The sequence below is a fragment of the Euprymna scolopes genome, chromosome 10, assembly GCF_053919585.1.
Source record: "Euprymna scolopes isolate OS-2025 chromosome 10, ASM5391958v1, whole genome shotgun sequence".
NCBI lineage: Eukaryota > Metazoa > Mollusca > Cephalopoda > Sepiida > Sepiolidae > Euprymna > Euprymna scolopes.
In genome coordinates this window covers 84,860,870-84,932,958 of record NC_136491.1, presented here as the reverse complement: position 1 = coordinate 84,932,958, position 72,089 = coordinate 84,860,870, and positions in this window count along the sequence as shown.

Sequence of the window (72,089 nt, the reverse complement as noted above, 5' to 3'; positions counted from 1 at the left end):
GCGAAACAGCCCGGTGGGCTGGGGGCGGTCGTGGCCACTGTGGCAAGCAGAAAGGAGCGACCAGTGATGAAGCAATACCGTGGGTTTACCGGTAAATGCTTTCGATATCAAGGACCACACCTGATGAAGGACTGTAGGCAGCCACGCCCAGACATTATCTGTTTTCGGTGTGGCCAAGTAGGGCACATTAGCAGAAATTGCCGTTCGCTTCCGGGAAACGAGTAAAGGGGTGCTATTGCGTCAGTAATCACCCCTTCTATACTGAACAGGCGTATGAGAGTTTGTTGACACAGTGATCACAATCAATGGAAAGAGGGCTAGAGCTATTGTTGATTCTGGATGGACAACAACACTTATTACTACGAGCGTCGCCAACTCTTGGAATGGAACCAGCAACGTTAGAGCGATGGATGGCAGAGTAGTGGAACGCTGTGGAGAGGTCGATGCGGAGATTGTAGTAAGGAATATGCCATTGCGACTAAGAGTGATGGTGATGGATAGACTGGTTGCAGGAATTGATGTGGTGTTGGACCTGGACGCGATAGACCGACTGAGAGGAGCTACTATTGCTAAAGGCCAGGTAATGTTTGGCCATCAGAATGCACCGGGAATAACAGGAAGTGTAACCAGGGTTGATACCAACCAACCGTCGAACCCCCGACCATGTCTGATTGAGGATGATGACTTTCGAGCCTGCTTCGGTGGCGAAAAATGGATGGTAGAATGGCGATGGACCGCGGAGCCACATTATTTACGAAGCGGGTCAGCTGCTACAAAAGCACACTAAAAGGAGTTGCGGAGCCGCAGTTTGAAAAAGAAGTTGAGAGATGGATAAATGAAGGAATAATAATGCCGTGGGCAGGGAAAGTTGAAGGAATTTTGCCACCCATGACTGTGGTCCAACCTATTAAGAAGAAAGTTAGGCCAGTGTTGGATGTCTGTGAGCTCAACAAGCTTGTCGCTTGTCACTGAAAGAACGGAATCGACGTGTGTGAAGAAGTCGTAAGGAAATGGAGGAGGAAGAAGCAGACAACTAAAATTGTGGACCTGAAGTCAGCCTATCTCCAACTTCATGTGGATGAGAAATTGTGGAAGTATCAATTGGTAGAGTACAAAGGTCAAGTTTATTGACTGACCAGATTGTGAACTCCGCACCAAAGATAATGACGGCAGTTCTTAAGACAGTGTTGGCCAAAGAGGATGCATACTAGTGGACGAAACAGAGCTGATTGCGGTAAGAGCATATCAAAGCATATGGACTGACGACAAAACCGCCCGAGTCACTGGAAAACGGAATGGCTTTGCGATTTCAACTACAGAACAATAAGGCAGGTAAATTGATGTTTGGGCGAGGAAATGAGATCCCTGAAGCAAAGGTTGACCTAGCCAAGAGAGAGCTTTTCTCTATATATGGAAAGCTGGTTGACCCCTACCCAATAGCTGGATGGCTGCGAACTGCGTACAGTTTTATTAAAAGGCAGACTGGGGCAGACAGTTGGGAAGATGCAGTTGATCAAGAAATGCTTCTCATGATACAACAAGTCATTGCAGAAGTGAAAAAATGGACCCTATGAGAGGAGAATGGCATGTAAAAGAAGGCCAAGAAGGGGTGATATGGACTGATGCTAGCAGTGTAGCATTAGGGGTATTATTGGAAATAGGAGAAGTGGCTGTTGAAGATGCTGATTGACTACGCAAAAAGGATGATAGCGGAAGTCGATGTTGTGATGGAAGGCATAAATCTGGCTCTAAAATTGGGGCTAAAGATAGTGAACGTTAAAACAGACTGCAGCAGTGGTGCCGTGGATTAAATCGGTGCTGTCTGGTGATAAGCAGAATAAAACAAACGGCGCAGTGAAGATGCTTATCGAGCGTAGACTTGGAATGCTGGGAGACCTGGTTGGAGAATTCGAACCAAATGTAACTATTACGATAGTTCCGTCACAAAAAAGTAAAGTAGATGGGCTGACAAGAGTCAAGAAAGCATGGCTCCACAAGGAAAGAGACAGGGCTCCAGCAGGTTATGCAGTAGAGAATTTAAAATCCTGCATACCTGCATCATTTTGGAAAAGAACGGACCCTTTACTTGGCAAGAATAGTAAACCCGCACATCACAATGCAAGACGTCCAAAAGGTGGTGGAGCACTGTAGGGAATGCCAATCAATCGACCCTGCACCGTCTATACATGAAAAAGGGGAACTGCATGTTGAAGAGAATTGGCGGAGATTAGCCATTGACATCACACATTATCAACATGAACCGCATGTAACTATGATTGATTGTGGGGCTGGGAGAGTAGCGATATGGCAGAAAATCAAGAATGAAACAGCAGAAAATTGGTAAAGAGAGTTGTCGAGGAAGTTTTTATGGAAAGGGGCCTAGTAGAAGAGGTGTTTGTGGATAATGGTACGTCTTTCCGCTCGGAAGTTTATAGAGACTTATGTGCCAAGTGGAATGCGGGGCTATATTTTAGAGCTGCATACCGTCCAAGTGGAAATGGAATTATAGAGAGGCACCATGGCACTAATAAAGCTGTGGCATCAAGAGGCCAGATTTCGCCCCAAGAAGCAGTTTTTTGGTACAATATGAGGGCGAAGGATGGTCAAGACGAAAATTTAGTGCCGCGCCGGTCTATTTTATTCTTATGAATGGCGACATCCATTGGCTGTAACTCAGAGAGAAGAACAGGCCTGCGTGGACATCGAAGTTGGTGAAGAGGTGTGGGTGAAACCACCCAATTCTCGTTGCACGACTCGCTGGGGAAAAGGTACAGTGACTGAAGTACTCTCCAAAAACAAGGTACCAATTGACGGAATGCCTCGTCACATTTTAGATATGCGGAGACTCTCCTTGCTATCAGAGGAAGGGGAGGTTGATGCTGATGTTGAAGTGTCTTAAGAAGTATGATGCTAATTATGGATCTTAGAGATCAAAGGGGCGTGTGGTTAAAAGTACAGAACCTTACCTCATGCATCGTGCGGCTCGTGTTAGGAAAGAAAAAAAAGAGAAAATAAAAATGACCGCCCCCTGGTATATCTGAACTGAAACTCACGTGATGTGACGAGAGGGGGCGGGTGTATGTAAATGTGATGTGATTGGGTCTTTCTATAAAAGAGCCGTCTTCTTTATGTTGGGCGTCAGTGTGGAAAGGGCAGAGAGAAGAGAACATTTGTATTTGAGTTTGAGACTTTTGATCTGAGGTTGAGTTCAAATTTAACGTCATATTTTAAAGTAAGAACATATATAATAATTAATAATATTTAACTATCAAACCATCAATGCGTTCTAGTCGCATAGAATTCATACTGTAATTGCGAAAGGAGCTTTCGTGCAGTGGATAAGGGACTGCGTGTAATTCAATTCTATTATACTTGTCTACAGGTTTTGTATATGCAATGATCAGCGCGATCAATGCATTAAGTACGCTTGCGGATTACAAAGAAGTTCTACACACGTTGCTGATGATAAGATGGCATGATATTTCCAATGACTGAATATCAAATTTAGTTGCGTATTCTTTCATTATAATTGGTATCGACAGGTTGGTTTCCGAATTAAAAAGAAAGAGTATGGATTTTTTTATAAACAGTAACAAGTTAAGCAATCAAACACATGAAGACGCATGGGCGTTGTAAAACTAGGTCTCAAATGAGAGCAGTAGTAAAAAATATTAAAAAGTAAGAACATTTATTTTCTCATTGTTAGTTTGTTTAATTGTTCCTGTATATATATATATATATATATATATATATATATATATATATATATATATATATATGTATATATATATATATATATATATATATATATAAACACAAATACACTTGTGACGGGTATTGTAATCCCAGATCCGGTTTACGACTTCCGGTTAAGGATGCGTACATAAACACAAAACAGCGTAAATAAATAAACACAAATCGCTACTTTTGCAGAAGTTGACCTGCGCAGAGGATTAGTAATATTATTTTTAGAAATTATCATTATTTAACATGAGAAGGGCGGGGATTTTTGCGACTATTCTGTATTACAACTCGACTGTCGCAATTTTCTTAAAAAATAAATCAACTTTGACCCGGTGGCAAACATCAGAAAAATTTACAACGGCGATTTTCCGACCGACTTCCTTTTTTATTTATTTTCCATTATTATAAACCTTTCTTAAAGACGTTCTGACATGTTCTTCTAAACTGCCAACATTAACAAAAACCCTAAAATATGTTTTTTTTTTATTGTGCGTTACAAATAAATAATTAACGCGACAATAATACGTATTGTTTTACTGTGTACGTTTTCAGCGTCCCAATTTATTTCGCGTTTGAAGTATCCAAATAAACAATTGTTCATACATTCTGCTTTTTTACGTCGTTCATTTCTGTACCACGTTTAAGTTATTTTAACGCATTCTTTTATGAATACATCTACTTTACCCAGTTGACAACCATAATAACATTTTACAGTGGCGTTTTAATCACTGCCTTATTTGTTTTCTAATATGTGCCTTATTTTTAATGCATCTTCTTAAAAACATTCATATATTTTCTTCTACACTATCAACATATATATGTTTTTTTTATTGCGTTACAAATAAATAATCAACGCGACAATAACACGTGTTGTTTTACTATGTACGATTTTGGCGTCCTTAATTTATTTTCGCGTTTAAATTATCCAAATAACCAATTGTAAATACTTTCTGCATTGTTACATCGTTCATTTCCGTATTATATTTAAGTTGTTTCTCGCAATTTTCTTACAAATATATATACTTTTGCACGTTGACAACTATAACAACATTTACAACGGCGATTTTACCACTGCCATTCCTTATTACATTTTTCTCGATTTTTTAATACATCTTTAGAACACATTAATCAATTACCTTCTACACTACCAACATAAATAAATAACCCTGAAAATATGTTTTTTTCATTTTGTGATACAAATAAATAATCAATGCGACAATACAACATATTGTTTTAGTGTGTTTTCAGCGTCCCAATTGTTTTTCCGCGTTTAAATTATCTAAATAAACAATTGTTAACACTTACTGTGCGTTGTCTCGTTCATTTACGCATTGTCTAAATTAGTTTTATTGACCTTATTATTAACATATAAATCAACAGTTCACTAAATGGGTCATTAATGTGTAATAATTAAGAGTTACTTGCCCTTGGTTAATATCAGGGGGAGTCTAAATAAAGTATTTGATGTGAACGAACGCGTTTCTGGTTCTTTCGTAATCGCTCTAAAATGTAGTAGCAGCGGTCACCACGTGGGGACATAGAAATTACAGGGACCCGACGAAACATGGTGTTAGAAGTGGGATACATTTTTTCTTTGGGTAAGGAAACCTTATAACGATAAAAAAGGATTAACGTCAACTATTTCAAAAAGAAATATGTTTAGATTCAGCCCCCAGAGCGCTTTGACTTTACGCAACCGAACCAGTGGAGGACATGGCGAGAGCGATTTCAACGTTTTCGGAGTGCGACAAAATTATATGAAGAGTCGCCCGATACACAAATTAGCACGCTTGTGTATTGTATGAGACCGGACGCCGAACAGATATATAAGTCGTTCTCTTTCAAGAAAAAAGGAAGATGAAAAGAGTTTCGAGCGCAAAATTTCACCTCAGAACACAAAAGAAAGGCGAATAGAACAATCTATTCGGGGACTTCACGAACTATCGGAAAACTGTGATTTTCCACACAAAAATGAATAAATAAGAGACAGGCTGGTCATCGGGTTAAGAAGTGGAGAGCTATCCGAAAAACTACAACTTAGAGACGACCTAAGCTTGTAAAAGGCTATAGAAATAACACGCAGCTACGAACAAGTGAGACAGCAAATGGCTGAAATTAAGGAAAAATCGGTCGATGCAGTAAAACAAAACGAATGGAAACAAAATTATCCACAAAAAGAAACGCAGCAACAGAGATGTGGAAAATGTAACAAAAAACACAAACGGCAAGATTATTGTCCAGCGAACGGAAAACGATGTCGAAACTGAGACAAAATAAATCACTTCACGATATGTTGCAGATTCAAAGCCCATAATGTCAGACAAGTGGAAAAACATACGACAGAGGAATACTTTCTTGGGGCTATTTATAAAAGAAAAGAATTCAGAGAAAATGCAATAGACCCATGGCACGTGCGGTTAAAGGTATGTGAAAATAATTTAATTTTTAAAATCGACACCGGAGCGGACATGAATGTTATCAGTTACGAAACGTTTCGTAGCTTGAGAAAAAACCCTGTTTTGAAACCAGCATATGGCATATACAAAAGCCCCGGAGGTATATTGAACTGTATAGGGAGGTTTACGGATGATACGATACATAAGGATAGCAGATACTCATTCGAAATACATGTTATTAATAGCAGTACATACAACTTGCTACCGAGAAAAACAGCGTATCGAATGAATTTGGTTAAATTCGTGTCAAATGTAAACAAAGGGGAGGTAACTGGAGTCATGAAAACAGACCCAGTGGAAATAGCGTTAAAAGACGGTGTGAAACCGTATTGCACCCCGACGGCTAGACGGATAGCATTTCCCATTATGCCAAAAGTAAAGAAGGAACTTCGACGTTTAGAGGACGATGGTGTGATCGAGAAAGTCACACAACCAACGGATTGGTGAAGTCCAATCGTTCCGGTGAGAAAACAAAACGGAGAAGTACGGTTGTGTGTCGATCTAAAAAAATTAAATTCAGCAGTAAAACGCGAAAATTATATGCTGCCGAATTTGGAGGATATATCACCCAAATTGAAAGGGTCATTGATATTTTCAAAACTGGACGCAGCCAGTGGGTTTCACCAAATTCCATTGGCAAAAGAGAGTAGGTTGCTTACGACTTTCATGACCCCATTCGACAGATATTGTTTTAAAAGATTGCCCTTTGGAATATCATCAGCATCGGAAATTTTTCAACGGAATGTCCAAGCTTCTAGAAAATGTGGAATGTGTTCACGTCATAATAGATGACATTAGTTCATGGGAAACGATGGAGGAACATGATAGAAGGCTTACAGTAGCACTAAAAATAATAGAGCAAGCAGTCATAAAATTAAACAAAGAAAAGTGCGAATTCAGGAAAAGCATTATAAAATACTTCGAACACAGCATATCAGCTAAGGGGATACAACCCACTGAAGAACGGTTAGAAGCGATAAAAAGGTTGTCTGGCCCTACATCAGTCACAGAGCTCAGAAGATTTTTGGGAATGAGTCAGTATCTAGGGAAATCCGTGCCTAACTTAGCAGCGGCGTTACAACCAATGCTGGAATTATTGAAAAATATCCGGTTTCGGCTTGGAATGAACCCCAAGAAAAGTCATTCCAAAGCGTTAAAGGACTATTGAAACAGGCACCGATATTGACTTATTATGATCCAAAAAAGCCCATCACGATTAGTGCGGATGCGAGCAGCTATGGACTTGGCGCTGCCATTTTCCAAGAAGAACATAAAATATTGAGAGTCATATCTTATGCCTCTCGTACGCTGACACAAACAGAACAAAACTATGCTCAAATTGAAAAAGAATGTTTAGCGAGCGTATGGGCATGTGAGAAATTTGACAGATACATCGCGGGACTAGATCAGTTTTGTCTTCTAACGAATCATAAACCTTTAGTACCGTTGATAAATACTCACGGTCTGAATAACACTCCTTTGAGATGTAAAAGACTGTTGCTGAGACTTAGGAGATACACTCCTATAGCAGAGTATGTTCATGGGAAACTTTTGCTGGTATAAGATGCACTGCCTAGAAGTCCAACCGAGAAAGCAGAAAGCACCACGGAGAAAGATGTAGAAATGTATATAGACACTATCATAAATACCAGATCAGCTACTGATAGAAAATTAAAAGAAATTAGGAATGCTACATCTAAGGATTCCAAACTACAGGAGATTATCCGTTTAACATCAAATGGTTGACCGAGCAATGAGGATAGATTAAACAAGGGAGTTAAACCTTACTTTAACTTTAGGAATGATCTATCAGTTCATCAGGATATTTTATTTTATCAAGATCGAATAGTGGTTCCACAAAATCTCAGAGCAGAAATATTACAAGCAATACATACAGGATATCTACGGTTAAACAAATGCCGAGAAGGAGCCAAAATGTCAGTATGGTGGCCGAGAATATCACAAGAAATAGAAGATCACATTAAAAGATGTGATTTTTGCAATAGTCATCGTGCTGCAAATCCCAATGAAACATTGAAACCAACTACTTTGCCATATAGGCCGAGGCAGAAATCCTTAAATTGGAGGGAGAATATTCCTTAGTCGTAACAGACTATTTCTCCCGTTACTTGGAAATCGCGAGATTAAATCCACTAACCAGTAAAGCGATAATTGGGAAATTATGAGAAATATTTGCTCGATGGGGAATACCTGAGGAGATCGTAAGTGATAATGGAGGACAGTTCACAGGCACATATTTCAAAGAATTTGCAAAACAATATTTATTCACACACACCACAGTGAGTCCGCACTTCCCTCAGGCGAATAGAGCTGGCGAAAGCGCTGTGAAAATTACGAAAAGAATATTACGACAGCCAGACATATTTCTCACATTAATGGCTTACCGTAGTTCACCAATAACTGCTACGGGAGTTAGCCCAGCAGAACTCTTGATAGTTAGAAAAATTAAAACAACTTTACCCAGTCATCCAAATAAATTAAAACCCAACTGGCCAAATTTACGAAAAGTAAAAGTGAGAGATGGGGTTTACAAAATAAAAAGTAAAATAAATTACGACAAAAGACACGGAAGTAAAGACTTGAAACCACTAAGAGTGGGAGACAGAATCCGAGAGAAAACGGATGAAGAGAATATGTGGAGGAATACTGGTATAGTCACAGCAACAAATAAGAAAAATAGGACATATACAGTAAAGTTGAACTCTGAAGAAAGTCTAAAAAGGAACAGAAAACATTTACTACCTATTTTGGAAAACGTAGACAACTCCTCCAGAAGTAGCGAAGTTGAGCAAAAAGAGGAGACAACTGTATCAAGCAGAGGACGATTATCAAAAAAACCGAACTACTTGAAAGACTTTGTTTGCAAAGATAATAAATGTTACTGTTTGTAAATAGAGGTTAAAACTGTTTGTAAATAAATGTTAAAACTGTTTGTAAATAAAGAAGGACAAAAAAAGGATCTCGACAAACGGAGATGTGTAATAATAAAGAGTTACTTGCCCTTGGTTAATATCAGGAGGAGTCTAAATAAAGTATTTGATGTGAACGAACGCGTTTCTGGTTCTTCCCTAATCGCTCTAAAATGTATTAGCAGCGGTCACCACGTGGGGGCATAGAAATTACAGGAACCCGACGAAACAATATTTGTTTAAAATAAATGAAAAACGTTACATTTTATTTTCATCTTTCATTTTCAAAGCACTTCGTAATATGGAGAGAGTGTTTTAACTATTCTGAACTTTCAACTCACAATTTCGTTTAAAAAGCTATATCAAAATTTGACTTTAACTTCAAGTATTATGGTATCTGTTCAGTGCACATTTGCCTAAAAGGATGGAAACACACTTATAATTAAATGGTTGTAATACTTTTTTCCAAAATAAACAATTATATCTAGAATGGCTCATATAAATATATCTATATTCTTTTTTCATGTTAATATACTTTCATAAAAATGTTTCTGTTATGTCACAAAAACAAGTTTCTTTACGTCACAAGTGTAACGTTTATACATTAATTCCATAGCTAATATAGCATACTGACGCAACGGGTCACGTGTAGTCTAGTATATATATATATATATATATATATATATATATATATATATATATATATATATATATATATATAACTACTTTATTTACTCACATAAATTAATATACTAAAGGATTTCTTTGTGCGTAAATTTTAAGTATTTACTGCAACAGTGCTCAATACGAATAAACCTGAAGAATCCTAGATTGGGTGAAACGCGGAATATACAGTGTAGCCTTATCCTCATATATATTCTATAACTTACTATATATATATATATATATATGTGTATATATGTATATATATATATATATATATATACATATATATACGCGCGTGCGTGTGTGTGTATTAATCATATTTTTTTTGGTTGTAAATTGCTTATCTAAAAAAACTATTTTAACTATTGCATTGAAATGTCGAAGTCCATGATCCTCGAGACAGCAGATGTTCCACGCTTTTATTATTATTATTTTTTTTATTTTTGGTCACGCTTTTAGACTATTACACTTTTTAAAACAATTATTTAATATTAATTTATTATAATAACTAGTGGTGAATACGCGGCGTTTTTACAGACGTGTGTGGTTGGGGGGTGTTTAAATGAAAACAAAGCGAAGTCAAAACTCTGTTTAAATATAAAAACAAACAATGTAAAAACTAAAAAAAAAATCGTCTAAAAAAACATTTACAAAAATGAACGTGATGCAATACGAATGGCCCGGCAGTGCCCGGATGTTTGAAAAATAAAAAAAAAGTTTGAAGGGGGGTCGAACTCGAATCATTGAGGCAAATGCGCCACAAAAAAAAAACTTGATGAATTAACTAAAAAGTGAATTACGTCAAATATCAATTCCGCAGTCAAGTTTTGGTTTAGTTTTAGAAGATACATCACACTCGAATTCTAAATAATTATTTTTGTATTCTCGAATTCTAAATGAATTTATTTGTTTTAATTCTAATTTAAGTGTATTGCAAGTGAAATCACGATTTCGTTTCGTTGTAATCTTTGTGTAAAAATAAATGTTGAGTTGAAAGTACTAATAAATAAAATTCATAGTTAGATTTCACTGTTAGAGTCGTCAAAACCGTAAGTAAAATCCGGTTACTCTCGCAAATTGCGTGTTCGCGTTTTTTTTTTAGTTTTTAGTTTTTTAGTTCTTTTTTTATTATTGAAAAAAAAAGCATAAATCACGGAAAAAGATAAAAGAAAGAAACAGTATAAGTAAGCTTGTACGATTCCAAACCGGTGTGGTTCCTGGTAGTGTTCCTTGTGAACGGATCGGCTGCGTTGTAAATGGGGAGAGGATAAAGAAGGAATCTAATAGAGATAAAATATGTTGCAACTTCCATTGACTCTAAGCGATTTTGGCAGTGGACTCTCACCGGCAAAAATATAGGAATGTACTATTGTCGAGGAACTGTAGAAGTAATAGGCCTATAGCAAACCTCGGATAATATGCTATAGTCTCAATGCAGTACATTTGTATGTGATGTCATGATTTTTTATCCTATTAAGGTCAAAGTTGCAGGGGAAAATGAGCGTATTTTATTTATATAGAGATTACATATAGTCCTCAACAATATGCGTTTATTAAACACATTTTTGTTGTTTTGTTTTAAAGAGGTCTTGTCAATAAAACCGGAAATGTTCATGATGTATTATTTTAAACATATCTTTAATAACCCTTGATGTTCACTTTATGCATGGGAATTTTGGACGCTAAATCAAATGCTGATCTAAAGTTTAAAAGATTTGTTTTTCCAAACCAAATAAACAGACAAATATTTCTTTCTGCTTTTCCGATTTAATGTAGGTTTCACCATTACAAAACTATATATATATATATATATATATATATATGAATATATAAATATATAAATGAATAAATAAATAAATTTAATAAACAGAAAAAATACGATAATTGAAGAATGAATTGTAATTTTCATGAGCCAACGATTAAAGAATTGTAAATATAGAAAGGAGCGACTACTATTTTTACAACAGAAAATCTTTCAACGTCTTACTTTACTGTAACAAACTTGATATATTAATAACAAAAAAACTGTAAGCTTTAAAGTGCAAATATGGAAAAAAATGGTTATACTGAATCTTATGATATCAAAGTCCTCATATGAAAAATAGCTTATTGATATCAGACGCCATATAAAATGTTTGGGTATTGCATGTGGAATAATCATTTTGGCAGGTTGGAGATCAAGCGATTTTTACTTTGTGTTTCAGCTCTCATGAAAATTCGGAAGGAATGATTATCGATTTCCTTTTTTTCTCTCCTTCCTTTTTTTTTTCAGAAGCATCAGTCCGTATTTTGCTTTACTGTTCAAGGGATAAATTGAATAAAATACGTTTGTTCATTTTAACAAGGATTTGACACCCCTTGGGAATTTCGGGTCTAAATAAGAGTTGTGGGCAAATGCTAAACTTAGTTATTGTTATTCCTCGTTACTGTGTATTCAAGGCGTACCATGCATTCTTTAATTTTAAAACAATAAAACCGTTAAATTTCGGGATAGTTCATATTTAACATACATACGTAATGGAGCATAGTAAAAAATATTTGACGTAAATCTACATGTATATGTATACACACATAAATATGGCGTTAGATATATTTATACACATATATGTGTGACCCGATGAGGACCGAGCGATGTCGATGGACCCTGCTAGTCGACACAAATTCAGAGGAATTCGCACGGCTGAATTCTAATGATGATGATGATGATGATGGTGGTTTGATGTTGTTTTAAACAGAGATGTCTATGGAATTTTGTCAGAAAGAGAAAAACAAATGTGTTTTTATCTCAGTGTCGTTATATATATGTTAACAACGAAAAGGTTGTTTTTAAAACCTCTGTTGGCGATATGAAGTGACCCAGATTTCTTGGATGAGAGCTTGGGGGGGGGGCAAGTCGCCGCCGAGCGTTGTTTGACCGGGGTGACTAATCAGCACTAATTTGACAGTGCAAATGAGGTTAAAAATTGGGTAGAGATAAGTTTGAGAGGAGGACTACAAATTAATAGGATAAACGAAGTGGGGAAAAGGAAGGAAAAAAAGAATAACTCCAAACAGGTGGAGGGAGGAATTACTGATTTGATAAAAACGAGACACTTGGCTAATCATCGTCTTCTTTTCGCTTTGGCAGCTGATCCCTTTCCCGTGGACTGAAGGTAGATGAAGAACGGAGAACTTGGTGAAGGAAAGAAGACTGCCAGCCCCCTAAGTTGCATGACTAGTGTATCTATTATTCGTAAAGTCGAAGACAATACTCAATTTTATGTTAAGAACACCCAATTAAGGTTTGACGTTATTTTCTTTAATTGGAAATGTTGTGAATGCAGTATATTTCTCCGAAGCGGATTTGAAAGCGAAACCGAAGGGCGACCGACGATGACGAAGTCGAATTCGACCACTAGACGAAAACACGGGTGACGCCACAGGTATCGGCTACAGGTGCATCTCAACCACGAGCCTATGCGCCTGAGTTTCCCTGGAGGGGTTACATATGTATATTTGTAGTACTCGACATATAGTCCTGTTTCGTTGTATCATCAGTGCCGCTAGATTAGCCTCTCCCAAACCAAGGATAAAACCTAGAACTGTCGCGTTGACAGTCGGCAGCTCTACCCCTCGAGCACGGGAGTGACGCCCGCAAATAACTCGTCCGAATGTCTATTTAAACAAACATCCGTCCGCTACTTGTACAGTGCTCAAACGGCCTGTTTGTAAAAAAACCACGAGCTTCGCATTTTTCAGCTAATTAAGTAGCGAGTGAGAATTATTTACGAGACTGCTGTACCTAAAATAGGACGGTGTTTTTAAAATATATTTGTAGTATACGTACATATATGTGTACATATGTATATATATATATATATATATATATATATATACATATATATGTACATATGTATACATGCATACATACATATATATATACATATATATATATTGTTAATGTTATTATATGCACTAATATAAATGCACTCCTACTTGAAAAGAAACTTACGCAAGCTACGATAGCATATAGAATAAAGTAAATGCTGTACCCAACTTCTACAATACTAAATATTCGACAGATTCTCGCAAATAACACGTCGAAATATCTATTTAAATAAACTTCCGCCACCACATTTAGAGTGCTCCAACCGCCTATCTCTAAACAAACAAACAGTTTCGCATTTTTCAGTCAATTAAGTAGCGGGTGAGATTATTTACAACAGTGGCCTATCCAAAATAGGGGGGGATTTAAAAATATATTTGTAATATACATGCATATATGTGTACATATGTATATATATATGTATATATATATATATATATATATGTACATATGTATACATACATATACATATATATATATATATAAATATATATGTATATTGCTGATTTTATTATATACACAAATATAAATGTAATTCTACTGAAACAGAACCTTACGCAAGCTACGATAGCATATAGAATAAATGCAATGCTGTACCCAACTTCTACAATACTAAATATTCGGCAGAATGATTGATGCCCAATGTGTCAAAAAGCTTTTAACAGTATTGTCCTGTGGATCGTTTTGCATTGGAGATTGTTGAATGCTAAGTGAATGTTTGTAGAATTGCATTCTGAATCAGAATAATGCGCAGCGAGCATGCGCATCAGCGTTTATTCACGCGCTTTTCAGTAAGGCAATTATATATTGCGCATAGTGTTCAGAAATATGACATGTATCACTACTGCCCACACATCCGCACGTACTTCTGTTTAACACATACCCACAAAGACACACAGATACACACACTCACACGCACACACACACGTAGACACACACACGCACACGCCCATACCTCCCATATATGTATATATATATGTGTGTGTGTGTGTGTGTGTGTGTGTGTGTGTGTGGGTGTGTGTGTGTGTGTGTGTGTGTGTGTGTGTGTGTGTGTGTGTGTGTGTGTAACGGTTCCGAGATCTAGAATTCGTAAGGTTGGTACATAAATGCGCGTTTGATCCACTGGGTGAGATACACCCGTGTCTCCGTTAAGAAGTGCATCCGAGAGAAGTAAAACCTAATCTCTTATCTCATCTGTTTTCGTCTTTGTGGCATCAATTTCATCGATGTTTATTAGCAGTGATGTAAAACATTAGATGCTTCTAGACAACGCCCTTATAAAAGTGTAAACTGTGAATTTACAAACCACTTAGATTTTGTGGCTGACCTCTTAGGTTGAAATCGACGGGAGTATGCATTTTATCTATTATATCAATATTAGCTGTGTGTTAGTGTGTCTGTTTGATTATGTGTGCGTTTGCAGGTCCAGCAATAAGTAAGAAAATTGCAAACATTGTTATTTCTATTGTGGTAGTTTAAAAATTGAATTAAACCTAATTTGCTCTATTTTCAATGTTTAAGAAAAAATTGGAAGTTTACGGACTGTGCTAAGAAAACAACTAGCAAAGTGAAACAGTACCTTTAAGAGAAATCTTGCTAGACTGACGAAGCTATATGAAAATCGCCTAAGGTAGTAGACGACCATAAACAATTGCTGAATAATCTTAAAATAGATTTAAAAACGTGGGCACGGTCCTTAGTATTGCAGGTGTGTCCATACGGAACTTTATTTCTTAAAGTTATTATTTGTCGACCGGGCAACACTTGGTGCGCCTGTGATATATATATATATATATATATATATATATATATATATATATATATATATGTATATATATATATATAGCGAGAGAGAGAGAATGAGAGATAGAGAGAGAGAGAAATAGAGAGAGAGAAAGAGAGAGATAATGAGGGGATTAGAACCAGAGTCTAAAGAGCAGAGTATATTTTAATGTGTTAGTAAATTCATTAATGCAATTAAAATGAAAGGAAAGAAAACATTTATCGGTGTTATGTAGATATAGAATATGTATATATATATATATATATATATATATATATATATATATATATATATATATATATATATATATAAGAAATATATTTCAAAAATTATGAAAAAAGAGCATTTGCTCCTAGTCACCTTCTAACCGAAATGCCGAAGTTAAAATGCGTGTATATATATATATATACATATATATATATATATATATATATATATATATAATTTAAAGGAGATTAGAACAATAGTTTTAAGAGCTGAGTGTATTTCAATGTAACAGTGAAATTACTAGTTTAATTAAAATACGGGAAAGAGAAAGTTCTCATTGTAATTTAGATATATAATAAGCTCGATAGGTAAATATCCTAGAGTTAATTCAATATTAAGTAATGTGATTGATAATTTAACATTTTAAAATCAAATTATAATTAAATCAAAAATCCGTTTCATGAGAAGGAACAACAACAAAATCAATTATCTGTACGATCGTTTCGGAAAGCAATGCTTTTTATTATGGTAGACATCAAGTTACGTACAATAATTACATATAGTTTTTTAATAAGCAAGGTCTACACGTCAGCAAATTTTGAAGTTTTTTTTTTTTTAAATTTAAAAGACACCATAAATAAATAGCATTAAAAGTAAGGCAGATGTATCTGAAAAAAATTGAAATAAAAGGTCTGAATTTAAAATTTATAAGAAAATTAATATGGTTTAGAGATAGAAAAGAAATAGAGTAAAATATAGATTTGAATTTAAATTATAAGTTTGCTTTAAGTACCACATTTCAAATATATACATACGTATATATGATAAAATAGACACACATATATACATATACATAGATATACAGGTATATATATATATATAACTATAGAGAGATTTACCTTTTAATTTTTCGCTTTTTAAAATCAGGAACTATGGTTAAAATACTCATTTAGATGTTTGCTATAGCTTTTTACCTTATTGAATGATGAATTTTAAAAGGGAGGGCGCCCGTGCAATAAATTATTTCCGTTAGCGTACTTTTGATTTAAAGACACTACGGTTTATCTTTTGAATGTTGTTTGTGTAATTACATGTTGTAAAGGGGAGATAATTGCCATATTTTCTTTACTTTTTATTTAAAGTGTGTAAGGGGGATAATAAGTCTAACTTTATTTATTACAAAAAATGTAATCTATTTTTACTAATAAGTAATTTTTAATGATTTAAGGTGGTTTATATTTATTAAATTTAAACCAACGTTTATGACTGCATGTACATATAAGTTCATGTCTTGAATTTAATAGTGTGGTTGTATTTTTTATATCTTCATATTTTAAAATTTTTAGGGTCTCTTTCGTACATAGTGCAGAACATTTATCTCCTGGTTTATATGATTTGCAAGTCTCAATTATTCGCCATTTTAAGTTGAAAGAAATATTGCTATTTTTTAGTTGCCAAATATAGTTGGATAGAGTAGTTTGGTTTGACAGAGAGTTGTTTATAAAAGAATGTTTGTGCGTTGTAATTCTGTTTTATTAGGCCAAATGTGGAACCAAAATATATTACTTCTTGCTTATTGTGATTATTTCCGTTAGGTCTGGTGCTGGATTATTATATGGTGGGTTGATTTGTAATTGATCGGTAGATTGGTTTAAGTTGGTGTTATTATTTAATCTGGTAGTTGACTTTTGGCTGTTAATAGGTTCATGTAGATTTGGAGTTTTTGATACTGTGCAGCTATAGATAACATTTTAAATTTTACATGAGCCTTGTAGGGGACATTTATTTTTTCTTCTACAGTTACAGTCCGATATATTTTGTATAGTTGTATTTTGTAGCTTATTAATTTCTTTATTATTAGAGCTAATTATTTTTTGATGAAGGTTAGGCATAGTAGAGTAAGAGACTTTAATTGTGTTTTGATTGAAAATTGTATTATATCTATGGGGGGGCTTTAAAGTTCTCATCTAATATTTTAAAAAATTCCCTGGCTATGTTTGTTTCTAGGTTTTTGGAATATGGGGGGTTGAACCATAGGGTCTCCTTATGTCTATGCTTACGTTTACGGGTGTTGGTTTGCTGTTTATTTGTATTATTATCTAATATTTGTGGTTTGGTTTTATCTTTTTTGTCTCTAGGTTATTTTTCTTACCTCGCATACGGGCAGACATTGCCATATATATGTTATTACGCTCTAAATAGGTTTATTTTCAATGCAGTTTATGTTTCTACTATTTTTATTTATGAATTGTAAAGGGTTTTTTTTCAATTTTTTAATTTTTTATTTCAATATTTTGTAGAGAAGGCGGGAACGCAGACAGCGCAATTTTAATGAACCAATGTTCTACAGGATCAAACATACCCATTCCTGTGTCTCAAAATAGTCAACCATATAGGAGCCTATTCGTGACCAGACACACACACACAGACATTCAGCTATATATATATATATATATATATATATATATATATATATATACATATATATATATATATATGTATATATATATATATATATATACTATGAAATTGCGCAACATTTACTTTTGGTAAATCTACTACATGCTTGCGATTAGATTATAGTCGCTCGTTTTTCTACTAGATCCACATTATTTTATTAGCATTTTTATACACCAGTGTTATATTATATAACTGTTTTTTAAATACAAGGAATGAATAATATTTTTTTTAATTGCCTGACCAAAATTATATACTAATAATGTGCTTCTGTGTTATTATCTCAACCGACTTATTTATCTTAAAATTGTCATCATTCATCTGTATATTTTTTTTCTAAAAGAGATCAACTATGTTGTCTGGCATCATTTGAAACCAGAGGACATTTTATAGAATCAATTATATATTTAATCAGCAAATATGTTTTGGTACAGCAGATATTTTTCTGTATAGTAAAAACAAATTCTATCTGATATGGAACAAAAATAATAAGACGCAGCAATTATATGTTTATTAATATTATTTGATCCGAATAAGCAAAATAAATACCTGCTAATAAATATTCAGTAAATAATATTGTGCTACATATACATTAAAAATAATAATAATAAACATTGTGCGTGATAATCTTTAATTTACTCTTTTTGTCCAGGAGCTTTTGACAGACAATTGTATTGTTTTCCCTGTCCCTCTTAAATGTTTATTTTTATGTAATGGTTCACTGTTTTTTTTTTCTTGAGAGACACATCGCTGCACGTCTAAACTAAGACAAATTTTGCTTTCACCACTACAAGTGTTATCATATATTAATATAATGTGTATAAATGTATTATTAAAATCGTTTTAAATATGCAATTTGTGTATTATATATATATATATATATATGTGTGTGTGTGTGTGTGTGTGTGTGTGTGTGTGTGTGTGTGTGTGTGTGTGTGTGTGTGTTGACTTTGATCCTCATAATCAAAGTTGTGGTTTGGCTTTCTTCAGATGGGTTAGCACAAACGATTGTAACCGTTATCTTCGGACAATGCTTACATGGATCCGTAGAGATTGATCGCCTCTATCTCCTTCGCTGCGGGCCTCGAGGTTGGTCAAGGTTAGGTTTTATGTTATCTTATAAATCAAATGTTTTGTTTTTTTTCTAATTTTTATCTGGCTTTCCATTGTCTGGTGCGTACCGAATAGTATATTGTATTATTATTGTAATTCTATGAGATTGTATTTTTTTTAATATAGCGGTTTCAATCTTACCCAATAGATTAATCGTCCAAAACGTAGTGAAACGTCAAGAACTATGGAAGGCAGTAAGTACTGCGTGTAAAGTTTAGAGACACAACATCCTTATCCTGTTGCAGTTAACAATCTGATGAAGACCAGAGAAATAATCGACCGAAACGTTGTAAAACAACATGTATGAAGATGAAGCAAACAGTTTTCAATATATTTTGATAAGATTCGAAAAAAAGCGCACTCTTATTCTTGTCCACGATTGCCATTTGGCATTTTATAGGAAGTTTTAGTCTGCAAATACTACATTGGCCATATTTTACAGCGGAACGTCTGGACACATGAGGATATAACAAGTAGAATATCATATATATAAGTTGCTCTTATGGTTGTAGGTGTATGTTAGGTTATTTTCTATAAGAATATGTTCTTAAGTATACGCATTCTTTTTTGAAGTCATAACATTTTTAGTTGAACGTATAAGAGAGTTTTACCAAAAAACAAACACGCATCTAATGAATTCAGTAGCACTATTTTAATGTAAGAAACGTGTTCATAGTTACTAGTGGCGATAAAGTTTTACTCTTGTATATTGTGTATGTTTTTTAGAAGTCTGAAAACATTTAATCTTAAAGCTAGTCTATTTATCCCGAAAATAATTTTTTTTTTAATTGTAGCATAAAAAATAATGACTACTAATTTGCTGCTAGTTAAAACTACAAACGAGAAGAAAATAACAGGACTATCGTTTATATACGTTCGTTTAAGTTCATATTCACTCAGACAAAAAAGAACCGTTTAAGCAAACAAATCAAATGGCGACAAATTGATCGAGAGCGATGAAACCAAATATGAAATGGAGTTGGAAGATATGTTATTTGAAAATTTATATATTGGTTTTAAGATTGAAGACTCAGGAAGGAAACATAATATATATATATATATATATATATATATATATATATATATATATATATATATATATATATAGATTGAACGATAAAGTTGACACGTTAAATTAAGCATCACTACAGCTTTATTTTAAAACTTGGAAAATTCAAGTAAGGTAAGTTGATTATATAATAGAGCGGATATCTATTCAACCTTTCAGCCTCAATTACCGCCTTGATACGGGTTCGAAACTGGTGGGCATGCTTTTTTAAAAGAGGCAGCTGAAACTCGGCGAATACTAGACGTCCAGGCCCGCTTTGAAGTTGTAGAAAGTCATCTTGTTGAGGTCTCGACGTATGACTAAATAAACTAGTCCAGCCGGTTGAGGTCGGGGAAAAAACGGGTCAATGAAAGAAGGGCACAAAGTAATAGTACCTCTTCTGAAGCTAAGCCTGGGTCTCTTTGGACTTGTGGACCGGCGTCGGGTCCTGCTGCTACACCTCTGATTTGCCAGCCGCCAACTAACTGCACCAGGGGATCACCGCACTGTTTAGCACATCCAGGAAGATTTTGAAGTTGAGTCTCAAGCAGATTTCGGAGTGGCATAATCTGGCCCTTACCTGAAATACCATAACTCCGCCAAAAACTATGTTTTCATCACCTTATGCACGTCTGTGAAATTAATGGCAACCCAATTGTGCATTTTGAACGTGCTGGCCATGGTCCTGTTGTCATTACTTGGATCGGTAGAGTATGAGTTGTACAGCGGCGCATCTTCGGTCTCGCACATTGCTCATTTGGTTACTTTCAGACGTGATAGAAAGATCCCATGACATTTATGATTTAGGACAACTGGCCCACTAGTAGAAAGTCTACAATACAAAAAACAGTTTTTCATAAAACGGAAATAGAATAATGTCGTCTTTTCTAAGGCGACAATTTGCTCATTCTATCCTGCATATTTTCAATTTTTTTAGAAACCATGTTTGTGAATTTCGTCCATACATCATACATATAATTTACACAGCGAGATTCCATGATAGTTAGCCGATAGGAAGACACAAACCATATATTATTTCGTAGTAAATAATGACGCACAGTTAGATAAAAAAAGGAGCAATCCTATTCCGTTGAAGGTTTAGCATAGAAGAATTTTTTTAGTCGTGCATTTGTACAGTTTATGATAATATTTGCTAATCTAATCTACCTTGCTGGTTCTTGCAAATGTTCACGGATATAAAGTTTGCTCTGCATGCATATTTATAAGTACAAGTAACAACAAACACACACGCCCATAGACAGACACGCACCCCCCCATATATATATATATATATATATATATATATATATATACATATATATATATATATATATATATATATATATATATATATATATATATATATATATATATATATAATGATAATATACAAAATAATTTTATCTGTGTGAGTGTGGCTTTCTACTTTATTAACTCCACTAAATTTCATATAAGTAGGGTTTCTGGTCTGAGATTTCATACAATTTAACGACAGAAGTGTGGCGTACGATTCGTTCTTAATCAACGTAATAAAACCTTTAGGAGAGACAAGCAGGATCCTTTAGCTGACACCAAGCAAGTAGGTAAATCAATAAAATATAATTTTACTAATGAAAAAATATATACAGTTGTAATAGTAAGGAAAAACATTTTATTCTATAATCTATACAACTGAAATATAATATCAATAATGATCCGAATAATAAAAATAACAATATATATATTATTTAATATAAAATTAATACAAATAACGAATACCACACTACTATTATGGTGCGAAAAAACGTTTTAAGTATAACAATGATACATGCTTCAATACTCTAAATCTGGTGTAAGATTTGATCATATTTCTATACAAACTATATTAAAAATAATACATTGATTTAAAGAAAAAAGGCAATTCAAAAGAACGAATCAACAAATAATAAATTGATATTTGTTTATTTTAGTTAAAATTTCGTTAAATATTTCTTTAACTATATAAATAAAATGTAAACGTTTCCATAGTAAGAACGAGAAAAAAAACTTTGTCATTTGATGTCGTAATAAAACTAAATATCACATGTACAATAAGAAAAATGCGATAATTAACCTCACACACACACACACACACACACATATATATATATATATATATATATATATATATATATATATGTATGTATATACATAATACGAAGACGAATATTGGCTGAAGAGAGCTCGATAAGGATACCTTAAACGGGCCTTATTATCGGGCTTGAAACCGACGGTACCAATGACCTGTCTCAACTAACAACTTTCTGTACACAATATATATATATATATATATATATATATATATATATATATATATATATATATATATATATCTGGGGGGTGTATATGCGTGTTGATAGAGAAAGAGAGGGGGAGGAAATTATATAGGTTATTTTCATAAGAATTTATTTCCAAACCCAATCTAAAAACAGTTAATATTGTTTTTCAAGTTTAATATTTTATAATAAAATGCTATTATCTGTCCTGACCAGGGGGCGGTATCTAAAACTATGTATTTCTCAATAGTTCATTGTAAATATAAAGTGAATAAATTAATATCTTTTCCGAAACACATAATTTGATTTTGTTATGTTTCTCCCTGTGAAGGAGTTTGATAATTTTACAACTGTTAATCTTCTATCCTCTCCATAAATATAGCGCATGCTAATTACGTTCATAGGGTTTATCATATATAGTGAATACTCCGTGCCTAGCACCTTTAAAATATAAATGCATTTTACCGAGTTATTTCCTTTTTAGACTTTGGTCTATTACACTCTAGAATATACATATATATATATATATATATATATATATATATATATATATATATATACACACATATATGTGTATATATGCATATATATGCATATATATGAATATGTGTATGCATGTGTATAAATATATATGCATATATATATATGCATATATATATGCATATATATAACTACTTAATTGACACACATAAAATTAATATACGAAAGTATTAATTTATGCGTCAACTTAAGGGATTTACTTCAAAAATGTTCAATACGTAGGTAGAGCTAGTTAGCAAGTTATAAAATATATATGGCGATTAAGCTACACTGAATATTCCGCGTTTTTTCCACTCTAGGACGCTTCAGGCTTATGCGCGAATATTGTGGTTGTTTGTCGTTTTTATATACGCATCTTCTATTGAGATTTTAGTTAGCCAATCAAATTTCTAGTATCCACCGCGCAATTCCTATCAGCCAATGAGCATACCCTTATCGAAAAAAGACATGTTTGACCTCTGGTTGAACTGTTCCTTTGTGTGTGCTCTATAAACGATCACACATATATGTATGTACATATATATGCATATATATGTGTATATATTTAGGTACATATATATATATTTATATATAAACTACACAAAAAACTAACCTAGATTTAAAACAGATCAAGAAACTAGATATACAGGCTAACTAGAGCATACAGAAAGGAACCGGTCAACCAGAGGTCAAATAGGCATTTGTCTGATAGTGCATGCTCATTGGCTGATAGGAAGGGCGCGGTGGATACTAGAAAGCTGATTGGCTAACTAAACTCTCAATAGAAGATGCGTATATAAAAACGAGAAGCAACCACAAAATTCGCGCATGAGCCTGAAGAGTCCTAGAGTGGAATAAACGCGGAATATTCAGTGTAGCTTAATCGCCATATATATTTTATAACTTTCTATATATATATATATATATATATATAGACGTAGAGGATACTTTCAGGCGTAAGTAGATCTTTAGCACGATAGAGATAGCCCAACTTCTTCGCACCTTCCTTAAACATTTTGTCCCTAGGTCTTTTTTTTTAAATAATAAAGGCCGATTCAAGAAACTATAAACATAGCAATCATATTAGTGATTGCTCTCTGAGCTTGCATTAAATCGAAACGTTTAATATACATTCATGTGTAATTTCTAGATTTAATAACAACAAACATTATCGTTCTTTTTGAGTAAGTTCAAGTTTCTTATAGTCTTTATTTAATGTTACTTTATATCATTTATCTCTAACCTATTCAGTATGTTTTACATCACATATTTTAAATAATTGAGTCAATATTGTTATGAACCTAAACTTATAATTATCAAATAATATATATGGCAAATAATTTTATAAATAATTCGAAACATAGTAAGATTCAGAATTTATAAAGTATAAAATTCCTTTCTAGATACCGGCCTTTCAAGATAAACGTTAATAAGTATGAACAATAGTAAAACAAAAATGATATGTAATTTATATGTTCCCATGCATCAAAACTGTTTCGTTTATTGTGAATAATTCTTAAGATATTGGGTTGGTGCAAAAATAATTATTTTGACTTTAAACTATAAATAAAAGCGTAATTTCTTGTGCACTTACCTCATAATTCAGACACTATTATAACTAATTGATAGACGCTATAACCGTCGACACTCTTCAGCTGCAGGTTGCTGTCCATTGTGAAATGGATGTTAAAATCAGAAAGGATTTTTGAGCACACGATTCATTCAATTCAGTTCTGCAAGTTTTTCCTTATCGTATAAGCCACGTCAAGGATTTTTATGAATGCATACTTCTTTTATTTTCAGTTTGTATATGTATTGTTAATTAAGTCGTGTGAGTTTAGAGATGTGTCTCTCAAATATATTTGTTGCTTACCAACTTTTGTAATTACGCAGGATTTTCAAGTATTATACATAAAGGTTTTAGGGCTCGGAGCCAATTAAATACGTTGGACGCTAAATCAACCGTACTATATGGGCATATAACTTGCAGTAAAAATAATGCAATTAACTGGGCTATATTATAAAATTTAATTGTTAACGTGCCCACAATATATATATATATATATATATATATATATATATATATATATATATATATATATATATATATATATATATAGTATTCATTTGTGTACGTAAAGTCTTGTGTAAAAATATGTTAATGTAATTTATAGTGGGTATTTGTCAGAAACGTTTAAATAATTCTTATACATTTTAGACTGAAACACTTCTAAGGAATATAAGAGAACAACAAAAAGCAAATATCGATGTAAGATAAATATATCATGTATCTCCTGAATTAGCCTAATGGAGGTTCCTTATTACAACAGGTGTAAAGCAGAACTACGATAAATGAACCTTTAAAAACAGTAGAAAGTCTAAGCTGTGTCTGCTTGATTTAAAATATTTTTCATATATGGTTTTCACCCGTTTGCTATTAATGATTGTTGCTATGATGTGGGTGGCATCGATTTCCACTAGGTTAGAACCATATATAAATACCAGCATTTGAAATGAGATACAGCTGCTAATAATATCTTTAGAATAGTCTTGCATAGAAATTTGAATTGCAAGTGATTTATATTGCGTAAAATTCCGAAATTAAAATCACCGCAAATCATGAAACTAATTTAGTTTACATAAAAGATGCAAGTCTAGTGTTACGTTATTTTAAGGGGTTCGGTATTATTAATCGTTTTCGCTATCCCTACTTTGTTTAAAAACATAACCTATCGTAAACGATCAGGGTATGCAGTTATGTTACAGCATTCGCTATTTTACGAATCAATTAGTCCCGACTTTTGCGCGAGTATATTTTATACCGATATAATTTAGTAATCAAACAGTAGAGTGAACAGATTTATTGTAAATTTTATTGTATTCGAATATAATGCGTCTGATTTAATGCTCATTATTACATATCACTTAACACTACAAAACTGATCTTCTTTTGGTTAAATTCTCAGCATACGTTTAATAATTGCATGATATTAGAAACATTGGATTTTAAAGAATAATCCTCGTTTTATAGATGCGTGATTTACAGCTGGCGTCCTATTCATCGCTGATATATTGTCGATAGGAGGGCTTAATTTAAACATTTGGATACATCTAAACGTTTACACATATCATAATTCCAGTATTTAAATTCATTCGTTGCTTTACCTCATATTAATATGAGTTCTGTTGAGAGATAATTTATATTGAAAACAAATAATTAGAATAAACAAACTATACGACGTGCTTCAAGTAGCAAATCTGAATAATAATAAAAACACAATTTGCAAAGCAAAAGCGTTGAGTGCCGAGATATTAAATGGCGGAAATAAAGTAATATTCAAATCCCCATACAAAATAAATAGCATTAATACTGTAGAGAATCGTGTTATCTTGACACTTTACAAAAATCAACAAACGAATTCAGTAACATAGCCTGGGTGGACGAAGATATAACGTAACGTCAACGACCTTAAAATAAATTGTAAATTAGTATATTGGACTAGCTAGGAATCCAAATTATATATCCATCTATATGATATTAAAACTCAGATCAACTTGGTTGCTTGGGCATTTAAACCGTTTATTCGTTTTCTGTCTTTCAGTCTAAAAACATCGCTGCTTACTTATTTGATAGTCTCAATGTCTTTACTCTGTTATTAAAAGCTACTGTAGCTATTCAAAACATAAAAAAGATTAACAATTTTTTTTTTACTTGTTGGAACGCGTTTTCCTTGCACATGCATGTATTTTAACACCGCTGAGTGAAAAAAAAAATAAAAATACAATATATAACTATAACTATATGTATAGCCATATTTACTGGATTTAGTAGCGCTCCTGCAGATTCTATCAATTTAAATTTTCACACCTTACTTAAGAAATATTTTCTCTTCAAGGAGGGGTGAGTTACAAACTTGGTTTTAGTAATGCTTTTGGAAGGGCCTTTTTATTTTTATTAGTACTTGCAGTAGTGCTCTGGAGGCTCACTGAGAATTATTTATTTTACTAATCGCTAAAAATATATTCTGAAAGCAATAAAACTCTATATAATCTCAAACTCACTGTTTTATTTAGAACAGTTTTCATTTTAACCTTAAAGCGCAAACGTTTGGACTAATATATATATGATGATTGCTGCATCTTTACAGATTATCGCCGTCACATTGAGTTTTCTCAATCTCAACGTCTATGCCATCTCAGATGACTTTGCACTCCCACCGCATATTTGCACATCTTGGAGGATATGTGACAACACATTGAGCAGTTGACGTCCTTTGACGGTTAAGGATTATTCCTATGAAGAATCACATGCCTTCTCAAACCACCATTAGACTTGGAACTTTGCTACATATTAAGCAAATTGGTGTAGTTAGACTAATGGATGCAAAGTTGACCTGAACAAGACTTTTGTGCGACTTGAGCTGGTTGACGTAGTCAGCTTTTGAAACAGCACTCATTCACATGTCTCGTATTTCCAGCTCTGTGTGTCATGGTTAAAGCCATCAATTCAACATTTGCGAAGCTCTAGCTTCAGATTGCTGTGGACCTGCTTTCTTTTCTCTAGAGAATCATAACTTTCACGTACAAGCTTTCGCCATTTCGGCCTTTGCAGAGTAAGTTTCTCTCATGTGTCAACGTCGAATTAAAAGCCTTTCAAATTATTCTTTGTAGTATCCCTGAACCTCTTCCAAGGCCTGTGTTGAAGGCTCTTAGTTTAAGACAGACTGATCTTCAGATTAAAGACACTACAGGAGTCAGCATATATATATATATATATATATATATATATATATATATATATATATATATATATATATATATACTCCTATGAATTCGTTTTTGGTTTGTGTGTATTAATATTCATATAAAATACCCTCTATTCTATTTATTTAAAAAGTAAATACAATTCTCTTATATATGGGTTGCGGAAATGCATGCACTAGAAAAATATCCAACTAATTTGCATATTCTTTTAAACATTCATTTTAATTAATTCCCTCATTGTTTTTCGGTTTTCTTATGGGATGATCATCTAGAGGTACCTATTACGTGTAATTATATTCATGCAGATATTCTACATGATGTATACTTGCATAATATTTGCGTCAATTATTTATGATTTATACTTGCATAATGTTTGCTAGCATCTGTTTCCCCTCGTGAATGTTAACATTAATTCTGGTAGAATTGTTTTTGTTCCATATTATGGGAACTATTTTTTATTCATCAAAAAAAATTACGGGAATAAGTGTGTGTACAGTTCTCACATTGATATAGAATTATGCACTCATTTTATATAGACACACGACGGTACTTATCCATGGAATCCTTTATTTGGCCAGTCAACTCTAGTGCCTTGAATCCCTTACACCTCCTCACGTCTCATTATTCCTAACAGATTTACTGCCTTTCTTTTAATCTTTAACTTACTATCGATTCATGCTAGATGGTCCATAAGCAATCTGAATCACCCCATACGTTTATGTGGCATATGTTTCAAGTATAGAGCATAATACTATTACAGATCGTTCTTATAAAGTGCCATCGCGTCCAGATTGCATTTTTGAAATTCACCAGCTGCGGCAATAATATTTTAGTGGGGTGTATTCCAGTTCCTGTTGTAGCTTTTCATTTGAACTCATAGAAAGTCGTCAGTCCTCTGAGAAGATGTATTGCAATAATATACTGAAAGTTCAAGTGTCTACAACACTTTCAAATGCTTGTTAAAAATAAGTATGCCAACTTATTTAAAATCCTTAGTATGTAAGGCAGAAAATGCGATGATCTTTAAAGTAGTTTGTAAAAAAATGATATCGTTTATAGAAAAGATATGTTGGAACAAATAACATGCGTTGATAAAAATTTTAGCGCACGATAAAGAAATAATGCTTCGGAATGAGTAGGTCCCGCATGTGCTTTCTTTAAGTGTACAATACATAAGTGTGTTTTTTATATGGATAGGTTCTTTATAGAGATTATTAACAGCAGAATAATTAATGAACTGATTGGTCTTAGTAAATTTAGACTGGGCACAAACACGAAAATTGATGTGTAGATAAGTTATAGAGCGTATAGCAAAGAGATCTACACCTATAATTTTCTTACATAAATACACTAGTGCTTTTAATAAAATGATAAGCAACGCTTGACAGTGAATCCCTCTTATAATATCGCTCTCAATACAAAAAGAATAACATAACAAAAACAATGCTGTGTGAACTTTCGTCGCATGGATTAGACTTTACGGGTAGAGCAGGAATGATAAAAAGAGATATCTAAAGTCGAAAAATAAATGACGCATTTTAATTCATACATTTCAAAATTACAAAAAAAAATAAAACGAATCAAAATCAAAATATGAGTTGTGCATTGTCTAAATAGTGAGTTAAGTCGAATGAAGTCAACTCGAGATACATACCGACCATAAAATCATAATGTTTAATCGATAGACGATTCAGTGAAAACGAAATTTCAATAAAATCAATCACTGTAAAGCCATTTTGACAAAGGAATTGCAATTGTAAATGTCATAACAATAATTAAAAGCCATAATAACTAAACGTGACGATTTAAAGAATTGTTCAATGTGTGATTTTCTGTTGAGCAAATCTTTAAATATCTCTATGCTAGAGCATAAAATCGCGTTTTTAATCTTGCCCGTTCAATAATATTTTCTGGGAAAATAATATTTATATCCATAATAAAACATCGAATTTTAAACAAAAAATTAAAGAGATGATAACAAAATGCATATTTTTATTGTACAGTTGTGTATTGGTAATCGATAATAAAGAAATTGATAGAGTAAATTCCATGTCTTTTATAGGTCACACATACATAAACTGTCTATCCCTTTCTGTTTCTTTATACATCTATATATCTATAAACGTGAATTTGGTTGGCTTAGTGTGTACATTTTCCAACCGAACTACTTTGTAAATTTTCAGTCTACAGACTGAAGATTTGGCATAATGGGTATTAAGCTTTGGGAGAATCTTTTAAAATGTTGCTGGCAAGGGATCAAAGCTTAACGATTTGACCTTTGAAAACTCTACCAAACCTCTCCGTCAATTTTCGGTTTGAACACTTGAAATTTTTTATGTAGTTTACTTGGATATTGATCCAGTTTTGATTTGACTTGAGCCAAAAACAGTAAATGTTAAGGCGCCAAATATAAATCAATGTTCAAAAGATTGACATCCACGTTCTCTAACAAATTAGTCAGCCAATTTTTGGTCTAAACATTTGACATTTTACATAAAGTATATTCACACATGGCGCAAGCGTATTGATTGCATTTTGAAGGAAAACGTTTGGGTTTAAAGAGGTTATAGTTCAACATATTTGACCATTGCGGTCCTAGGAAACAATTCAGCAAATCTTGGGTCTCAACATCTGATTTTTTTCATAAAAAGTATTCAGCCATGCAGCAAGCTTTTCAAACAGTTTTTGAGCGAAAATGTGGCTTTCTAGGATCAAAGTTGAAAGAGTTGCCATTTACAGATTTTCCAAACTCTTCTGCCAATTTTGGGTCTAAACATTTGCAATTTTTGATGTAGGTACCCTGGACGTCAATCAAAACTTTATATATATATATATATATATATATATATATATATATATATATATATATATACATATATATATGGACATAAAGTTATGAACATTACATAGGGCTCGTGCAAAGCCGTTCTGAACTGCTACTATATATATATATATATATATATATATATATATATATATATATATATATATATATATAAACTGTGCCACAGTTTTACTGCGGATTAATACATTATCACTATTTTACTAAATATACGTAACAACAAAATTAAAATTATGTCATCAAGCGACTCTTTTAAGGGTAGTTGTGCCTATAAATTTCATTCAAATTCATACGATATTCACAAAGTTATATCTTGTTCTTTATCGAAGAATTTCTACTGTCCACCACTTTATTGCAGGTTTCTTTATCTGTTGTTTTAGGACAAACATAGATTGTCTCATCTTGCGAACCTTACTTTTTATTATATCTTTCTGTCGGAGAATAATAAACAAAACATACCATAGGTATATGTTCTTAGATAAATTAATTATTCAGCGATTTATCCCGCATGTTTTAAAGAATCTTTTGTCCCCAATGAAAGTGAATTCTTTGATCTTGAAAGGAGGTTTGGCTCTAGTAACATCATCTATGTTCCTCTACAAGGCATCCTTTGAACTAAAGTATTCTGGTGCTATTTGTGTTTCGGTTGACTTCCCTACGAATTTTCCGTATATCACGATATTATAGGTTTCTCTCGATGCCCTTATTTTTCGCAGTTGTTCGGATTGTGTAAGAATGCAGCCAAAGATTTTGGATCCCATTCCAGTTTCGTAGCTAGATTTTTGATGGGCAATCTATCTGCGAGTCCGAAAACTATATGTTGCTTTTTGAAAAACATTTATTCGCCTGAATTTTAGCATTGTAAGAAATCTACAATAAAGCGATATACAGTGGAACTTTTTTGATAATAAATAAAATGGCATAACTTCATGAATATAGCATGAATTTAAATACCATTTGGGGAAAATATCTAGACTTAAATCAACCCTTTGATTGTAAAATATCGTATTTCTTCTGACGTATATTTCGGGAAATATTGATATTTTACTAATTTGCAATAAACAATGGACACAGCTAATACGGGAAAATGGAAAATGTGCGTCCTCAGTTATATCTGACACGTTTATTCATATCAAATCTTTTAAAGTTGTATAGCAATAAAAAAATAATAACAAAAATATAAACAAAAACAACAACAATAATAATAATAATAAAAATAATAATAATAATAATAATAATAATAATAATAATAATAATAACGATAATAATATATCTCAAAATATATATAATTTATGACGTTACTTAGATAAATATATATTCTCTACTTCTGATAATCACAATTACAATCACATGTTTAACGTGAATAAACAAGTTAGTGACTGATACATTAATGATAATTGATAATGATAGTTGTTTTTAATAATAATCAATATAATTATAAAATTTAAATGATCTTGTAACGATGTATATATCCCACTTTCCGGGTTATGACATTCGGTTGCGCGTGCGCGCATAACCTGCGCACTGAAATATTAACGTTATTAGTTCGAAATTATTATTTAACATAGAGAGAGTGGGGTTTTAAATAACTTAAACGTAATACAGAAATGAACGATGTAAAAAAAAGCAGACAGAATTAACCATTATTTATTTGGATAATTAAAACACGAAAAAACAAAAACAAAAAAAGAACCATTGGGACGCTGAAATATTTACGTTATTATTTCGAAATTATTATTTTACATGAAAAGAGTGGGGTTTAAAATAAACGAACACAAAAGAACAATCGGGACGCTGAAATATTAACGATATTAGTTCGAAATTATTATTTAACATGGGAAGAGTATGGGACAAAATAACTCAAACGCAATAGAGGATTGAACGATGTAAAAAAAAAGCAGATATATCAAAATTTGAATTTAACTATAATAAGTATTATGGCATCTGTTCCGTGCACATTTACTTATAAGTATGGCCAACAACTTAAAATTTATTAACTGTAATTGTTTTTTCAAAACTAATCAATTATAATAAACAGAACGACTCATAAATATCTATCTATATTCTTTTTTCATTTTAATATACTTTCATAGAAAGATTTCTGTTATGTAAAAAAAAAAACTATTTTCTTTACGTCATAAGTGTCACGCTTATACACAAATTTCATAGCTAATATAACATACTGACTAAACGGGTTACGGGTAGTCTAGTGCAATGATAAACATTGGAAATATTAGTAGGAAGGAAGTTTTCAAAGTAATATTCAAAAATCAAAATGTACATAATAATATATTTCCCCCAAAAATAGAAGATAAGGTGTGAACAGCAAAAAGATAGAAATAAAGTCATGATATTAAACAAGTCAAGATAATTGATCTTAAAGACTCCACGTAGAAGGAGAGCACGAGAGAGAAAGAGAAACAGTACAATCTGATCATGTGAGGTAAATTATTTATAAACTAAAATATGAATTACTATATTCTTTACAGTGTAAGGCATCAAACATATATAATATTTGGGTAGAAAAAGAAAAATAATAAATTAATTTAAATGGAAATACAATAATACACTATAAATCTCACGTTTGAACTTGTTTTCAACAACCTCTTATGCTGATATTGAGTTTGCGTATGATTTTCCCAAATTTTGAACGCTTTTGACATTCTTTTTTTTCTGATATGAGGTGGGCCTATTAAAAATATTTCATTTGTAGTTAAAATATTATAAATTTAGCTGCTATCTAAATCTTTATCATCTAACAGCACATATATATATATATATATATATATATATATATATATATATATATATATATATATATATATAAAGCCAGTGTAGGCAAGAGGCAAAGTCATATCTTGCATACAGAAATTTATTCTACGATCTAATCAGAAGAAAGGCAAGCGGGCTACGTTGCAAATATTTAAATGAGACATCTTTCTAGGGTAAAAACTGAGCGATTAAAATATTACGTATATAGTGTGTGATGGACGAGGTGTAAGCGGTGCAATTTGTTGATGTTAAACTAATATAGCTGGGTTTGGTTAGATGGGGGCTTGCGATAGATTAGGAGATTAAAGTGATAGAGGGAACAATATTATATTGAAGCGATTGTTCACTATGTATATAGGACACATATTGAGTAAATTGCTTTGCCAGTCAGATTGCTGTTGATTATAAAGATTGCCAAAAGATCATAAACGGGAGACAACTATTGAATAGAGTAAGGTTAAACCATTTATATTTTATATATTGGCGTGAGCGTGTGTGTATGTGTGTATCTATAATTACAAGTAATTGTTTTTAATAACTGCAGCCACAAGTTAGCCATCATCAGAGCAGAAAGTTATTATCATTGCCGATAGTCGTAGATTTAAACACCGCAAAGATGTTATATCTGTCTAAAATAGCAAAGAACTAAGTGCATGACCGCAATGAACCACAGCGGTTCTTAATTGAAATGCAAGATGTAAAATGCATAAAAAGTAAAGTCTACAGTTATCTCGCACAGACGCTAAATGACAGACATTTCTTTTAAACATGCAGTTATCAAATATAAAGAAACATACTTGTTTAAGGGAGGGGGAATGATTATAAGTATAAATAATTATTTTAATACCTACGAACACTAGCGTTTAAATCATTCTGGAAACATTAGTGCAGATCATTATGCTTGTCGCCATTCGTAGGAGTTAACCCCCCCCTCAAAAAAAAGCTATCACTGTCTTAATAGCAATGAATGAAATACATGGCCACCGTGAAACAACAGATTATCAAGTGATATTAAATATTTATGAAGTAATATAGCCAATAAATGAACGGTCTGCAGTAATCAAATGACTTATGTGTCGCAACAACTATCTCCGTAACAATCGATATGAATATATATTTCTATAAAAAAGAATAACTCATCCGGGTTAAATCAGATGTGCTTGAATAAATAACCATATATATATATATATATATATATATATATATATATATATATATATATATATATATATATATGCATATATATAAGTGGCAAAAGGTATATATATGTATATTATTTATTTATTTAAATATAATTATCCCCTGACACGTGTTTCGTCGTCTAAAACTCATCAAAGTGGCTGAATCCAGCTTGATTCAGCCACTCTGAATAGTCGTAGACGACGAAACACGTGTCAGTGGCTAATTATGTATATATATATATATATATATATATATATATATATATATATATATATATATATATCGTTTGTCACTTATTCCTCGAACATTGTAACACGAAGTAATTTTGGGATGAAGAGTATTTGATAATCTATAAGTAAACAAGACAACTACTAAAGAGAAAATAAGTAAAGCCATAACATTTGGAATAACTACAACTGTTTAAAGAGGCCTTTACCAGAATGAAAACGTGAACAAAATGAAAGAAAATTCCCGAGCGTGTCTCTCTATGGAGAATCTACGATGAAAACACTTACAATGTCTTATAAATCTTGGCACCTGCTCCCCAGCGGATGGGAAAATAGAACCTGGCGTAATTCGTGAAGATTAGTCTCTTATTCGAAAGTAAATCTCTCATTCGTTCTAGGGACATTAGAGAGCGGACACGTCCTCAGGTCGTCAAAGCTGGCTGCGTCTTGTCATGCGAGGGAAACTACAAATAATATGGGCGAAAACAATTAAAATTAATCTGCATACTCAACCCACACAATACAATAAACTCTGGTCTTAGCATGCCCTTTGCGATACACTTGTCGGGAAAATTGAGTTTCACCTGTATTCACAAGATGCAACATTATATAATAGTTAATATTATTCAATATTTCTTCCTCTATATTACTTTTTGTATTTTATTTAATAACTACTTTCTGTAGAGTTGAATGCAATAATGAAAGCGGCCGCATGTGTTTGCGTTGTGTGATTATACAACTTATCTTCGGATGGGTTCAGAAAGAGAGAGAGAGAGAGAGAGAGAAAGAGAATGAGAGAGATTAAAGATTGCAGCCATGGAAACTCACGAGATCTCATCTTCCACTGCACACGTATGCACATGGAATGGAGTCAGTTCTTATTTTATGAAATGATTTTGGCAGAGGTGGTTGGAAGAACACGTGCTGGAGGTTGAAGGACAAAGTTGACAGTGATGAATTCTAGTTGAAATTTTGCTTATTGAAATTATTTTATTTTGTTTTGCTGCCCATTTAAGTGCACTGCCCATCTCCCTGCTCAGCTTTATTTATTTATCTTTCTATCAGCCTGTCTCTCTCTCTCTCTCTCTCTCTCTCTCTCTCTCTATATATATATATATATATATATATATATATATATATATATATATATATATATATATATATAGCTTCCCTTTATCTTATTTCGAATATTGTTTTTAAGTTTTAATAAGTATTTTACAATATGGAAATAGTCGTTCGCGTCTGTATAATATTAATGTTTCCATTTTAGATAATGTTTTTTTTAATTGTATATCACTACTTATTACAACAGTTATTTACTTTGTATACATGTATGCATATATGTGAGTGTGTGTGTGTTTATGCATTTTTTTTTAGGATGGATTGGTATAGTCTTGACGTGGTGTTCGTTTTACTTTCATTTCCACGTGCGTTATAATCATCGTTATCATCGCCATAAAAGGTTTATTGAACGTACTCTTTGTTTTTACATTTCATCAACGATGGAGTGGATATTCTCACTACACATGACAGTTGTTTGTTTCTGTTTATGTATAAATTCATTTGCGCGTGTACTATTGCTATCAAGAACCAATTTAATGTCATGAGCAGATAGATTCACTGATTTGTGGACACCGTTAGAAAAAAAGTGTTAAAGGAAAAACTCTGACATGTTTTTAGAGTTTCAATAAGCGCATGTTTAAGAATTTCTTCAGACTCCTGATAAAGCGAAGGTTTTCTTATAAGCCCCCCCCATACCTGAACATTGAAACGCAAGCTCAGCTTCAAATATATAGTTACAGCAGAAAGCAAATGTCTTACGAGAAAGCAAGTTCGGGCAAACATCTGTTTAAGTGTATGTATGTAAGCATATGTGTATATCTGCCTAAAACCTTTGACAGAAGCAATGGATTTGCAGGAAATCGATATCATTTTCATGATTGGGTTCTCGTACGACAAATATCGAAAAATTAGTTTTAAAAATAATTCCTTCACCGTCGATTGAACATTTTCTAGAGGGAACCTCTATTTTTCGCCAAGATTTTTGAAAAAGACCCCTTCTTTTCGTGTGTCTAGTCTTATTTAAACATACGTCACTTCCAATTTCGCAATGGGCGCAACTGTAAAGGCATCACATTTTTCATTTCCTTTTCCTCCAACGCGATAAGGCTCGAGCCTGCCAGCCGACTCCCACGTATTTTTGCTCAACACACACCTCCAAACACTCAGGCAACGCCGGGTACCCAGGCTCATATATATGCATATATATGCATATGTATATATATGCATATGTATATATATGCATATGTATATATATGCATATGTATATATATGCATATGTATATATATGCATATGTATATATATGCATATGTATATGTATATATGCATATGTATATATATATGTATATATATATATATATTACATAAAATGCTAGCATGAAAAGTATCATGGTTAAGCTTAAACATGGAAAAGTAAAGGACTAGTTGTTATAACTGAAAAAGAAAAGGACCAGATATTCTAGTAAATGATATGGGAAATTTATATCTTCGAATATCGTAGCATTATGAATAGATTATATAATTTTATTAATTTACTTTTTTAAAATTAATTACGCTGCAATGTTTAAGTTATAAATTTATTACATATTTTTACTAGTATAATCTGTAATATTCCTTTCCAAATTAAATCTAGCCCTTTACTTTTTCGTTGTTTAAGCTTTACCATATTACTTTTCATTATTTTTCCAGGTTTCATTCACTTTTTCCTTTCAGTCTAGTTTTCTTCCCATAAATATAAAATGCACATATATGAAAACAACGTATTGTACTCGTCGGCTTTCATTAAAATACCACTAATTATCTCTCTTTTATTATTTCATTCCGTATGTTTCATAAGTTTCTTCTGTTTTAGTGAGAGTTGTGGACTGGGAGGAGCAGTAGTCGCAAAAGCGACACGTTTTATATTGAAACTAGTCATAAAAAAACGTTTCACGCCGACTAACGTTTTGTTAAGATTTTAAACAACAGTAAATTGATCATAATTTTTTTTTTTACTGAACGAAAATTGAAAATTGTTTTCACAATATTGCTGATAAGTGGTGTGTTAACAGTAATAATTGTTTGAAATTTGGTCGAAAATTGATTGAGCAGTGAATCTTTTAATCAGTTCTAACTGACTAAAACTGTCACTTTACCATATATTCAAATACTGCCGTTTATGAATGAAATACGTGTGGGTGTTTATATGTACATAAATGTTTATAGATACATAGCGTGGTAAAAACATGCATACATTATTATAAATATTCATGTAATATTGGGCATTAGCCGCCATCAATCGTAAAAAATAAAAGCAAATATAATAGCAAAATAGGACAACCTAAGGAAAGAATGGAGAACAGATTCTGTAAACGGAAATACTGTAAGCACAAGGTGAGTAAGATTTTGAGATAATTACTTTGCAAGACTTACTGCCCTTAGACATTAAAGATGATAAAAATAGAAGGAAATAATAATGTTACTTCATTTAATCAAAATATAAAGACACCGCACACATAACAAAGACAAAATGATAGAATAAAGTATAATTTGAATATATATACATATAACAACTCATGTTATTACTACCGACGGTGATAACAAAACTCATCAATTAAATTTAAATTCGACTTTCAAGCAATTTTTGGGAAAATGTAAACAAAGAACGGAAAAAAGCACAACATTAAGTCCCGTATCTAAGGAACCCACTTTCTTAGAACACTCGAAATGAAAAATATGTAATAAGTATCTCTTTATAATAGGGCTCGAATAATGGTAAAATAAATAAAAAACAAATGAACAGTTTTTTTTTAAATAAAGATTTAACAATACCCATACAAAGAATACGAAAAAATAATTCATTATGACCAAAATCGTCGTAACTTAAAAGGAAAGGTCGAGTGTGTAGGTTACATGGACCATGTAAATTGTCAAACTCGTGTTTTTAAAAGTTTCCTAAGTACGTGACTAAATATGCATCATTAACATAATTCTGAAGACGTATTCGTCGCAATAAGAAACAATATTAAAATGGACTAGCGGGGGTACCTGGCGTTGCCCGAGTGTTTGTTTCCGGGACGGGGGGAGTTTTAAAAAATGTTATGGTAGTTAAGTAGGAAGGATCAAACCCGGAGTCATAAGTAAAAGTAGGAAAATAAAATGTGAAAAAAACAAACAAAAAAAAACCATCTGCAACGTTAATAGTTCGGCCACCAAGAAAAGTCCATTCCAGTTGTTTAGGAAAAAAAAAACAAAAACGACTACGGTAGGTCGGCGCGAACGTGAAAATATAATGTGAATTTTCCAGCACGCTAACTACTACGCCACAGAGCACTGCAGCTTAGTTTAGTGATTTTAAATAACCTCACATGAAAGAAGTACGAAGCCAAACCGGTGTTCTCTTCTCAACTGTTCCTTGTGAACGATCCCCAAACGGTGTTAAGTGGTGGCAGGGGGAGGAGGAATTTATTAGGGAGAAAATATTTTACCACTTCCATTGATCTTAACCGAGTTTGGCCGTGACTTCTCAGCAGAAAAAGTATAGAAATCTAAGATTATCGAGGAATTTGAGAAATAATAAGCCTATAGCACACCTCAGATATTGTTCTGCCGTTTGTGCATATTATATTTGCATCAAATATCTTGATTTTTAATCCTATTAATGCCAAAATCAGACGGGAAAAATGAGTTCATTTTATTTATATAGAGAAGAGATAATTTTGAAGAGTAATATATGACCAACTAACAAAACTTGTTATTTGTTACTTGGGCATTTATTATATTACACTCTATATTATCTAGAATTCAATAAAGATGCATTCATTGAGCTTGGACTTCTTTGCGAATTTATATATAAAATATGTTTTACTATTATACATATGTTGACTTAGATGTATAGTCTGCATAGATTTTGAAGAATGAACAAATAATGTTTGATATTGCATTGGCAAAGTTAATTAAGGTAGTTTGGGTAAGCTTCGATCCCTGTGACACGTCAACGTTAATACTTTGAGCTTTAAATTTCTGTTCATCAGAGAGAAAATAAGATTGCGTGTTGAAAAGACATCTTCAGCAATAAAACACACACACATACATACACACACATATATACACACACATATATATTAAATTAATAGCAAGATGAGTGATTAAATGTTTTATAGAATTTAATTATATCATTAGACCAATATAGCACAATTAAGGCATGCCATTTCGAAGCAAAATGCTCCTCGTCAGAGGAGAAGAATGGTGCCAATTCTGATGAGGGCAATTTTTCTTCGAAATGACAGACCTTCAGCGGATTTTCTTAATATGTCCTTTAGCTTGTCTCATAATAAAGTTATATATATATATATATATATATATATATATATATATATATATATATATATATATATATATATATATATATATATATATAGCTTTTAATTATTATCCGTCATGGGAAGTATATGATATGCTTTTTTATAGTACTGAGCTATTTGCATCTTGATGATTTTTTGTTTGTAAATAATTTACTCTTAGTAACGTGTATATATATATATATATATATATATATATATATATATATATATATATATATATATATATATATATATCAAACTATCAGTCTCCAGATCGCCAGACCAACATAAAACATAAAGGGATTCATTGGCGTTGCTAGCACCATAAAAGATAATCTTTAAGCCAGGCAAACGGGGCTGGTTATCATAATCAAGTGGAAATATCGAACTGCGTCTACTGTTTACTTTTACGATATATATATATATATATATATATATATATATGTATATATATATATGTATATATATATATATAAATAAATATATATATATATATATATATATATATATATATATATATATATATAATAGAATCCCCTCTAAACTCGGATTATGTCAGCCTCCGTAAAAGGGCTGGAGATGCTTCTGTTAACTTCAATAAATGGAAACCCTACATAAACTTAATGGGCGAAAGGGTGTGTAAAATTCCATTTTAGGTGTTTAGGCAAAAAAAACAAACAAACAAAACAAAAACGACTACCGTAGGTAGGCGCGAACGTGTAAATATATTGTGAAGTTCCAGGCACGCTAACCACTACGCCCGGAGCACTGTAACCGAGATTTGTAATTTTACGTAACTTAACATGAAAGGAGTGAACGGTTGTAAAATGCAATGTGATATTAAATTGCATTTATCTGAATATCGTCTGCTAAGTGTTTTCGTTAAAAGAAAAAGAAGCATGTGATTAGTAAGACTTGTAGCCCAATTGAGTTTGTAGAAAAAACATGGAACAAAGGTTAGTTCGATTCTGTATAGTCCATGGTGCGTTCTACCTAGTATGCAGTATAGAACGAAAAGGAACGTTAAAAATACATTCCAGTTTTTTTAAGCAACTACAAAACGAAATAAAAGAGAAATTATGTTTTATATATATTTTTTTTTATAAAAAAAATGGAAAGAATCATTTTTTTAGTGTAAAATGTTGGGAAAAATGGCATTAAAGTTTATGTTCCCAGTAGGCCCCCTCTCGGCAAAGAAATGAAATTAATTTATTCATTTATTTATTTGTTCCCCCTCCCCTGGCAATCAGATGAAACTGAATGTTTTGTTTTTAATTATATCTGAATGTTTTTGGGCGGAAAATCGAAAGAATCATTAATTTAGTAGAGAAAACTCGTAAAAAATCCCACATTATAAGTTATGGTTTCATTTTCCACACTCGCTGGCGAAAAAGTGAAACTGAATGCATGTGTGTGTGTTTTTTTAAGAGAAATATTTGAAAGGAAAGAAGTCCGAAAATCTATTTGCGTTTTTAGGTCTAAATAAACATAATTAACGAGAAGTGGGCATTCGGCTAGTTGGGGCATGTTAGTGTATTCCATGAAAGAAAGAAAAACGTAAAAAAAAAGAACTGGCATCCGATCTTATACAGTGGAAAAAAATGAACAAGGTAAGCCTAAACGGACTATACATTTTGTAAGCGCGTTTTACGTGAATGGCGTAATCGATAAAATTACATGGGAGAAGTGAAAAGTCCATTTACATGAATATCGGCTGATAAGTGTTATTCGATGGGGCTACGCTGAAAGAGAAACAGAGGTGTCGTAATTATAGTTAGATACGTTAGTAAGAGTTGGAGACCAATTGAGTTTGTTCTAAAACATGGACTCAAAGGTGAATTCCTTTCGGGTTTGTTTAGTAAACGCGATTTTCTATGTGTAAACTGGTCGTATTGCAGAAAACGGCCTTCTGTCACGGAGGGTTTGAATAGTATGCGATGCAATTTTTTGAAGTAATATAGATGGTAATAAAGCAACGTAAAAGTAAGCAGGATAATAATTATTGTGTGTGGGAATTTCGGTATCGGTTTATTCTATGGTGCATTTCACCCAATAGGAATCCTAGAACGGAAAGGTACGGTAAAAATCCATTCCAATTTTTTTCAGCAACTACGGAGTAAAGAAAACCCACACCAGCGTCCTTCGTAACTGCCCCTTGTGAACGTTCCTGGAAACGATGTAAGCGTTAGAGGGGGAAGTAGGAATTAATTAGAGAGTAAAGATTTTACTACTTACATTGATTTTAACCGATTACGGCAGTGGACTCTCCACAGAAAAAAAATAGGAATCTACGATTATCAAGGAAGTGAAGAGGTAATATGCAAATAACACACCTCAGATATTATGCTGCAGTGCGTGTATAAAACATTTGCATGAAATATCTTTATTTTTAATCCTATTAAGGTCAAACTAGTAGAAGAAAATGAGTTCATATTATATATATATACATATATGTATATATATATATATATATATATATATATATATATATATATATATATATGAGTAAAAATAAGATAATACAAGCCACGGTTGACGTTAAGATTATTTGAAAATCCTCGGTTTGTCTTTTCAAATAATCATATATATATATTATATACTAACAGAAGTACCCGACGTTACATGGGTTCTTAAAGAGCCTTGAAAAATCGACTCTGATTTAAAATGTTATGAAAGGTTATGAAGAGGGTATGTTTATCTAATGAGATAATCTCGAATTTTTACGTATCGAATATAAGCAAAATATGAGGAGCAGAACGTACAATCTTACGGGCATATATATGTTTGACATCATTTTTTTTTTACCTTTAACGCTAGGAGTGTCTTACAAAATCATGTTTTGAGAAAAGCAGAAGATACTTAGATTCTATTGCCCGCACCTATTGACCAAATTTATTTTCTCAATTGCAAACATAATGCAAAACTATGTAAAACAATATAATATTAAACATGCCAGAAAGCATATAACTTATGTGAAACGAGACTTCCTTTCACTATGGGGAATGCCTCTCGATTGTAGAAAATTCCTATCGCAATCGAAATTTAGCTATTTTGTTTCAAGAAACAAAATTAGGAATTCTAAATGCATTAATTTAGAAATAATCAAGATGAAAAATATAGAAACATAGAATTGCATAACAGGGTGGAGTCATAAACGGCTTGATTACAATTTCCACTTATTGGTTCGTTAATTCCTCAGAAAAAAGATTTCTTATGAATAACTGTTCTAGTTTACCATAACGAGTGAATATGAAAAGCTTTTTCATAACCCTACTTGACAAGCACAGATATATAGTTGTCTGCGTGAAAAACACTCCTCTTTTATATACAAACAAAAAAATGTAGTGTTCTAACTTGTGACTTATTAATAGACAACTTTATTGGAAACTGAACGTGTTTGAACCCGAAAAGAATGTTGGAATGGGTGAAAGGATTTTGAGGGATACAAACGTATTCGACATTTCACAGTCAGAAATCAATGGTGCCTCTAAACATTTCTTGTAAATTTTTTGATATAAGGATATGTGTCATCGTATTACTTTAGTAGTGAGAGGTTGCGCAGAAGATTTCAAGTTAATAAGGAGGAGCACGTTTTGTCTCAAGAGAATTTCAAAAATCCAACTGGATAATTAACTTCAGAATGTTCTACGATAGAATTTATTGATTACGATTAGGCTCAGTTCTTGGCAACATTTTTACACATCTATTGTTCAAAAGAGTCACTGCATTATTTTTGTTGGCATAATTGCATTTTACACGACCAAATATAATTTGTAAACATTTAAATTTATGATGAAATATATTTTTTAATTAGTTAAATAACTAATTAAAAAAATATTTTTCATCATAAATTTAAATGTTTTATATGAGTTAATAAATTTTATTTCTACCTTTCCAATTCACATAACGTTTTCCCCCTTAAGTTTTCATAAGGGTATCAGCAAATTGTCCAGCCAGACCTAATATTTGTGGAAAGTTTCACACGTTTGGAATATTTACACTGTTTAGAGGATGTTAAAGGTGCTTTCAAATCATCCGCCATCGTTCCCCTAGGAATAACGGCCAAAGTTGGCTTAAACTCAGTTAAAATCCTACAGTCACACCCCAGATAAAACAATTGAACTCATGCAAATCCTGCAATGGTGTATTAACAGCTTCTATAGCTGTTCTTTGAGACATTGTAACCTCGTACCACACTATCAAATACTATTTTTTGAAGACTTCAGCAATACTAGAATTTTTACATATAATGCAAGCAGGTTTGTCAGTCTTACTCAGATCCAAAAGAAAGATTGAATGATGAGTTTTCGAGTAATGGGAGCAATTCCAAACTTTGTTAAATTTTATGTTATTTTTTTTCAGAATTGCTAAATTTTATGTTATTTTTTTTCAGAATTGCTAAATGTTATGTTATTTTTTTTCAGAATTGCTAAATTTTATGTTATTTTTTCAGAATTGCTAACTTTTATGTCATTTTTTTCAGAATTGCTAAATTGCTGTTATTTTTTTCAGAATTGCTCAATTTTATGTTATTTTTTCTCTGCCCGAGTTTTGCCAGCAATAAATAGTTGGCAATTGGATTCTAGTTCCTCTTGGTTCACCTAGAAAATATAACAGTATTTTCTTATCGACCACTTACTCAGCGATATTTCTATATGTATATTGTTGGTCTGGCAAAAGTTTAAGCACGTTTTCATGAATGATTTTGGTCAGGGAATGAATATATGAAGTTCTCGCAAAGCATATGTGAGTGAGTTGATCAGTCTACTTCACTGCCTTTCCGGTAACCCAGATGTTTAGAGCTTCTCTTCTCCCATGGCGATCAAAGAGTCTAAGACAACAAACACAAAATTATATATCTGGATGACTAACATGTTTTGTAAGGAAAAAATAGCGACATCAGATCCTTCATTCCTGTATTTACAAACATATTTTATAGACGTAACAGACTTTCAAAAATGAACATTGATTATGTGAGCATTGACTGTCTGTGAAACTTTAAAAAAGAGTAATGTAAAATCAACATATTGGCAACATCATTCTTGCAAACCATAGTTTCAAAGCCACTATCTCCAGGCGATCTTCTCGTAAAGAAGGCATTTCAACCGTTACTAAATAAAGTTAATGTAGAACGTTTTTAAGATATCTGTATGGACATTAGCTATCAACTATGCAAGTGGATATTTATTAATATTATCGGAAGGTCCCTTGCTCCATATTACTCTTTAGTATTTTAAATAAGATGTGTATACTAAATAGCCCAACTATCTACTGGAATCAAATTGATTGTAGTTGATTTTTAATAAGCCACTACAATATATGCTTGAGGCAGGCATAAAATTTGCCACTAAATTGTGTAAATGTAGCATCGTAGTGGGCCAGCAATTTATCAGAGTATTCCAGTTTGTGTGCCCTAATCTAGAGGTAAAGGATCGCCGCAAAGATATTAATTAAAAATAAAAGATTGAAAAAAATAACTTAAAAAGAAATTTTAGTACAAAGAAAATAAAACAATAAACGAAATAGAAAGGAAAAATAATTACTGATAAGTATTTTACAATCGTTGCTGCAAGGGAAATACCCCTCTGTTTTCTAGTAAATTCCCTTCTGATTGAAGTTATTGTTTGTATAGTAATGTTTGTTTTTATCCTTTAGATATAAATGCTTTTTGATCAAATATAATACAGAAAAATCTATACTTACTAGTTATTGAAGGAAGAGATTTTTTCTCGGTATCTTGTCGTCCCGTTCCTCTGTTATTTAACGACTCGACTTTTACTTGTAATTTCTTCGGTCGGAGGCATAAGGTTTGATCGCCTAATGATTGCGTCCCAGTGCTGTATTGCAACGGATATAAATAGCAATCGCCCGCTATTTATAGGTTGTCGCTAGAGAAGGTTCTAGAGAAAACAGAAAAGAATGCGTTTCTGTTACATCTTTTGAAAAATCTTAAGAGACACTAACAAAGGTTTTACATTCAAATTTTTAAGTAATACTTTTTAAATTAATTTATATAACCCTTTATTTTTATTTCTTTTAAATTATTTAGTTTTTTTTATATTTTATATTTTATATTATCGTATAATATTTTAAGTATTTTTATTTTGTATTAATTATTAATTATATTATTAATTATTTTTATTATAATTTATTTTTATTATATGTTATTATTTGGATAATTAATATTATCATTTATATTATTCATTATAATATTGTTTATTGTATTTTATTTTAATATGTAATATTAATTAGATAATTAATATTAACTTTTGTGTAATAAATCCTAATTTCTTTATAGTGTAAGAGTAAAATACGCCCCTTATGATACCCCCCTTCAAATAAAATTTTCGGAATCTAGATTTCAAAAATGTTAATCCTAGAATTCGGCGTATGATATGGTAGGTTAAATTGCACGTGAAAACAGACATAAAAAGAAAATACAATATAACGGAATGAAACAAGCAAAACGTAGAAAGTTATTAAAAGTTTTTGGCAACGTTCTTTTTTGTTCATTTGTATCTGAAATTAGCACATATGGATGATAATTTTTTTCAATATATATACATTGGTAAAGTTTGTCAATTTCGTATGCATTATTTGCTTGATGTACGCAATATGTTTTGTTTCTGTTCTGTGTGTATTTTTTTATGGTTTATGTATTTATTTTATGAAAATCAAGGTGAATTCTTAGATAAAGCATCAGCTATGATGTTGTCTCTACATTTTATGTGTTCGATGATAATGTTATATTCTTATAAGAGTAGAGTCTATCTCGTAAACCTTCAATTGTTATTAACCATCTTGTGTAAGAACGTAATTGCGGTGTTATCAGTGCGGAATAAAACAGGTGTTACAGTCATATTGGGATAAAAGGCAAAGTGGTTTATGGCTGATAATAAAGTTAAACATTATTTTACAATAGTGGAATTATTTTGGAATTTGTTGAATTTTATTGAGAAATAAGCCTTTTTCATCTTCTTGGATGAGAATTCCAGCCATGCCCACATCACTGGCATCAATTTGTTATTCAAACTGTTTGGAAAAAATCTGGGGTTGCAAAGGCTGGACGTTTAACAAAGTTGATTTGATGTCATTGAAAGCTTTATGGCATGAATACGCCCATCTGTATTTTTCATCCTTTTTAGGAGGTTGGTAATAGGACTTGCTACTGTTAAAACGTTTTACAGAATCTTCTATAAAATCCGGCCATACCGAAAAATCTCATTACTTGTTAATATTTCGTGTGGCAGGATATTTTATTATAGAACCAATTTTGCCGAGGTAGGTTTTGCTTGACCCTGATTGACAGAATGACCCAAATAGTCAACATTTGCTTGACAGAAATCACTTTTGGTAGGATTAACAGACAAGGTGGCATTTTGACGTTTAAAAATTGTTTTATAATTTTTTCATGTTCCTCCCAGCTGTTATTGTACACGATCATACCATCGATGTAAACTTCACATCCATGAATATCCTGTGGTAAGGAGTGCATGATTATTTGAAATGTTGCTGGAGTATTTTTCATTCCGAACGGCGTACATTTATATTGTTAGAGATTATCTGGTGTGACGAATGCGGAAATTTCTTTTGCTTCATTTGTTAAAGGTACTTGCCAGTAACATTTCATCAGGTAATACTTTCTGACATGTTTAGATTTTCCAATTGTATCAATACAATCATCAATTCTAGGAATTAGAAAAGAGTCAGTCTTGGTTATTTCAATATTTTTTCGAAAGTCTTTAAAAAATCTGTAAGTTCCGTTTGGGTTAGGCAGGAGAATACATGGTGAACTCAACGCACTGTTGTTGTTTCTATGATATAACTTTCTACCATATATTTTATTTCGTTTCTCAAATTTGTAAGGTTTGATTGGATTTATTCAATAGTAATGCTGTTGGCTGAGCTTTACATTACAACATTAAATACTGCAGCTGTTGTTTCTCATTGGAACATCTGCAAAACATATTTCTGAAATGTTTGACCAAAACCTATATATATTTTTCCCTTAGGATAAATGTTTAAGTTTGGTATTTAGGTTTAATATGATTTCTGAGTTATTTAATTGATTGCTATGTCTTTCTCTTTAGTAACTAAAGTTTTTTCATTATCTAAATGAGTGTCTCGTTTATTAATATTTTTTCAAGTAAAAACTTGCCGCGTTGTGTCTGCATCTAATTGTAAGCTTTTAATACGTAGGTGTGGCATATTCTGGTTTTCTTCTTTCTATCTGGCGTGCGTATAATGTAATTCGCATCATGAAGTTTCTGTTCGATTTCATATGGTCCATAATATTTTGCTTGTAAACAATGCTTAGGAATTGACAAAAATATTAACCTTATCTCCTACTTGGAAACTCCGATATTTACTATTCATATCGTATTTATTTTTCATTCTAAATTGAGAATATTTTAAGTTTCCTGTAGCATTACTTTATTTTTTGAAAATACATAGTTCAGTATACTTTATTGTCCTCTTACAAGTTGATTTTGTAATTTCTATGTGTTGTTTCCATTATGTAATGTACTACTATCTTAGTTTTTATCAATAATAATAATAGTTTTTCTTGGTCATTTGGTATGAATGTTTCATTTAATGTTATTATATTGAATTTTATTGAAGTGTTTAGGTGTTCTAATAGATTTCTTCTTTCTAGGTCAAGTGAGTAGACATTTTGGGCATACGTATTTATCTTCTTCCTAATTTTCTCCCGTTAATTCTACAATGTCTGTAATTATTGGGGCTGATATTACTATATTACCTCCTAGATCCTTCCCTAAGATTAAAGAAACACCTTTCACTGGTAGAGTAGGACCTACTCCAACGTTGGTTACACCATTTGTGCAGTTTTATTCTGTGTTAATTTTGTGAAGTGGCACTTTTGTTACACGTACATATATTCTTTGGAGCAGGACATAATCTCCCGTGAAGGTCGAGGCAGATATTGGTAAAACTCCTTCTAGCAATAATGTTTGAGACGCCCTTGTTTATCGTAAGATTTATACAGGTGTAATCATCTTAGTGTCTCTTACGCAAACACAACCATCGGATATGAATGGTTGATATGTATCTAGGAAGAGTGCAGCAACTGTTTTTTATCTGTATCTGAGCTTGAGAGATATAAGTGAGGGAGAGGATTAATTTTTATTTGTTTCGCGAATATGTTGGTTTGCAGTCTGTACTTGTTTCGTTGTCTAGTTTTTCTTATCCTGCATTCCGATATCAGGTGATTCTGTCTATCACTGAATGTGTATTTACTTTTTTATTCTTTTGGGAATGGACTTACACGGTTACTAACATAATTTGTGTGAGAATAGTTATGAGGGTGAGACGTAAGTAATAGTGTTCTATTTGAGTATGAATCTAAATGATCATTTTATTTTTTTTACAAGGTGGTCACCAATTATCAAAGCCCGGAAACCACTCAGGTTTAAGGGTTATTGTAAGTACAGTACGCCAGTGTGGAGATTTGATAAAGTGTCTACTTAAGGGGGCGGTTCATCAAGAATTTGTTTACGTTGGGCTTGAAGACATTCAGGTTGTAGTCAGGTGGGGAGCATGCAGACGGAACAGTGTTCCATAGGTTTGCAGTTCTAAGAAAGAAGCTTTTTTAATGGAATCTACGTTTTTATTTACTAGTGATTTTTGTTTGTTCATAAATTTACTTAGTGGTACTCGAATTTTACTTGTGATTTCTTCGGTCGAAGGCATAAGATCTGATCGCCCAATGAAGGAGTACCATTGCTGTATTAGCACTAACTATAAATAGCAATAACCCGCTATTTATAGTTGTCGCTAGAGAATGTTCCAGCGAAAACAGAAAAGAATACTTTCTGTTCCATCTTTTAAAACAATCTCCAGAGACGCCAACAAAAACGTTGTACATTAAAATTTGTAAGTAATACATTTTATATTACTTTATATAATCCTTTATTGTTATTTATTTTATATTGTGTAATTTATTATACTTTATATTTCATATTATCATATTTTAAGTATTTTTGTTATAATCATTAATTATATTAATAATCAGTTGTATTATATTTTATGTTTATTATATGCTATTATTTGGATAATTTATATTATCTTTTGTGCAATAAATTATACATTATTCGTATAGTAAAAGGAAAACATGTCCTCTCATGAAACAGATTCATAATTTTTATTATCTTCAAACGAATCACCCTAACCGATAGATATTTCGATTGGTGTATGTTTGTGCTGTGAGAAGTTTCTCGTTGGCGGCGACAATTGGTGTTCACTGAAATTTAGGTAGAAAGATTCATCTTTATAGTTCTCATTCATCTTTGTACTCATCCAACCAGAGTCTGACTAGGTCTTTCTTTCTTCAGTCGTTCCATCATCTTTGTCCCTCCTCGCTTATTTGGTGTTGCGTAAGTTTTGGGTGACACACTTTCATAAAAGTGATAGGTATTATTATTATTATTATTATTATTATTATTATTATTATTATTATTATTATTTCAACTACCACTGCATTATCTTTTTAGTCCGTTGTTTCATTGATTATAATAAGTTCCATAATAAATTGACATTAAATATATTCTTTTATTAAAGTATATGTTATCTTGTACTAATTCAAGACGCTATATAAAATGTGGATTTTCTATTGAAATACGCAGGTGTTAACTTATCATAAATCAATCATCTAAATGATAACAAAAACTGAATCTATACGTCTGCACATAATTTGCATTATATCACGAACCTGATTTTACGCAAGGCGCGAGGTTACTGATCGAGAGCTATCAATTCTTACTCGTACATCTTCTTCTTCTTCTTCTTCTTCTTCTTCTTCTTATTATTATTATTATTATTATTATTATTATTATTATTATTATTATTATTATTATTATTACTCACGCTTACATCTTATTATTACTATTATCATTATTATTATTACTCACGCTTAAGTGCGAAGATGCACATCGTTTTCTACAAATTCTAACTATTTTATCTAATAAACGCTTTCATTAGAGATGACATAATTGCTCGTCTCTTTAATTTATTTTGTATTGAGCCCTTTGTAATTTTATACAAAGTTATTTCTTATTATGTTCTTTAATAAAACCTGTATAAAATAGTTTTTTTTTATTTCCTGCTCAACGCTTTTCTGCTTCAGGGAATTAGATTTTCAGCGTTGGAGAAAATTATTTCAGATATTTGTTTTAGAAATTTAAAGACTTTTTAAAGACATTTCATACAATAAGATGGTGTCTGAGAAGCAGTAGAAGGAGAAATGCATAAAGAAAGAGAAAATAAAAAGAAAGCGAGTAAAAATACGTAAATATCAATGGTGAAAATATTTATACTAATACTAAAATGCTGCTTCTGCATGGTATGATACAATTTTCTTTGCCAAATATTGAAAAACACATTTAAAATCAAATAACACACACGGAGTGAAGAAGCTTAGTTTTATTAGTGCCTTGGAGGTTTATCTGTGTATATTTTTAATTCTATAAATCAACATATTTCAGCTCAAATCAGTGTACGAACTTTCGTTTTAAAGCCAAAATCAGTTACTTTGTACTTGAATTGATATTTTTGTTGTAATTTATTTTATAATGTTTTATTGCAAATAAAAATGGTGTAGCAATATATATGAGAAAACAAATAAGAAAAACTCGTAGAGGCAAGAAAGAAAAATATAAAGAACTTTATAAATACAACTTGAACCTAAAATATTTAATTAGTACGTTCTGCAGAGTAGTGTAATATTTATATGCCCCGATATTTCAGTCAATAATTAAGCATCTAATCTGACGAAAATAGGTTTAAAATCTCTTTGTAAGGGTTGATAATTACTAAGAAAATATCATTACACATTTACAAGCGCGTTTCTCTATAGTAGTAAAATAGTATATGTTCCTTAAATAATGTACAGCCATTTTTTGATGTTCTTTATACGTTGTGTGCATGAAATAAAATTTCGTCACAAAATAATTAAGATTGCTTGCGTAGTAGCTCAGAATTATAAGAAGAGGTACATAGTAAAAATGCTTATTTTTTTTATTTAAATAAGTCGCAATTTTAATTTGATCGTGTATTATCATTTTAATTTATATATTGAAGAATATAGTGTGTTTTTAACTGGTAATTAATCCATTTTACTCATATAATATCTTGTTTTATATCATAAAATTTCAATAATAAATAACCAAGAACAATTAGCCTTTAAAAAATGTATAGAACTATGCAGAATTTTGGGTATTACTTGCTCAGATATTTACAATTAAAATATGGCAGTAATGTTCAAGAAAACTGTGAAAAAAACTGATATGTAACATCAGTAAAATTATAGATTGATCACTTCCAAAAAGTAAAGATAAAGCTTATATCATTCTCTTTTCAATCCGGCAGAAGGTACTTCGATTTTTCCTAATCAAGAAATAAATAATAACATTTTAAATAAACATCTCACACTCTAGACAATATTTTTTTTAATTTTTGAATGCTGCTCAGATTTTTATAAACAGACGTAGTGCCTTTTTTTAACTTTTTTAATTCAGTACCATAGCTCGAAAATGACTTACAATGTATGAAACAACTACGTAATCTAAGAAAATCTCAAAAGAAAGGTAAAACAGAATACCCATGTTGTAGTTTCTTGTCCATGACAGTAACATAACATTCACTTTAAATATATCTACCCTATCAGAGCAAGTATCAAATATTAACATTATATGTCCATAATCGTTGACACTTCTAATCGTCTTGTATCAGTTAACGTATGCTGCAAAGTTGGCCTTTTACCTATACTTAAACATTCAATTACCATTGTACTTGGTTTAATAAAAACTAGTTATATCAACGTCGGGATCAAATAACGTAATTACAATTCAATAGATTAATGAAAACGATTTTCCTTATAAGGCGAAGGTGTGTTGAGATTTGTTAATATTCTCAGGATTTACATTGAGCCATCTGCATTTCAAGTGATCTGGGATTTTTTGCAGTGTTTTCAACGTAGGGAGGACGCTGTTTTTCCTCTGAATTTAAATAAAAACGTATGTCATGCATGTGCGTCAGAAGCGGAGACGTGTGATAAAATCCGTCCACATGTAACACAGCGTAGATGCACGTATGTAAATCGATGGGAAATAACGTCACCAGTAAGGAAAAATAAAAACATAAAAATAAATAAGTTGTTGCCGTAAAGACCAGACCTTTTTTTGGCAAGTCTTTATTTGCAGGTGACGTCCTTACGCATACATTTGCATGCGCGTTTCATAGCTATGGCACCCAGGTTCTCATCCTGGTCGCAGCACAAATGTATCTTCTGTAACGTTGTCCGTGATAACAAAAGATACGCTTAACAGAAAAAAAAAACATGACGGAAAAAAGTGGGGAAAACATTACGGTGAGGAAACAACAAAAGAACAAACACACCGAAAAACATTACATATAACCTGACATACAGCTTACAATTTATTTTCAAGTATTCTTCCTCAGCTTTATTAGTTCTTATTTTCTTTCTTTGAAGTCGTATAATTTCGTGGTAATCCTTTTCCTTTTTTTTTAATTATTTATATTTTCGTAAAAATAAGTCTGGTGTTTACGGCGCTTTATTATGTTTTTTGTAAAGTCTTTATTTTTTCTATACCTCTGACGGCATTTTGCATTCGTTTTTGCCCGCGCATTTACCCTGTGTAAGACATGCACAACAAATGAACAAATCATCATTCAATGGCTGCTATTGGCCGTTTCCGATGACGATGCAGTTGATGGTAGCGGAGTAAGGAGATAAGTTCGTCGCTTTAATAGTGTTTCAAAATGTGAGTGATAAAGCGATCTCTAGACAAGTACAACGGAGCAAAAAAAAAAAGAATCGATGTGTGTTGCGAATAGTCTATGAAGTAAAAGACATTTTAAATCACAACAATCACTCGTTCTAATAGTCCAACTAATGTTTTGTATTTCCCCAACGCTTTTGTTTTCGAGTTTAAAAATAAGTTGCCTTACTTTTGGAACAGAACTTCGCTCTCTCTCTCTCTCTCTCTCTCTCTCTCTCTCTCTCTCTCTATTTACACACACACACACGCACAGATATATATATATATACTTATTATTAGTGAATTAATTTAGTTAAGAGATTGGCTTGCAATTATCGAATAATAACCAAACAATGAATGATAGAAAATGTTAATAGTTCATAATAAATTATTCCTACAAATAATTAAGATTAAGGCAATTGCAATTATCCGATTCTCTCCTCGGAATCTAAAAAATTGGAAAATGTAGTGAATAAAACAACATCTTAAGTGACGCTTCAAGGATAATATCCCATCACCATAATACGGCCAGTCTTTTTTGCGCATGTCTCCAACATTTTATAACCCCATATGACTGGCTTCACCCAAGAAAATAGCGACGTGGCGGGTTGCGTCTGGAAAATATGAATTTATACTCGCGGTTCTTCAAGAAGACAAAATATATAAGTATTGATAGACACATGTATGTTAATAATGCAACTATTGAATATACACGAAAAAAACTTGTTATTAAATGTAAACGACAGAGTAAATAAAGCGATTTGTAAGCGGTGTAAAAATAAAATATTAATTTAAATTTCATAATTAACTCATGTTAATTAATATAAATATACTAAGAATTAACCACTGATCAAAACCGCAAAACGCAAAATTTAGGATAAATCTTTATAAGATTCATGGAATGTCGGATCTCTGATGAGGCATATTATGAGAGTATAGTTTTCGATATAATTATTGGGAAGGGGGAACATAGAAATTCAGGTGGAGGGTTTGTGACCACCGTTTTTTATTTGTTTTAAATAAGGTGTTTTCTTAATCAGTGCAACAGTTGAGTGTGTTAAAAATAAGAATTATTGTAAAGGAAATAATATAAGTCGATATATTCTCCATTCATTTTTGTATGACACATTATAATAAATTCCATTAAACTTGGTTAAACTAATTATTAGGTTTCATCTTTTCTGTAAGTTTTCATGCAAGTCGCAAGAATTTATTTTTTTGTGATTTTGTTCACCTTGAGCTAACCTTTGAATCGCTTTTGAATTGCATGTTAATCTTTTTCTATCAACCGTGCGTTTCAAAGAAAATTTAACGTGAAATATCATTCAGGAGAAATTATCACGTTAGTTTTAAAGATCATTACTCGCAGCAAACATGTTTTCTTTTTAAATGCCATCATTTGCTTTAGGTTATACGTTTATTTCGAAATAGCTGCCCAACTTTAACTTTTATTACACATGTCCTTCTTTTTCCGAACTTTTCTTATCCCACTTGTTTCCACTCTAAGCATTTCTAGGGACTGGAAATAAGATAATGCAAATTCATACAAATACACTTATTTTTTCTTCACGTATTTTCTTCTATATTTTAATAAGGAAAACTACATTTTAAACAGAATACGTTCTGAAATTGAAATAATGTTTGAAACAGGTTTGATTGATTTGATAGTAATAAATTAAAATCAAATGCATATTTTTAGAAAAAATAATAATATATTTGCCTTGTCCACACAAAGCTTATGCTAATTCAAACAATATAAACACTTCTTCTGACGAATTGCAATAGATAATTTATCTGTCGTTAATCTGTTTTGATCTCCAACGTTTAACTTTGAAAATATTGTTTGCATATCTTTACATTATCAATTATAAACAAATATCAGCGGGTTTCTCACACTCCACGTGTAAATAATATTGCGTTTAGTATAGCAGCGAAAAATCCTTATGTTTAAATATTTAAATTTAGAAGTTTAAATGTCCGTATCACTTAACGTGAAGATTTGATATTCTTTGATTTGTTTTTAATATCCTACCCATTGCCAAGGCCGCTGGAAAAATTGTGTGATCCTTCTAACACTCACACAAATATCTCAATCCCGCTGCAATTCTCTATTAATATGAAAGACAGGTACTGCCAATGTTAGAGTACTGTTGTCACACCTGGTCAGGAGCTAATATAAGCAGCTTAACCTGCCTTGATATAATTTAAAATAGATTTCGTAGCTTAATGGGGGATGACCCTTTATCTTCCATGAAACCTCTTTCCCGCAGAAGACTTGCAAAACTACCTCTGTTTTATAGTTATTTTCATGGCAAGTGCTCGTCTGAATTTCAATCTATGGTTTCCCTCCTTGCCAATTTTTTTACGAAACACATTCGTCTAGCCCAGACCACTATCAATAATTTCCCACGCTGTGCCTTTACCTAATTGTAGATTCCATGAAAAAAACATCTTTCTTAGAACTGGACGCTAGTGAATCTCTCTTCCGTTTGCCTGCTTTCCAGTTGACTTCAAATCCAGCGTAAACAAGTTCTTGATGAGCCGTCCCCTAAGTAATCCTATTTACAAAATGTCCACTACTTATGTTTACTACACTATGATAATATTGAATAATGTATGCCCATAAACACTTATCCTCGAGTGATCCCCGACCCTTGATAAATGGTGATTCCTGTGTAAAAAAAAAGATAGGTATCTTTCCCGTTACAGTTTAGAAATACAATTTTATACTAATGGAGATGTATATTTGTAATCTATTTCAAAGCTTTTTTTTACTTGTTTTGAAATCATTTATTAATATATCCCGGGTCAAATTGATATGTATTTTACATTGTTTTTAACACTTAGATAACAAATACTATTTTATGTGTTTGCTACACTGAAGTTTTAAATCTCATGTATGGTAATTACCACCCGTATTAAACTTATGCGTTTTAGTTGCATACTCTATGAATGCTCACATTCTCTACGGAACGCGGGTTTCAGTAAGACTCTTACACTTATGTTTGAAACACTATTTTTGTTATTCTATCAGGAAATTGAAATATTAAATAAGACACTTAAACATAACAGTTGGTCATAGGTCGTATTCCACATTACGACTTCCATACTGGCTTACTAATTTTCAACTGCATTGACGATAAGAATCTTAAAGGAAGTTCTCGGGTAGAATATATATGTTAGCCATTAATTTTCTTTTGAATTCAATAGAAATACAAAGCGACAGCTTTATCACATTGATAAGAAAAATGAATAATAAGTTTAGTGTTTGAAACTCAATCGTGAAAAATCGGCTGGCGCACAATCCTACTATAGAAATATTTTGACATAGCTAAATTAAAAAAAAAAGTAAGATAATGTACGCTGTTTATACTATATTTCATATTGAAACTGTGCGAGGCCAGCATCCAACGCCTCTAAGTTCGAGGCATGTGGGCAGACAAAAACGCATTTCTGATCCTCATCCAATTAAGATTTATTCACGAGGCGATTCGTATTTTTATCTAGTTTTACCATTTTTATCAGATTATCAGATTCCATATTTTTAATTTGTTTTTTTTTCAGATTCTTATATTTTGTATTTTTTAACTCTGATTCCAAATTTGTAGCCATTATAGATTTCAATTTATTATATTCTATTTTTAAAACATTTTTTTACACCGATCTTTTTTTTTTAGTTTCATGTGATTTCAGAATCAATTTCACTTTTAAGTAGGCAGTAACCAATTAATATTCAATAGATATATTCCAGCGTGTATTGAATGCAAAACACTTAATATTTAGACTACAAAATGGTGCTGGTCTTCGTATTAAAGTATCTTTTTTATCAAATCCTAGAGTGTGTTCGTTAGTAATTTATTAAGAGCATATACGTTGAATAAATAAACATGATGATATAATAAATTCAAAAAGATGAAAAGATATAGGGGTTGTAATAAACATAATATTAACTTCGATGTGACCTTGAAAGTCTTCCGATAAATACTGCAAAACGCTACTATATGAAAAATAATGCTTGTCTATATAAGTATAGATTAGTATTAAGAGAAAGACTGCCGCTAGACTGCTCAAAGGTTCGTTATCGGATTACTTTTTAAATGTTGGAAATAGTCCACATATTAACGACATACTGTTCAGCACTTTTCATTTGAGGGTTTATTTAGGTGAAGTCATACACTTTATATTTTCGTCGCTTTTAAAATATTTTTGTGGGTCTGACCTGTCAAATCTTTTGAGGAACTATATCCGTTTTCTTATTTGGTTAATGTGTCTTTAATTGGTAATCTCAGGTGAAATTACAATGTAAATCATGTTATTATCCGTTTCCCTATAATAATTATTACTGATGAGAAATAATATTATTTGATAGTTCGTACGAGGACAATTTCTTGAACTTGGACCGAACTTTTCGGGAGACTCTTTGCCTCTTTTTTCAGAACAGTTGATTAAATTATGTTTGAATCTATCTTGAGAACATTGCTTTTTCAGTATCTTAGAAGATCGAACACCTTTATTTTGAGTCATTATACATACTTGAAACGTATTTATCATGGGCTTACGGTTGCAACACTCGATTGCCAAAACTGTACCATTGCTTTAATTGATAATAGAAATTTAATATATGTTTGACTGAAGACATTAGTATATGTTATTATTATTATTATTATTATTATTATTATCATTATTATTATCATTATTATTATTATTATTATTATTATTATTATTTATTTTTAATTTAATAGGCGTGATTCTATACTGTTTTCTCGTCATAGTAGTATTTTACGATGACTTACTTTACTTTTAGAATGTAAACTATTATTATATGTTTACAAGTAAACATGATTACTTTCCATTCTTATTTCTTTCATCGTGTAATGTAGCATATATTGTAATGACACCCTTGATTCCAGTATACGGTTCGTTTTTACAGGGTTCCTGTAGTATATCTTATCATGGTATCACTAACTCATCATATACCCCTATTTTGACATACGTAAACATTTTTCGTCACATACACTATCAGAAATATACAAACAGATACGAAATAACTTTTCCAGATATAATAATTAATGAAATACAAAGTGACAGAAATTTATTAAATTTTATTTAGCCAATTTTTTCCATTAATTTAAAGTACATACCTTTATACTAAAACTAGCACTTCAGCCCGACATTGCCCAGGTGTATGGATGTGTATGGTGAGAAAAAAACTTGTAGTAGGAAGGAAGGCTCTAACCCGTATTGCAAAGGAGGAAACAAACGGGAAAAACGTGACATCTTTGCTGTTACGACCACCGCCGAACCGAAAGTGAAATAGGTTTAAATTAAGGCTAGACAATCGAAAGGAGAGGATAAGTTTAAAAATATCGGCGAAAAAAGCGATCCCCCTGTTGAACAGTGCCCAGTGGAAGGTGAAGATATTAATGTTTTAGCCAACTTTTCGCTATTTGTCGTATGAAATTTCGTACTTTAAAACGATAGTGATCTTGATAAATCCTTCGCCTCTATTGAAATTTTAATGCAGACATAGAAAACAGACATACATACATACATTTATATATTGGTAACTAAAAATTTTCGACCCAAACTTATAAAAAAGCTTGCCCTATATCTTAATACCCTGTATGTAAAATTTCAAATATTTAGACCAGAAATTGTCTGAGTAATTTGGAAGAGACCGCAGAGGTCAATGTTTTTATAAATTTGACTCCTATTATGACCCCTTAAAATTTATTGTTTTGGGTTCAAATGAAGTTATAAGTTACATCCATATCCAAGGAACCTATATCTAAACTTTCAAGTGCGTGGACCAAAAATTGTCGGTGGAGTCTTGCAGAGTTCGTAAAGGTCAAATCGTTGAACATTGGCCTCTTAATCGCCAAATTTCTAACCCAAATCCCAGTACCCTGTATGTCAAATTGGAAGTCTTTAGACTAAATAATGATAGAGTTATTGCGTAGGGAATTGTATACAGACTCACACACAGCCTCACACACAGAAACACAGACACGCTCACTTTAATATATTCTCTGAACGTCCCCTGAGCTATGTTCATGTTCCGTTCATTCTCCTCTAGGATCCTCCGATCACTCCGTCGTATAAGTTAAGATAAAAACGAAATGTAAGAAGCCCCCAGATGTACCCCTCCACCGTACTGTATACCGATACTCGATGGCTGACTGGGATAGCTTCCGTGCATTCATATCTGATATACCTCTGCACTCCATGTTTAAAAAAGAAGTGCCCTCTATAGTATCAGATCTGACCGAATGGTTAATTGTAGGCATAGACCAATTCATACCATCTAAAAAATTCCAACAAAAACCTAACAGCCAGCCATGGTTCTCCCCAGAATGTGCTGCTGCTATCGCGCACAGAAATCACTTTTTCCATAGCTACCAACGTAATAGATGCACTGAGACTAAAGCTGCTCTCAGGTCTGCCAGTAACCACTGTAAAAGAGTAATAAAAAATGCAAGAGAGCTATATGCCCAGTCTGTTAAATCCAAGGTAGCTGATCAGCGGCTTGTATCCCGCCAGTTTTGGCAAATAACAAATAGGATCCTGAACAGAAGTGTGCGTTCCATCCCAACGATTATCAATGGGCCAGAGGTGATCTCGTCAGCGTTAAACAAGGCCAAACTATTTGCAAAGAACTTTGCAGCTAATTCTACCCTATGCGACGAAGGCCATCAACTCCCCATATTTCCTCCTATAACACAGAACAAACTAGATAACATACAAATATCCGTGCATGAGCTCGCCAAGCTAATAAAGAACCTAGATTCCAGTAAAGCAACTGGTCCTGATGGCATCCCAATTATAGTGTTAAAAAAGCTTCAACCAGAACTTGCTCCCATACTTACGAAACTATTTAAGCGCTGCCTTGAAGAGAAGTGCTTTCCCACTCCCTGGAAGACCTCATCAGTTTGCCATGTATTTACGAATTCAGGTGATAAGGCATCTCCCTCTCAGTACAGACAAATAAGTCTCCTGTGTGTTATGAGTAAGTTGCTGGAATCCATATTAAATAGAGAAATAGTCAACCAGCTCAGCAGGAATAACCTTCTTAGTGACACACAATATGGTTTCCGCTCTGCAAGATCTACTGCATATGTGCTGACGGTTATATCCCACAGGATTAGTGAATCTCTTGACAAACGCTTCCTTTCTAAGGCAATTGCTCTTGACATATCAAAGGCCTTCGACAAGGTATGGTATAAGGGTCTACTTAACAAGATTTCCCGCTACGGTATACCTGGAAATGTTTTCTCAATCATTAAATTATTTCTATCCGATAGGCTCATAAGAGTAGTTGTAGATGGACAAAAATCGGAGGCCTGCAATATAAATACTGGAGTCCTTCAGGGGTCAATCCTGGGCCCAACTCTCTTCCTGATCTACATCAATGACCTCCCTAAACACATACTTAAATCATTCGTTGATATCTATGCTGATGACACGACCATCTACGGCAACACATCAAAGGCTGTAAATGACAAAGTTCTCTCTGATTCTCTCTCCTCTGATCTCGAGCGCGTGGGTCAGTGGGGGAAGAGACGTTTCGAGCCTATCCTTGTTTTATCGTTATTTTTATGGCAGGTGCTCGTCTGAAATCCAATCCCTGGTCCCCCCTCGCCAATCTTTCACGAAAAACACCCGTCTAGCTGAATCCACTGTGAAAAATTTCCCCCACTCTATATCTGTGCCTAAATCAAAACGTGGATTCCATGAACAAAGCTTCTTTCTTAGAACTGCACGGCTGCGAAACTCTGTTCCGTCTGCCTGCTTCCCTCCGCACTAGAACTTGGATGTCTTCAAGTCCAATGTTAACAAATTCCCAATGAACCGCCCCCTTAATTAAACACTTCATCAAATCTCCACACTAACGTAATGTACTTGCAATAACCATTATCCCTGAGTGGCTTCCGGTCCTTGATAAGTGGTGATCATTGTATATATATAAAAAAGATACATAAATATATCAAAGGAATACTAATTTTAAAAACCACGAAAGTTTCAATAAATATATAACATTTGTAAGACGTTTACCCAAGTAATAATGATAATAAGAAATATATTTTAACTAGAGTAGTTTCTTTTTTTTCATTTTCCGTCAGGTTTTTGTAATATATTGGGTATTTATCACTACTAGGAAGTATTAATTTAACTGAAGTTAAGCAACTGGTGAGTACGAGATAGGTGATTATTAAGGAATTCTGGACGCTACATGTTCTCTCCGTTAAATCAGCATTTGTTTCCAGTTGTCCTATACATAGAATTCACTTGCCACTGCTTTTTAAGAATGTCGACTCAAGAGAAGTGTGCTTGGAGATTGCGCCTTTTTCTGCCAAAAAACCTCAGGCGCATGGACCGTAGACTGTAACAGATTGAAATAGACTATATATGTATGTATATATATATATGTCTGTTTGTTTGTATATATATATATATATATATATATATATATATATATATATATATATATATATATATATATACGTGTTCGTGTGTGTGTTTGTGTGTGTATGTGTGTATGTGAGTGTGTGGTTGTGAATAGAAGCGTGCAATAGATTTGATGTAAGCAGAGTTACAATGGAAAGTAACTGTTATATAAACAGAAAATTTCGTAATTCTGTGAATAGATTAAGAGAGCAAAGTATAACTCATGATAACGGTGATTCTTCATTGGATTTAAATTAATTTCGATTTATTAAATAAGTTAACTTTTTCATGTCTTTCGTAGAGGGGGGTTATATGTTTATAGTTTATGTTTAATATAATGGACTCCCCACTATATTTCCGTTAATTAACATAAAATCATACACCTTACCTAACGGCAAGAAAGGGGGAACACTTTTGTGTTACTTGATTACAATAAAACACGCAGTTTACATACACTTTCGTAACAAAGTGTACATTTCAAATTCATATAAATAACCTGCAGTTAACAGAATGATAAAATATTATTTCGTAAAACTTTATCAATTTGAATAGTGAAAAATGTATTTTTTAGGGAAGAAGTGCAAATTCTCATGGCACTAGCAGGCATTTTCTGATTTTGCTCGTGTGAGTAAATTTTTAAGGTATCTAGTGTGTCAATAATTCAATAGGAAATATTGAATTTGATTTAAAGCTGTTGGACATTGAACGGACAAAGCAGAAATGTGTGCTGGTTGACGATGATCATTCAAGTGAACATTTTTCTCACCTAAAATTTGTTTTAGAATTATGAAACATATATTTAGAAGGAGCATTTATTTACACTGAGGTAGAGAGTGTTAACTTTCAAATATTATCATAACAATTTAGTTGTGTACTCAGGAAATATAACAAGTAGATGATTTTATTAGTAACGAGTACTAATAGCACCATTTAAAATGACAGATTGTCTTTGTGATATACATGGAAGTTAACAAGTGTTTAAAGTTTTAAGGAGTTGGAACTGCGCAGCTAATCAGTCGTAATTGGTCGAATCACACGGGGGAGCCATAGGTCTAACGCATAACGAATGTAAGATACGATGGATTATCGATGCATCATTGTAAGTGAGAAAAATACCGTAATAAAATGTTAGGTAAAATAAAACTTGAGGTTTGCTCGATCTGGGAGAAACATTTCAATGTCGATTTTCGTCAGGAATAGACCCAATATAGACAAGATATGTATCGTTATTGGCTATATATCACAACCCTCTTTAAATGTTATAATTTTGGGTGTTGTAGAGGCACACGCACAAATTATATATTCATTTACGTCAGTCAGAGAGTGATCTAATCCTTATACGATGATCTATGCATAAGAGCTAAGTTAACCGACTTTTAATTCAACTGAAAGTGCTCAACGAAAAGAAACGAATTTCTTAAAGGGGCTGTCATAATTATTGTTTTTACTATAATAATTATTAAATACCTACATACACTAGTGTTTCATCCTTTCGGGAATCTTCAATGCAGGGTGTCACGATTAATACCAGTCGAACGATTCGAACCCCGCATCACGAGACATCTCTGGCTCGGTTTAGCTAAGACCTAATCCATTCGGTTACCATTAACCGCGAATTTAAACATTTTAATATTTAATGTTCATTTACGTCATATATATACATATATATATATATATATATATATATATATATAATTATATATATATGTATATATACATACATATGTATATATATGTATATATAATATATACATATATATATATATATATATATATATATATGTGTGTGTGTGCTATTTGAGAAGGAAAACCGAGAATTAATAAAATAGTAGTCAACGTTTCGTCCCTATTTCAGGGGAAATCATCAGGAGTTTTAGTAAAAACGTAGAAGAAAACGATTACAGTCCATATGCGAGTAAAAAAAATTCAAGTCTTAAAGTATTTCCCATTCGAGGCAAAATCTTATAATGTGAGTTTGGAAAGGTTGGATGATTCTATGCATATATATATATATATATATATATATATATATATATATATATATATATATATATATATATATGCATGTATATATATACATATATATATATCTATATATGTATATTTATATGTATGTATATATATATAATATATATATATATAGTCATCCACATACAGTCCTGTTTCGCTGTTTCACAGCTCATCAGTGCGGCTAGACAGGCAACTACCTCAAGCCAGGATTGAAACCCGACCGTTTGTACGGCAGTCAAGGCTCCTAACCATTACGCTATTGGCGGCTGCTTGAACGAGTAGTGAGTTTAACAATATTTTTAGAATATATATATATATATATATATATATATATATATATATATATATATATATATATATATATATTCTACTGTTCCCTTCCACGCGTTTCTGTGGCTTAGTTTTGTGTAATGGAAAATAAAATAAAATGAGGAAATGCATGTGTTTTATATTCTTAGTACAGCAATCCATTCCAAAAAGTGAAAAAGAAAGCGAAAATGAAAAAAAAAAAACGGTACTCTTGAAGAATTTGATCCGGACCTCGTGAGTTTCCATCAATCTTGGCTTGGGGTCGACCAATAATCAGTGGATGATGTCGAACGTAGCTAAAATGTTGAAACGCTACATCGTTTTTTTTTAAATTATTTTCTGTATACAAAAATGTGAATTATTAATTAATATTTGGGTGAGGGTAGAGGTGTTACTATACACAGATTCGAAAAAAACATGTAAATTAAAGCAAAGATAAGGTAACTTGCGTTTCTTCCTTACTGGATAATTTTTTAGAGTTTTTATTTAATGTAAAATTTTTAATCGGCTCGAAAAACACTAATGGTTGTGGTCTCTGTTGAATAGTTTAAGTTTTGGAAAATAAGATAAAACTAAAAACTATACACAACATTGTAAGAAACCCACCGAATATATTTTACCTTTACATAGGCTGATATATTCGGTGTGTTTCTGAAAGTATTTTTTATAGTTTATTAGTTAAACTCACTTTCTCAAACAACGCAATCAACCACCGCCACCGTTTGTATCTTTCAAATACTCCGATAAACCCTGTTTTTCGAGCCGACTAAACGTTACATGAAATAAAAAAGCTTGTGTATTACTAAACAATGATACAAAAAAGCTGTCAGAAATAAATATATAACAAATAAATGGTATCAAAGACAAGATAAGTTCATTTTATACCTAACCGGATAAGATATTAGTGTTTTTTATGTAATGTAAAATGTTTAATCGGTTCGAAAACATGCAGTGCTTATCGGTATAGTTGAAAAACAAATAGGTGCATACTGTATCAAACACGTCAAGTTTTGGAAAATTTTGGGAAAATGAGTTTAAACGAAAACAATATACAAAACACTGTTGGGAATTCACTCAATATATGTTACCGTTACATAGACTGATATATCTTCGGTTGTTGGAAACTTTGCTCGATACGTGTGACGACTTTTAACATTCCCTTTAAGTGATTACCTGGTTTGAGGATATTTTTTCAACTAAACGGCCAATCTGACCCCCAAAATCGGGTATTATTTGTGTGTTTATTTGTAAAAAAGATGTTCATTCGATTTCTTGTGCATGGAATTAAACTCTGAACTCTGGGAATATTTTCAGTTTCACAGGCATACCCTTCGTTTACGCTAGGCGCGAGCATAAACGAAGGCTGTTAGATATGCACTCGCGCGCCAAACTGCCGTACCAAAACACTTTTAGGCAATAATCACGAAAAAAAAATGTGCCCTCTTTAAGGTGGCCAGAAATTGGTGCAAATGCTCTGCTAAATTTACATGAAAAAGTGATCACCCACCTTTGGAAATAGAAATTTCTTAATATTATGAAATCTCATTTTTGCGACGGACACGGTTTGCAGATTTGTTGGTAGCATACCGAAATCTACAAAACATTTTGTTATATACTAACGTAATGTAAAATTTTATCAAAAATCGGGGGGGGGGGAGTTTGCAATAAAATCAGCAAATGAATTCGATACAAAAAATGGATTTTTTGCCAATAACATAAGAAATAAAGAATTCGACAAATTTATCTTAGGTATGCTTGGCTAGGAAAGCTTTAAGCAAAACAATAGAAATCGAGATGTCGTTAGATGTCGTGATAAAAACTAAGCAATTAAAACGTAATTTTTGATGGGTGAAAAGACTTAAGATACACAAATGTATGCAAAAATAAAAAAGTAAGAAGATATAAAAATTGATTTAAATTTAAAAATAGGGAATGTTTTTGTGTTTTTTGTACTTATTGCTTAAACAGATAATGAAATCTTTTAATTCGAAAGCCAACTCGTGGTGCATTATTTAAAGACTCATTTCTACCGGGAATAAAATAGCGGAAAGTCTCAAATTTACGAAAAAAATTTTTTTTTATTCTATTTAGTATTTTTATAATTTGCGATGTTAATTAATTTTAATAACATAAAAACATTCCTCGACGCTACAGATAGACTGTCTGAAAGGTAGAAATATGTTTATCGATTTTGAACAAACCAGAGTTTTCATCTTTATATATTTCAATAAGGGAGTAGTCACCAACAATGTGTATTTTTAACATTATTTTATTATTCCGTGTCTTGGTTTTTCATTGAGAATTATGTTTGGATCATTGTAATAATGTTTTTTAAGTAATTGAAATCGTTTATACGCGCGTTTCAGACGTTCTGTGAAGCGTCCTCATCAGAAATTATTTTCAAATGTGTTGGAGATGTAAAAATGGCAATTTTCGTGGTTCATTTGAAGTGTTTACAAGGGGTGGAGGCTTGTAAGTGTTTATTATTCATTGGCATGTTCAATTTTTATTGCTCATTTATTGGGCTTGTCCAGGTCACTGACCTGGTTGTAGTCACTCTCTCTTCCTCTAGTGTTTTTTTCTTTTCCTTTAGGGTGGGTTAGTGTGTGTGTGCGTGTGTGTGTGTGTTTGTGTGTGTGCACATGTGTGTGCGTGGTGTGTGAGATTCACTTGAAAATAATGAAAATTGCGGGATGTTGTTTGCATAAACGTCCAGCGAACATCTTAATAAAAGAGAGTTATAGTAGCCCACTACATCAAACTGAAATCGAGCCTTGATTAGGGTTGTTAGGCAAAAACAAAAATATTTCTCCACTTTTGAAATCATATAAATTACTTCTTTTTATATGAACACACATTTTCACTGTCTAATCTTGAGATTTTGGAAATGTTGAAGGTATATAAATAACTTTACCATTCCCAAAATCTCTTCTTTTTATTGTTTTTGTTTTATAGATTTTAAATAAACTTTATTGTTTTTTAATAACACACGAACGTGTAAGCGCCTTCCCTATCTTGTATAATTAGAAGCTGATACAGATAAGATTTATTCCAATTTACTTTTTTCCCTGAGAATTAACTTAAAAGGGAAATCCGAAATCGAAGTATTAGAAAACATAAGAAAATTAAATCTTTACTTTTATTAAATAACTTGTGATAAATGTTGCACTAAACGTGAGGAAATTACTTTAATACAGCATTATTACAACAAGAACATAAATGAGAAAAATTTTGATGTTAAAAATACGTATTTCATGAAGAACGTATGCTACTGTATCAAATATAGGTATTAAAACAATAGAGTAAACGCGACAATTAACAATTCTTTAAAGCAATAACTGTAGAAATTATTGCTTATAGGAAGCATTTCTCTTAGAACTCATTACGCTTTTTTGCATAGGAACACTACATTAGAAAATATTAATCCCAAAATGTCACCCTTAGAAATATACTAAACAGGTTTAACTGAAAGGGTCAGTTGATATTTTTTATCGTGTCGTAACATAATTTTCCATGTGCGTCAACTGCAGGAGATGCACTATTGCTGTGCGAAGGAGATATATAGTTATGTTCGAATTACGCTGTTAAGATTTTTTCGATTTACTTCCGATAACAAACGTGTACGAAATTTATCGTAAAACTTTTTTTAAAAGTAATATATTGCAATATTATATTTGAGTCGCAGCTGTGACGCGACAAAATATACGCACGTCTCTCCCCCTCTCTCTTTTTTCTCTCTCCCTCCCCCTCTCTATCTCCCTAAGTGGATGTAACAATTTCTCATTAATATAAATTAACAATATTATAGATCACTTGCAAAAGAGTTAAAGTAGTTTCCGCCTTTAAAGCACGGTAAAAACTCGGTTATCTATAACTTATACAACGTTGGTAGTAAAGTTAATCTTCAGTGTTGTGACAAACCCACTAGGTCCACATGATAAAGAACGATGTGCCTGTACTTCACGCTATGTATGACTTGGAACCTTCTCATATAGTTTAATTTCCTTTAGATGTAGCCTTTAATTATTAATGTATGGAAATATGTAACGCGTAACTGATTTTTACATCCACATATGTAATAGTCTTACATTTATTAATAGCAATATATTATACACGATTAAAAGAGTTGAACTGTAAACTGGCGAATGCACATCAACATTTAATAGACATATAACGTTCTTTGTAAGAATTGCATTTGATTGAATGAGATGGTTGTATTCTACTATATATTAAAGCAAACGATGGTGCAGGGATATCGTGCCGATATTTAAAGAGAAAAAAATATAATAATAATAAAAATCAAAGGAACTATGCAAAAAGAAAATTATCATTTAATTCGAAGGATTCTGCTATTTCATATTGACGCAGTATCATGAAACCAATGTTAAATCACGCAACAGGATACTGATTGAAAACACAGCTCAAAGGTCGGTGAAGGTAAACATAATGCAAGAGATAATAATATTTTTTTGACTTCATAAATTGGCCTCCGAATACCGCATACAGTTTTTAATAAGGACTGCACGTAACTGGCTGGGTCATCGAGTACGTTGAGGTATGAGTAATTGTTAAATTGAGATTAAAGTCTTACAAGATTGATTAGGTAATATATTTGAAGTCCAGAAACACATATTTGAATCAGTATCGTCCAATAGGACCGAATGTAGATTACAAGGTAGCTATCCTTGCTCTTACCTTTCTTGTTATGAACACGTTTAACGTAGGGAATTTATATTAAAACATTATTAAGTAAAACAATAATGGCATTTGTAATATTAATAAGTTATGTTGTGTGATTATCGTTAAATATTCTCTTTATCTTTCGACGTATCTATTATTTATCCACATGATGCTTTATTTTCTAAAAAAAAATACTTTGATAAAAATACTAGCAAATAACCAATGTAAATAGTTCCCTTCCATTTTCCTTGACCCTTTTGTTACATTTTTATTGCTATCCGTATTGCTTGCGCGACGTTGTACGGTAGTAAAGTAACCATCTGTAATATGACGACATGGGTTTTCGTGGTATTTTATCAAGTAGTAAACGCAATGTGCGATATCACGTGAAAGTGTTTTTATCTAAAATATTTCATTGTTTCTCTCAGTAATAACTTGATGATTCAATGAATAGTACAAATTTATCAGGGGTCTAATTTTTAATCGAGGTATGGGAAAGGTAAATAACTTAAGTATGTGTGTTGTTCTTGCATTTCTTAAAACAACTGTATATTTTCCTGAAAAAAGGTGTTTGCCTCAACAGAAAAATATGCAACAAAATGTTTACCGGAAAATTATTTTACCGAAAACTATTAATATTAAACTTTAAAAAGGAAGATACCAGATTAAAAGAAAAATTATTGATACACAATCTTATGAGCCTTATGAACTAATAAAAATGTAATTGGAATTTTATTGCACTTTTTGAGATTTTAAATATGTATGAATTTTATCATTATAAAAAACAATTATTATTAAACGCTTTATAATAAGTTGAACCACGAACAACTTAGCGAGCTAGGTAAAAAACTAACAGTTAGACATCGATTTTCCCTTTTTTTTTAAATAACAGTAATTAATTAAAATATATAATAATAATAATAATAATAATAATAATAATAATAATAATAATAATAATAATAACAGTAATGCCGACCAAACACAGTGCAGCCGAGATATCCATAAAAAAGAAATAACAATGTGAAAGAAGAAATGGACTCGTAAAGCCACTCTCAATATGAATATTGAGGTTATTGGGAACGAATAAAAGATGTATACGACTTTCCCGTTACAACTATACGACATAACAAAGAATTGTGGAGAAAAAACAGACCGATACTAAAAAAAGGCTAGCTCTCAAAATTGGAACTAGCAGAAGTTCGGCGAAAAATAAATGATGAAATTGGGCATGAAGCATCCACCACGGGAAACCATGAATAAAGCTTCTTTCTTTGAAGTGCACGCACATGTAACACTCTTCCGTTTGCCTGTTTCCCACGTGACTATAACTTGGATGAATTTAAGTCTAACATAAACAAGTTCCTGATAAACCGTCCCCTTAAGTAATCCAATTTATAAAATCCCATTACGAACAGTTACTACGATATCATCCCAGTGATTACTATACACGCAATAACCCTTACCCCGAGTAGCATCTCGGGTATGATAAGTGGTGACTACCATGTAAAAAAAAAGAACCGCAAGTGTAAAAAACCCAAACTTAGAAGCCTCACAAGTAGAAACACCATAGGCGGAGGACCTGCGAGCTTGGACTCTACAAACGTGAAATCGAGAACAATGAACAGAGCTAACAGAGTATAAACCTAATAAATAGACAACATTACAGTTCATCAACGATTAAAAACAGCCTTAAGGAACCAGGAGCAGAAGAAATTAAAACATAGACAGTGAAGATTAACAGTCACGGGCTTAAACAACAAAAATTACGCAGACGCCATGCTGTTGAGTATGAAATGCAAATAAGAAAAACAGATGGGGAAACAAAACTGGCTAGAAATCCAAATCAAAAACTATAAAAAAAGAAACATAAACGAAAAACAAGAGGAAAACATCGTGCAGAAGTTAGTAAATAGGAAATGGTGCTAGCAGGGAAAAGTTAAACATAAAAAAAAACATGAAGCACTAGAGCCAAAATATAGAAGCAAAAGAAATGGGATTTCGGCGATAAAGGTCTAAATCGGAAAAGTCAGGCAAAACAGGACATTTGAAAAAAAAAATAAAGCTAATTCTATCAAAATGTGAACGAAAAAAAAAACAAAAAAAAAACAATACGAATAAACAGAAACAAAACTCTTCTGGAATTAGATCTGGAAGGAACGGCGGGATTTGAATAGAAATTCCCAATGACTGAAAAACATAAAAAAAGTTACAACAAATCAAGGAAAAAACAGTAAATTAATCAGCGAGTGAACCCTAGAGAAAACCATAAGAAAAATGGAAAATGTGAGAAAAGCGTTGCACGACGGTACACGTGGTTACTTGTTAAATACATTCATAACATTACACGAAAGGCTAGCTTCAAACGTGAGAAGATTAATACAGGAAACAAATGTGCCAGATTGGATGACAAAAGGTAAAACCACACTGATAGAGAAGGACACAGAGAAAGGAACTTACTCCAGAAACTATAGTCCTATCATGTGCTTACTTACAATGTGGAAAATGCTAATACCAACACTGAGGGGACCAATCTCCCACTCTCTGAATAATTGTGGACTTCCTCTCGAGGAACAGAAAGGATTCCAGAAAGGAGAAAGA